The sequence below is a fragment of the Apium graveolens genome, chromosome 9 (assembly GCF_009905375.1).
Source record: "Apium graveolens cultivar Ventura chromosome 9, ASM990537v1, whole genome shotgun sequence".
NCBI classification, from domain to species: domain Eukaryota; kingdom Viridiplantae; phylum Streptophyta; class Magnoliopsida; order Apiales; family Apiaceae; genus Apium; species Apium graveolens.
Genome location: NC_133655.1, coordinates 110,622,052 through 110,694,140, shown reverse-complemented (window position 1 = coordinate 110,694,140; position 72,089 = coordinate 110,622,052). Strand labels below are relative to the sequence as shown.

General features: G+C 36.0%; 1 protein-coding gene across 1 annotated transcript; it reads left to right on the top strand.

The window, feature by feature from the left end:
* Positions 1-35,627: 35,627 nt before the first annotated feature.
* Positions 35,628-39,812, top strand: LOC141683799 (uncharacterized). The gene is made up of 5 exons (XM_074488564.1): positions 35,628-36,140; positions 36,671-36,756; positions 36,843-37,148; positions 37,243-37,326; positions 39,187-39,812. Exons 1-5 carry the CDS (start codon positions 35,793-35,795, stop codon positions 39,632-39,634), a joined length of 1,272 nt encoding a protein of 423 aa, XP_074344665.1. The 5' UTR covers positions 35,628-35,792; the 3' UTR covers positions 39,635-39,812.
* Positions 39,813-72,089: the final 32,277 nt, after the last annotated feature.

Below are 72,089 nucleotides of genomic sequence, written 5' to 3'. Positions count from 1 at the left end.
CATGGAATTTACAGTTGCATATCTATTGGACTATGTATATCTCTTCTTCACAAGCTCACTTCAGGTTGGTAAGAACTAGTATACTACTCAAGAAATCGTCAAGGACATGGTATGGCACTCTAACTGAAGTTACAGTTAAATATGAACTAGTAGAGTCGTCATATTAATAACCTCTTATCACTAGGCACAAATATAATGTTATATATGTGCAGTGATATAATGATCATGTTATATGTTGGCCTGCTAACAAAGACTTGTGCAAGATTATTTACTAAGTAATTGCAGAGTAGGTATGCGGGAGCATGTTGGAAAAGTTGCAATTCTTTTTTGGGATTACTTCAAGCAAGCCATTAGAATAATTCTTTTAGGAGCTCAAGCAAGCCAAACGAACAATTCTTTTATGAGCACAAGTAAACCAAAAGAATGATGGCAATATAAGTAAGTTAAGGATCTTTTGAAGATGCAAAATTTGGAAGATTCTGAACATGTCAAGACTACTTATCAACATGAACCACTTAAGCTTGATCAGTGTAACTCAGGTAACAATGACAAGCCATAGAGGTATGACAAGCTCACTCTTTTACTCAAATGCTAATAGACAACATGTAATGTTCTTAAGATGCCAAAGTGCAAGGTTCTAAGTGGATCCTAGAGAATCCAATATGATAGCTATTAACAAGATTATTAGATATCTTAAGGGACTACCAACTCTTAGAGAAGATTACCCTAAAGATATTGTACTTAACATGTTTGGCTATATAGATATAGATTACGCAGGTTGTAAGAAAGATAGAAGAAGCATCTATGAAGCTGTCAACCTAAGTGACAGGAGAAGCATCTCAGAAAGCTATCAACTTCGTGGAAGAAGATTGATTTCTTGTTTTGATAAGAAACAACCTCAAATCTAACAACTCTGTGGAACACTCTATGACAAGGCACCTTGACACCATGTATCACTTATTTCGAGAGCATATCTTTTAGTCAAAGAGTCACTTGTGGAAACACTTATTAAATCACTTGTTAAAATTAATCTTTCAAGACTGCTCTGTAAGTGTGGGATATCATTCATTACACATTAGTTGGAAATCCCATTTGTAAGGAATTCTTCATATAAGTTCACAAGGATTAAATCTTCAATATTTAAAGGACTTGTGAATTTATCAGCAATCCAGTACCTCGTACTTAGTGCTACTATCTTGATTATCATGATTACAATGTCATATACATTTGTGGTAGTTAATTATTATATCATTAAGTTTGAATTTTATTTTACTTGATTTAAATTATGACTGTGGATAATTTCAATCCATATCATTCCCATAATTCAAATTATATTAAAATAATATGCAGCATAGTTATTTGTATCTTGTATGAATAATTATGGTACTTTTAGTATTAGTGATATTATTTAGAAATTTTGTTATAAGTAATCAATGCTTATTTCTAAAATCACCAATATTGAAAGTTGAAGTATATTCTAAGTTATGTGTATAAAACTCTCAATATTTTATATGCTTAGAAAGTATTTCTAAAATTACTAATTATCCAGAGAGTGATTGCCATGTATATATATAAGTCATATATCATATTTGTGATTATTCAAGGATAATTATAAATAATTAAGTGCTAGTGTCTAAATCATAGATATATAGTATTTACTTATGTTGTAAAAGACATGTCTATACTTTAACAAGACTAAGACAATTTGTCAACCCTGAGTAAGTTGTATTGTTATCTTAATTTGTATTTTGTACTTGTAACACTTAAAGTCTGTTAAAATGCGAAGTAGCAGACTAGAGTCTTTTTCCTAAAACAGTATCAAGCCTAAGGATTCTATCTGGAAGAAGATCAAGAAGATCATGCCTCAGAAGAATTTTGAAGAAGCTTGGAGTTGAATAAATATGTTTGGAGAAAAATACTCTAAGTCAAGATCTCTACTAGTCACAGAGTTAATGTTATAGAGAAGTCATTCGAGAACTCCAGAATGGCTTATCGAGAAGTCATTCAAGTTGTAGAGAGTACCGACGGATGAGGAACATCCATCGGAATAGTAGTTTGGCTAGTCGACGGATGACTGATGTTAGGCACATCCATCGGGATACAATCATTACTCGACGGATGAGCAATATCCACCGGGATAGAAGAAATGAATGAATTCGGAGTGGAGAAGTTAGGAAAGCTACTAGAGAACTCAGGAAGATATCGACAAGCAAAATTGAAGAACTGAAGATTGGAGATATCGACAAGTCATTCCTTCACTAGAAAACTTAGAGTTATCGACAAGTCTACATTCAGTAGAGATCTCGGAGTTATCGATAAGTCAAAGTGAAGATGTGAAGACTAGAGATTTCGACAAGCTGAAGACCTCTACAAGCCTAACTCAATATGGAGTGCTAGAGATCTCGATAAGCCTATGTACTTATCGAGATGTAAAGTGTTCTATTAATTCAAACTAGAGATCTCGAGGTATAGTCTCAAAGTATAGAATTACAGATCAGTTCAATATCCAAGATAAAAAATCAACAAACAATCCAACAGCTGGATTGACAAGTCTACAAAAAGCAGCTTGAAGAGTGTACAAGATCAATGACAAAGATTAACTGACAGAGGAAGATTAAAGTAAACACGGGATGCTAAAGATATGTTAAGCCAGAAATGGAAGATTTGCTTTTCTATAAATATAAATGACAAGTGACAGTTTAGAAAAGCTAATAGTATGTTTATTATCCACTGTGTAAACCAGCAGTTAACTGAGTTATAAAGTTAACACCGGTCCTCTAGTTAGTTGCAACAATTTAGATCAAATCTCTTGTATCACTATCAAGAAGAAGCTGAGCTCTTTAAAATCAAAGAGCTTAGAAATTTTGTAGCAAAAAAGTCTTAATTTTTAATATAAAAATTAAGTGAGTTTTGAAGATCTGTGTTCTTTATTTTCTGCAAGTTTAGATTCTGCATGAACACTTTTATATACAAGATTTAATTTACTTTGTTCAATCATTAACTTTCAAGAAAAGCCTAAAATAAGAAAAACACATTCACCCCCCCCCCCTCTGTGTGTGATTCATTATCTAACAAGTGATATCAGAGCAAAATTTGGAAGTAAACAGATTCAAGATCTTGGAAGAATGAATACACAGAAAATCAGTAGCATCAAAATTCCTACCTTTGACAAAGATAACTACACTCTTTCGAAAAAGAAAGTGATGTTTTTATCAAGATGGCCAATCCACTCTATATTCAGATCCTCAAGAATGGACCCTTCATTCCTATGGTAAGAGTTGAAGAATCTACAGATGGAGACATGGTCATGCCAGCTCATTATGCTCCTAAAGATCCAGCTGAGTATTCTGACCCTGAAAAGGAGAAAGTCTTCCCTGATAACAGCTTGTAATTGATATTGATTAAATCACTTGACAATGTGATGTACAACAATATTGTTAACTGGACACTGCCAAGCAAATATGGGAGAATATTAAAATACTCTGTGAAGGAACTGAGGAGGTTAGATCTAATCAAAGAAGGATACTGATTTCACAGTATGAGAGTTTCATGGCTAAGCCTAAGGAAAGCATTACTGATGTGTTTGAAAGATTCAATAAGCTGATAAATGACTTGCAGCTTCATGAAAAATACTACGAAGCTGAAGAGGTGAATCTAAAGTTCTTGCTTACTCTTCCTGATCATTTGGAATAGAAAATCTCAGCGATCAGGGAAGGGAGAGACTTGAGCAGAATAACTCTGGAAGTCCTATATGGAATTCTCAAAACATATGAACTAGAGATGATTCAAAGGCAATCATTGAGATCTGGCCAAGGACATGTTGTAGATGGCTCAAGTGCTTTAATAGTAAATGAAGGCCAAATATCTAATGATGAACCAAGGTCTCAAATTCCAGTTGCCTCAACAAGTGAGCAAAGAACAATTGATTCACAGGAACAAGTCATTCTGGAATTGGAAAAGGATGAGTTCTATACTCTCGAAGAACTGGATGAGCTAGATCAGTCTATGGCCTATTTAGCTAGAAAAATCTCTAACATTAGAGTAAAGAAACCAAGGTACTTCAGAAGTAAAGGACAATCTTTTAACAAAGACAACAGCTGGAAAGAGAAAGGGAAGTACAATTCTGACAACAAGAGTGGTTACAAAACTGGATATGTTGACAGATCTAATATAAGGTGGTTTAATTGTGATGAACTAGGCCACTTTGCTATAGAATGCAGGAAACCTAAGAAGGCAAAGAAAGACAAAGCTTATCTTGAACTGGAAGCAAAGTATGAAGCTCTTCTGAAAAAGCAACAGAGCAAAACTTACATTACGGAGGGAAAGAGTTGGGATGATTCAGATAATGATGAAGATGAGAAAGTTGGAAACTATGCTCTAATGGCTTTGGAGCAAGGTGAATCATCCTCATCAAAAGCACAGACACCAACTCTTACCACTATTGATTTAAACGTGAATCAATACAAGGAAACTGTTGAAAAGATGAGCACATAAATGTTTCACATTCACACAAGCATGGTTGCTGCTAATGAAGAAGTTAGCAGATTAACAAAGATAAATAAGAAGCTCGAGAGTGAGAAGCAAGAAACTGAATTATTGTTGGTTGAGCTTGAAGCTTTAAAACAAGAAAATGCTTATCTCAAGAATAAGCTCAAGTGTGCAAATGAAATTGAAGCAGTGTTAAGGGAGAAGCTATAAAAGAATGAAGTAAAGATGAAATCTTTCAGAAATGCATCTGAACTGGTTGGACAGTATCATGAGAAGAATAAGCCATGTGCAAACATTGCTATTGGCCTTGACTATGATGACATGAGTGACAAAAAGAAAACTGTAGGTGATAAAGGAAAAGCAAAGAAGACTGAGAATGCTCCAACCTTTTTGAAAGAGGTTAATGCACCTATATTAAAAGCATGTGTAGTCAACTTCAGTGGCGAAGAATTGATTATCAAGAAAGAAATTGTTGATGAAGATAAAGAGAAGAAAACTGAAGAATCAGTTCAGTCTTCCAACACTGAAGAGAAGCTCATAAACAAACAAAGTCCCAAGACTCTTGTTCAAGAAACCAAAACTAAAGATGCAAGAAAGAGAAAGAAATAAAGAAATGGGAAAATTGGGATAAACAAAAGCAATAATTTTTCTTATGTTGCAAATGCTCCTAGAAAGAAGTGTGAAAAATGTGGCTCTTCAAATCATCTAACTCACCTTTGTAAAAAGGTTGTTAGAAAGCCAGCTGAAGGAACTTGCAAATACAATTAAGCAAATTCAAATGATCCCTATTCATTCTGTGACAAGTTTGACTACATTCCTTGCAACATGAAGGTAATGAAGAGTTGCCACAAACTGAGAGTAGATCTTAAAGAATCAAGGAATGAGTCCACATCGGAAGGAAAACATGCGCAACAGTCACTGAATTTTGTTTCTTCTAAAACAACTCATTCTACTTCTACTAAACAAGTTACCAAGAAGAAACTACCCAACACTGCTTGGGTTTCCAAACACACTTAAGACTCATTGTGTGCAGGGCAAGTGAAGAAAATCATCTGGATCATAGACAGTGGATGTTCCGGGCATATGACTGGCAGTAAAGCCCTGCTATCACAGTTTGAGAAGAAAGCTGGCCCATTGGTGACCTTTAGAGACAACTGCAAATGATTCAAAAAGGGATATGGCAAGATTGTTCTGAAAATGTTGTCTTTAAATGATGTAGCACTGGTAGCTGATCTTGAAGTGAATCTTTTCAGAAATAGCATATGGTAGACAATGGTCTCAAGTCTTATTCAACAAGAAGAATGCACTGTTATCAGCAAGAAAACTGGTGAAGTTGCTCTAAAAGGAGCAAGGAAAGGAAGCTTGTTTGTTGAAGATTTTGACTCAACAAATAAGGATGGTATTTGTTGCTTCTACACCAAGGTATCAAGAGAAATAAACAAGCTCTGGCTTAAAAATCTGTCTCACTTGATTTTCAAGAAAATTAATACCTTGTCAAAAAGGAGTTGGTAAGAGACATGCCTAAGATGGAGCTTGCTCAAGTTGAAGTTTGTGAAGTCTATCAGACTAAGGAAATGAAGAAACTACTCAACAAGAGAATCATGAAAATGGAAGCTCATCTCATACACCTGAGTTTGATTGCACAACCTTAGGGGGAGGGAGAGGATCTTCAGATACTGGAAGGAAGCTCAACTTGGGATTATGGTATCCCAAGGGAATCAGTTTTGGAGCTGTTGGTCTCACAGATACAGATCTTGCTGGATGGAGGGTTGATATAAAGAGTTCCAGTGGAAGGTGTCAATTTTATCTTTCAAAGACCTGTATCCTGATATAGCATTAAGCTCATTTCTGTACCAACAGAAAAATAATTAGCTAACATTTTTACTAAACCTTTGGATGAAGCAACTTTCACTAGATTTGTAGGTGAAATTGGATTGCTTAATTCTTCATCCTAAGGCAAGAACTTAGCTAATGTTTTGCAGCCGATTAACCTCCAGTAAATCAAAATTAATTTGATTAAATTGGAAATTAACTGAAATATGAATTATAAATATTTCAGAAATCTCTGTATATTTGTTTTTCAAATTCAATTAACTTGGAATTTATCAAATTCTAAGTAAACTGCTTAGTTGTTAATTTATATTCTTAATATGTAAAATTAACACACAAGGCAGAATTGTAATAACCAAAAGTATTTAGAGGACTGAGTTCTCGATAAGTATAAATTGACTTCTCGACAAGTCATTTTAGGACTTCTCGAGTGAGTCCTCGATAAGTCAACTCACTGACTTCTCGATAGGCTTAAAATGACTTATCGATAAGTCCTTGTAGAGTTCTCTAGTAGTGTTCATTCACAGAGTTCTCTACAAGTGTAATTTTTGACTTATCAATAACTCAAAACTGGGATAATTTAAATTGATAAATTAATTTGGTAAAATACTTTTGGAAAATTTATTATAATTTTATTTTGAATTTATTCAAATAAAAGTTAGAATCAGTTAAGTCCACTTTTTGGACAAACTGGGTATTTATTTGACATTTCGATAAGTCAAGTTTGAGTTCTCTATAAGAGTAATATAAAATAACTTCTCAACATGTATTTCACTTCTCAAAATGACTTCTCGATAGACAAACTCCAAATGTCTATTTTGAGTTCTCGACAAGTCATCTACTTTTACTATAAATACCCAGACTTCTCGATACATACTCTTACTTACAACTTTCGAGATCTAAAGTGACCTAACTTTCAATCCGAAACCATTTTCTCTCTCGTTTTTCATCCTTTCTCAAAAAAAATTCTTACCCATTCATTCTCATTAATCAACAATGGCCCAAAATGTTGCTAGAACATCTATCCCAAAGAAAGGAACCAACTATCTAGCTTTCACTGATGCAAACCAAGCTCCTGATAGTTTCAAGGGGTTTGTGAAGCTGCTGTCTAAATCATATCTTGAAGGGGCTTTGACTGCAAATCCAGTACTGTATCTAGATGTGCTGCATGAATTCTGGACTACAGCTGTAGTGAGGACTGATGTTAACAACAACTCTCTTTCTATGGTGGTGACATGCAAAATTGGAGGCCAACGAATAGAATTCAATGACCAAGATGTGAATAGAGCTTTGGGGATGCCAACTGAGAATCTGGTGGAGGTACCAACTCCTGATGAGCTGACTGAGTTCATGGACTTCATCAATTATGGTGGGAGAATTAACCTGTCAAACTTAAACAGAACCAATCTAAGGAAGGAGTGGTCATTCATATTTTACTTTTTAGTATGGGCCTTTACTTGCAGAAAAACAGGATATGACAATATCTCAAGTGTTATGCAAAAGCTGGTGTATTCAATTGCCCACAACAGACACCCGAATGTTGGTCTGCTGATCCTAGAAGAACTTGCAACCAGGCTGATTATGCCTCTGACAGCTAGAGGTAAGGAAATTTTCTTTCCTAGATTTATTATGTCCACTTTAAATAATAAAGTAGCTAACATACACCTACTGAATGGTATTGATAATACTAAAATAGGCAACTGTAAGCAAGTGTCCAAAATAATATTTGGCTCACTTACTACAAACAATAAGGTGAATGTAAGTCAGAAAATCACTCCATTTATGTTAGAGAGATTTAGGACTTATCCTTATCCTATGCCTGACATGAGATCTAATGCACAATCTAGTACAGCTATGATTCCTGAACCTGTGGAAGTACAAACACAGGATCACCAACAGGGATCTTCCCAAGCTACAACAATTCTTTCACAACCTTTAGAAGCTAGGAAACCAACTACCTCATCTTCTCAAAAAGGTGAGGTTAGTAAAAAGAAGAGAAAGGGGATAAAACTAGTTGTGATAACTGAGAGTGGTGAGGGGAGAGCTGAAAGAGAACCACCTCTGGTCAAAAGATCTAAAAGAAGTAAACAAACTGAGCTGACCACTCTATCCTCCTCTACATCCTCCCAACATGATGCAGTTGTAAAAATAACCAGGAGTGAGTCTGCACAACCTGCACAAGAAGCAATCCAAGTGTATGGTAGGAGAAATAAGGAAGGCACATATTGTGAGAGCACATCCCTTGAAGCTCCCTCATCTATTCAGGGGGAGCTGCCAATACTCAAAACTGAGCAACAATCTCTTCTATCTAATATTTCTTCTATTCCAATTTCACTTGAATCTATTTCTCAAGTGCACCAAAAATCAAGTGACTTAGCTCAAGAAGCTTTGCTCACCACCCAGACACCTCATTTAGATGGTGAGAGGCTACATGCTGGGTTAGACCTTGATGACACCATCACAAATATGGGGGGTTCATCAGTCTTTACTGAAGACCCCATGGATACCTCTAATGCACCTTCATGTGCAAAACAGTCTTCACATACTGAAAGGTTTGAGGGTAGTACTCCTGAGGGGGAGCTATCTAAATCCTCTCCAATTTAATTGGAGGTTCCTTATGAAGGAACAACTCCCCTCACAACCCTAGCAGAAATTGCCTCTGCAGTTGAAGCTAGGAGTACATTTGCCCATGATCCTGTCATAGGGGAGGCAAGCATAGCACATTCAAGTGCCAGTCTGTTGTAAGACACGCAAGGGTTTAAGGTTGGTGTACATGACAATAACCCAGTCAAATCCCCTCCAATTCAATTGGAGGTTCCCACTACAAGTGGAGGATAACACACTGTCAAAACCACAGAGCAATTTGTGAGTCAAACTGTGATCTCAGTCACAGGAGTTTCTGATGAACCATCCACCTCTCAACCTCAACAATCTCACATACTATCTCAATGGCTACAAGAATCTGCCTCTCAACCAACTTCTGTAGATGATCTACTAGTAGAGCAGATCTCTGGACTGGCCAACATCTCACAGCATCTTTTGACTTCAGACATGAGCAACCAAGATTATCAAGCCATCATGCTTGATTATAATGAAGAGGTTTAGGAGCAAAAGGAGAAAATTGTCAATGATGCTGAGCCAGATGGGAATGTGGATGCATGGCTGTCTGAGGACTTTGCTTTAGAGATGAATCAAGTTCTGGCCAAATTTAGAGAAGAGTATGTTACTATTCTGGGAAGCAATGCAAAAGACTTGAGTCCAGAAGATGTCTATTATGCCATTACAGATGTATACAAAGCTCAGCTCAAAGCATTTCATCTGTTTCGTAAGGCTCTTGAAATCAAACTCACTGGCCATGAAGACAGAATCAGGAAACTAGTGAATGAGAAAATGGACATGATCATACCATCTCAAGAGAAGATCTCTTCTAAATTCAACCATTTTTCTGAGCAAATGGCTAGGATGGATCTTGCCTCTATTGAGAAGGAAGTCAAAAACCTCAAACTATCTTTCACCAATCTCCATGAAGTGATCCAGAAACAAATTACTCACTCAAATGAGACCAAGGTTCGGCTGGATCAACTTCACCAGAGCAGATATAAGCCCTCAGCTTTGCTAAAGGAAGGGATCAAAGAGGCTATAGAAGAACACCTTGGCACATCTAGCAGCTCTTATCAGCCTGGATCCACTTCAACAAATCTGCAAATTCAGTCTCTACAGGGTCAAGTGTGACGCCCTCATCCTCGGGGTTAGGAAATGAGGACCCACACACCTTTAATCTAATAATTAAATAAGCATAAATCCCGATTAACTACTAACAGGATCAAACAGGATAAAGTATGAAATAAGATTACAACTGCCAATCATAAAATATAACTTACAACCCCAAAATAATATCAAATAAACATAATCGATTCCGGCTTGGAACCGATAAATAACCCATTATATCTTTACAACTCTCTGGCTAAGCGCTTGCTCACTTAAAAACACCACTACCTGCTCTTGCAACCGGAAGCCCTCAACACGATAGGGAGCACCAGGTACGCTCTTACGATAGTGCGCCTAAGCCTGGCCATCTTCTTGCTTAACTGCCATGGTTAGATTAAAAAAAACATATGAGTATAAAACTCAGCAAGTAACTATAAAGCAGTTCTATGATATAAAATCCACAATATACTTTACCAATCTTTGGGCGTTCTACTTTATCTGATCTAGGTGGCAGATTTCTATCTTTCGGGTTAAGAAAAGGGTTATGAAGAAAAAATATGTGGGGCTTTTAAGGAACAAGGCTCAAAGCAGGATGAAAGCCGACATTCATCACAAATCATTAAAGGATCAGAACAGATCTTTCAGAAAGGAAAGGGACAATATTTTCATAAGATGGAATCAATTATATGATCAACAGATTAAAATTAGGGTTCACGAGCTTTAAGCTTCGCAATATCACAATCAACTATTTTCACAACAATATAAACCATTTTTCATTTTCAAAGAATCGATTACTGAATAGGAAGTTTCAATTCCTTTTTAAATAATCAACATGGAACCCTTGATTGGATCACTTTATCTTTCATTTCATTATAATACGGGTGATCAGCCCGTACCGACCTCCATCTGGTCTTTAAGGTACCAATCAGCATAATTTCAGCCTTAAACTGGACTAGCCCCGCTAGCCTCTTACCATGACTGGACTAGTCCCACTAGCCTCTTACGTCCAATCCAATCCATCAGGAATTCGTTTGGAAAACCTTGAGTTGGAAAAAGAGTAGGTTTTCTAAATTCATTTTATCATTACCAAGAATATGAAATCATTTGGGCTCTTTCAAGTCGAAACTCATTCTTAGATTCAATTTCAAGAAATCAAAGTGAAGGAAATGAATCAAGGATAAGCAAGATGAAATTCTAGGGGTTTTGAATCAATGATAGCAAGGTACTTAAGTTAAAAGAATCAGACTGTTTCAAAGATCAATAGGGGATATGGTGATCAAAGAATATGGCTTCTTTACAAGGGGTTCGTAAAGGTAATTATAGGGTTTATAACAGTTCATGGCATAACAAATAATTGGAACAGAAAAGATAGGTTACCAAAAGGTTGAATCAATAAGCTTATCAATAACAGTTTTACAAGATCAAAGACATGGTATTTCAAATCAATAACAGGGGTTCATTATTTTAACAGTTCAATACTCTACATGGTATGAACAATATTCTCTCTATAACCATTTACACAAGTAATTAGAGTTACTTGCCTGAATTCGCTTTCCTGTTTCACGAAGGTTGAACTACTGCCACCTAGTATACCTTTCCCTTTCCTAGCCTGAATGCCCTCACGTTCCGAATCTACAATCAAAACCAAAACCTCAATTAGTTTCTCAACTCTCATTCCCGGAACGTCCACTCAATACGATAGCTCGATTATACTTCTGACTCGAACTATACGATTATAGCTTATATACACATATACATATAGCACATAACACATTCTTTTCTTATAGCCTTTATATCTCCATATATAAATATTCGATCAACAACTTATACTTTCTAAATCATGACTATTCCTCAAATCAAACATTTATAACTCATACGAGTACACGATTTCATTCATAACTAATTACTTACGACCATAGCTATTACCTATAGCTTTTAAAATCAATCAACTTAATTCCCCTTTTCCTTTATCCTTAATTCGAACCAAAACAACAATCTAACAAGCAAATCCAAAAAATTTCATATATAAACACTCAATCATTCTATCAATTACCAAAAAAATTAGATGTTGACTTTTAATTCCTATGGCCTATCCGGCCTTATCACTTAACACAATAAGAATCGAACATGCAAAGCTCTTATTTGACATGCATTAAGTATATCATCCCAAACTAGTTTGATTTCATTCTTACAACTCATTTAAACTCATAATTCAAACGTAATCATGGATGATCACTCAATTTAACACTTAATTCAACTTAATCAAGTAGAAACATTCGAAATTTCCAAGAATCACAACATGCATGCATCAATTTGGACTTTTAACCATAACTTATTCTCATTACTCTACAAACAATTATCATTAAGTCATTTACGTCAACAAAATCAACATGATCTTCCAAAAATATTAAGAGCCATTCGGCCTCTTCAAGAATTCCCACATGCAAACTCAATTTCAAACCCTTGCATCTTAATCACACTAATCTTTTAATCATTATGCTAGTTTAACATCCATATCCAACAAAAATCAACTTATTAACTTTTTGAACTACAAAACCATTCGGCCTTTTATCAAAATACCACATGCAAACACAAATATTTGATTTAAAGATACTAGAGCTCAGTTTTTAACATCATTGCTCACCACCGGTTCACCGGAGTTCATCACTGGTGGCGGTGGCTTCACGGTGATGCCCCCATTCGGGGGTTTCCAACCTTCAACCGCCAATTTTCTCAAGTAATTACACACATGCAAGCACACATCTTCACTTTAAATCATTCAAGAACCAAAACCCTTTTGTTTTCATGAAAACCGAATTCAAAACCACCAAACTCAACTTTGATTTTTCTCAAAAACTTGAAGATAGTGACATGCATGCATATATATGGATAGATAAAGCAAAATCTCACACAATCATGGTTTTATAACCGAAAAAGGATGAAAAACAAGTGAGAGATTGAAGAGAGAGAGTACCGAGAGTGAGAGGGAGAGAGAAGTCCCGAGAGGGAGAAGAATATGAGAGAAAAGAAAGAGAAGAGAGAAGCTCGGGTAAAAAGAAAGAAAAGAGGGGGTGGGTGAGGTTTTATACTACTAAGGGATGGGTAGTATGGTAATTAGGTTATCTCATTTCTGATTCACATTTTATTCTGAAAAGAAAATGAATTTGATCTGCAAATATCTCTCTCAGAAAAGATGAATTTGATACGAATAATAATTTTAAAATATGAATCTCGAAATTAGCTTTCCAACCATTACTCATAATAAGATTTTGAGCATACGGTTGATTTTATATGATTTTTACAAGTTTGTGTTGATAATAATATTTTATCACATAAAAATCAATTTAAAATGCAATGATCACCAAATAAATCCGTCCATCATTTTTAGAAAGTCTACAGGATTATTTTGAATATATCAGAACAAATCTCATATCTTTATCTTACTCAGATAATTTTATAAAAATGCGCGAAGGTTAAATAAACCTTTATTTAAATCGAATAATTCTCTTAAATCCATAAAATATCAACAAATCACGTAATCATGCATACAGACACACAAGCACACATACGAACACATCACAACTCATATATGATCATAGAAATTGTCCTTCTTTAATATTATTCCCTTTTTACGCGTTCCGGGTCACGTTCTGCCTGACGGCCCGATGCTTAGCGTTTCAATTACGCTTCTCATTATCATTATCGACCAACGCGTTACTAGGACGTAATACTCTACTCAAGCATTTCATTACACATAATATCACATTATTCACATTTTAAATACCTTAATCCCTTTTTAGGACGGGTTCCGTTCTACTTGACGGCCCGACAACACATCTTAACTCCTAAGCTGACTCTTTAAATTGGAACGCTTCTATTTACGCTCCTAGATTCTAATATACAATAAAGAAAATTAACCAGCACTTAATCACATATTTTATAATCACATCACATAAATCATACTTTATTGACTTAATTACGTCGCAAACTTCTCAGTCGTCACATCAAGTCACAACATTGCAAGACTCCAACTCATCTCTCACTGCACAAGGAGGCTTTGACATCTCTTGTCAAGAGCCAACAAACAGATATCCAAATTCTGGTGGATTCCCATAAGCATCTTCAAATGCATAATTCTATAGCTTTAGGAGCCATCATGGGTAAACTCAACATACCACTACCTTCTTTGCCTGAACAAGTAAGGCCTGGAATCTCTACTCCCCTTCGCATGCCTGCCAACAAGACTAAGGGGGAGATAGAGGCTAGGTTGGAACAATCAAGGTCATCTTAACATCAAGTTCAGGGTGCTGGAAAATGTTAGTGTATACTGAAAATATTTATTTGAAGTATGTACATTTATTTTTGGCCAGTTTATTTGAGAATCATTTGAATGTTTACATGTTGTCTAATATTATATATTGTGAACAATCTAGTATCAAATGGGATACAGAATATTAGATTGTTAAATACAGTTATATAATATAATAAGGTTCACAGCACAGGTGGTGTTGGACAATCCACTGGTATGGCTGTAGTATTATTTAGATTAGTTTATATTGACTAATAAATAATACTAGTATATTTTATGTATATTGAACAGGATCAAATTTAGAATTGTTCCCTTAATACTGATTAAGAAGGAGAACTAAGATTCTATGTTATTATTAATGTTTAGGTTCTTAATCCGGAAATAGTAATTGACACGTGTATATTATTTACATGCTTTGATTTATATATGAAATAATTCTTTTGAATTATATCATTATATTTTGGGTGATGGAATTATATACATGGTGGATATTATTTATTGAAGGAATCCATGTCCTGATAATATTCGGGTTAATGATGTCCCCTTGAAAGCTCAAAAAGATTTAATTATGTGAAACCCTGCAGGTGGAAATTATTCTGGCATAATTAAATAAAGGTTGAGTGGATGATCAAGGATAAAAGATATTAATTAAATAAATTATCAGTAATTTATTTAATTAATGGACATATGATATTTTAAACATGGGGAATTTAATAAGCAAATAATATTGGAACCGAATTAATTAAATTACGGTATTAGGAAAGATAGTGCAGATATTAATTCTTTAGTGGATTGAATTAATATTTAATTACATTGGGCTAGGCTCAAGATGTAATTAGAAGGCCCAACCTAATTATCCATGGTCCCTATTGTAGCCTATATATATTCTTATTCTCTTCTTGCTTGGGATTGTGTGAAAACATATTGTAGCCACCAAGGAGCAAGAAGAGAGGATAACTTGAGAAGACGGAGGCCACACTTCGCTCAAGGGAATTTGGGAATACAATAGAAGAGTGTGGAATCAACCATTAACAAGGTAATCCTCTTTTCGTAATCTTTATCGTAAAACGTAGTAACACCCTAAGTCCGTGGTTCCCAACAATTTGTATCAAGAGCCTGGTAATGGGTTCTACGTTTTATGATATAATGTCCATGTCGTAATTATATATGCGTGTATATAGTGTTTTGCTTGTATTGTTTTTTATGCAGGTTGTTAATCCACTATTATGACCATGTATATTTTAATTATGTGTTTGGATCCCACGTGGTTTAATCGTGGTTAATTTTTGTTTTGGTTTCCATGTGGTTTAATCGTGGTTGTAATTTACATGAGGGTTGATCGTGTTAGAATAGATTTTACAAAATTAGTTTTGTATTAGATCTATTTTTTTTGTAATTGTTCCGGGTATTTTGTAATAGTTATGTGCGATCGGAAATCAATTCCGGTAGTTTTTTGTTCCGCTGTGCGATTACAAGGGGCTGCTGTTGATTTTTGGATCGAACAAAATCAAAACAAAACTCACAAAAAAGCAACAGGCGCGCGCGCTGCGGCCGCTGCGACAGCTGGGGCTGATGGGGCTGCTGGGGCAGCTGGGACTGCTGGGGCTGCTGGGGCTGCTGGGGGCGTCGGGGCGCTTGGGGCAGATTTTTTTTTAGAGCTGAATTTTTTGTCAAGGGCCATAATAGTGGAAAATTTATTTTAATTTTTTCCATTAAATTTTAATTATTGCTTTAATTTATTGATTATGTGTGTCGTTAATTATGTGTGTAATTCTTTTAAAATTGCATGTTTAACTTAATTAGGACGACATGGACATAAATTTTATTTATTGCTTTAATTAAATGTTATATGTTGCTAAAATTATGTGTGTATTTTGAATGCATGATTAGACATAATTATAACAACATAGGGCCCCATTTAATTTTAAAATTCCTCAATTTTAATAAAAAAATTCTAAGTGGGAGAGGGAATTAATATGAAATCCCATGGTCTCCATTATTGGTTGTAGGTAATTTAACATAAAGACAAATATAAATTATATATACATCACCCATCGTGGCATGTAATTTATGGTGTCTAGAATGTTATAGAAATTACTAGAACAAACTTCTTAAAGTAATTTTAAAAGGAATAAAATACGGATTTTCTTTATTTCTGATTTGGGGCGATTTTATCAAAAACGAGTTCATCGAACTTGTAAGGTTGTGGGTTTTAAGCGAGACCGATGTGACTCCTCCACTACCTGGAAATCAAACCATTGATGAATATTGAATTGAAGTATTCTATTCAAGGCAAAATTACGAATATTGGAAGGTATACACGCCACCCATCGTGGCGTACCAAGTTCCATAGATTTCAAATAATTTAAGATTTGATGATGGTATACACTTAGCTATGAAAAATAATATAGTCCACCCCAACGTGGCATATTGTTTAGTAATAGGACCGAAGTAACATTTAAACAAAATTAGGTGGTATACATGTCACACATCGTGGCGTACCAGAAGCTTATGGTGTTTAGATGTTAGTGCATTAAATTTTAATAATTGTTAGAGGAATCAATAGATCTTAATAATTAATGCACCCTTATTTATGTGATGTTTTTATGCATGATTCTCAGGATAAAATAAGCTTTAATCCACTATTCACCATACTTAAGGATAACAAACTTACCGGACCTAACTATATTGAATGGAAATGAAATTTGGACATTGTGTTGACTGCTGAGGAGTACAAGTTTTGCACTTATGAACCCAAGCCTGAACAGCCTGCTGTTGATGCTCCTAAAGATGAGAAAGAGTATTATAAACGATGGATTAAGGCTGATAAATTGTCGCGATATTACATTCTGGCAGCAATGTCGGGTGTTTTACAGCATCAGCATCAGTCTATGGCCACTGCTTCGGATATGCTCTTTAATCTCAAGGAACTTTTTGGAGATCAGAATAGGGCTGCTAGGCAAGTAGTCATGGAGGCTTTAATGAACACTCAGATGGCTGAAGGCACACCTGTAAGGGATCATGTTCTCAAAATGATGTCTCATCTGAATGAGATAGAGATCCTTGGTGCTGAACTTGACGGGGAAACCCAGATTGACATTATCCTTATGAGCTTGTCCAAGAGTTTTGAGCAGTTCCGCTTGAATTACAACATGAACAAGAGGCAGTATAGTCTCGCGGAACTGCTGACAGAACTTCAGGCAGCTGAAGGATTATTTCGGCAGAGTGTTCAAGTGAATATGGCTGAGAAAGGTTCTTCCTCTAAGCCGAAAGGTATTAAGAAGAAGAAAAAGGCTCAGACACAGGAAGCTGTGAAGGCAGTGGGAGTTCAGGGTGGTGTGAAAAAGCCTAAGGGAAAGTGCTTCAGATGCAAACAGTCAGGTCACTGGAAACAGGATTGTCCTCTTCCTAAGAAGACAAATAATACTGGTATGTCTCTTTCTCTAGTTACAGAAACATTTATAGCGGCTATATCTACGAGCACTTGGTGTGTAGATACAGGAGCCACTGATCATGTTTGTAATTCTATGCAGGGGTTCCAGAATTCCAGAATGCTTAGAGATGGTGAGATATACGTGTTCATGGGAGATGCTACGAAAGTAGTAGTAGTTGCAGTAGGAGTTATTCATTTATCTTTTGGTTCTGATAGGATTTTGGTTTTGAACAATTGTCTTTATGTACCTTCTTTTAGAAGGAATTTAATTTCGGTTTCTAAACTTGCTTTGGATGGTTATAATGTTTGTTTGGATCGTAATGTTTCTATTATGATGAATAAACGAATTATATGTTCTGGTATATTACAAGACAATTTGTATATAATTAATCCTAGTCAACCTGCACTACAACTGCAATTTAGGGAATTAAACAACACGTCTTCTAACTCTACTAAAAGAAAGGAACCTTCTAGTTTGAACCAAACATATCTTTGGCACTTGAGATTAGGTCATATTAACTTGAGGAGGATTCAAAGACTGGTAGTAGACGGGCCTTAAAGCTCATTGGCAGTGGAGCCATTTCCATTTTGTGAATCCTGCTTGGAAGGTAAAATGACTAATAGGCCTTTCAAGGCAAAGGGGAATAGAGCCAAACAAGTATTAGAATTGGTTCACTCTGATTTATGTGGACCCATGAATATCCAAGTAAGAGGTGGTTATGAATATTTCGTCACTTTCATTGATGATTATTCTAGATATGGGTACGTTTATTTGTTGCGCCGTAAGTCTGAGTGCTTTGATAAGTTCAAAGTGTACAAAGCTAAAACGGAGAAGCGACTTAATAAAAGTATCAAGTCACTACGATCAGATCGTGGTGGCGAATACTTGCTTGGAGAATTTAGGGAATATTTATCAGAAAATGGGATAGAATCCCAGTTAACTGCACCAGGCACACCCCAGCAGAACGGTGTAGCAGAGAGAAGGAACCGGACTCTTTTAGAGAGTGTTAGATCGATGATGAGTTATTCGGATTTACCCAAGTCATTTTGGGGACATGCCTTAGAGACAGCAGCTTATCTTCTGAACTTAGTACCTTCTAAGTCGGTTCCTAAAACCCCCTTAGAATTGTGGACCGGGGATAAACCGAGTCTAAGACATATTCGAATATGGGGTTGTCCAGCACATGTGCTGAACAAGAACGCGACTAAGTTAGAATCTCGTACAGAAGTAAAGTTGTTTGTAGGCTACCCCATGGGAACGAAAGGATATTTATTTTATAGTCCGAAGAATCGGGATGTCATTGTTAGCACCAATGCAAGATTCTTGGAGGAGGACTATATAATAAATCACAAACCCATGAGTAGTGTCGTTTTAGAGGAACTAGTGGGAGGGACAAATAATACCCATGAAGCTGTAGTACAAGTAGAACAACCACAGCATAATATACAACCTGTCAGTAATACCGCACTAGTGCCTCGTCGTAGTGGGAGGGTTGTTCAACAGCCTGATAGATTCATGTTTTTGGGAGAGTCTTCAGACTTGATCCCTGGTGAACATGATGATGATCCCCGTACATACGAAGAGGCAGTACAAGACAAAGATGCAGATCTTTGGCAAAAGGGGATGGAATCTGAGATATAATCAATGTATTCTAATCAGGTCTGGGAGCTCGTGGAACCACCCAAAGGTATAAAACTTATTGGATGTAAGTGGATCTACAAGAAAAAGAGGGGATTAGATAAAAAGGTGAAAGCCTGGAAAGCAAGACTTGTTGCGAAAGGGTATACTCAGAAAGAAGGTATCGATTATGAGGAAACCTTTTCACCGGTAGTCATGCTTAAGTCAATCCGTATTCTTTTATCTATAACAGCTCATCTCGATTATGAGATTTGGCAAATGGATGTCAAGACAGCTTTTCTTAATGGAAGTCTTGAAGAAACCATCTATATGCAGCAACCAAAAGGATTCATTAAGGAAGGCCAAGAGCATCTGGTATGTAAGCTTAAGAGGTCTATTTATGGACTTAAACAAGCTTCTAGAGACTGGAATATTCATTTTGATCAGGCAGTCCAGTCATATGGATTTGATCAAAGTCCAAGCGAATCGTGCGTGTATAAGAGAAGTGAAGGTAATGTAGTGGTTTTTCTAGTACTATATGTAGATGATATTTTACTCATTGGAAACAATGTTGAGATGTTGTCATCAGTAAAGGCATGGTTGTTCAAACAATTTGACATGAAGGACTTAGGTGAAGCGGCATACATCCTTGGGATCAAAGTTATAAGGGATCGCAAGAAAAGGATGTTGGCTTTATCTCAAGAGCCCTACATTGATGAAGTATTATCTCGTTTTAACATGCAGAACTCCAAGAAAGGTTTTTTACCTTTTAAGCATGAAGTTGCTCTATCTAAGAAGCAGTGTCCTTCGACACCTAAGGATATAGAGAGCATGAAAGCAGTTCCTTATGCTTCAGCATGTGGAAGCTTAATGTATGCTATGTTATGTACGAGGCCTGACATCTGCTTTGCTGTAGGCATGGTTAGTAGATATCAGTCGAACCCAGGTCAGGAACATTGGAGTGCAGTAAAAACTATACTCAAGTACCTGAGAAGGACTAAGGAGTATATGTTAATTTACAAGGCCTCAGATCTATTTCCTTTGGGATATACTGATTCAGATTTCCAATCAGATAGGGATAAGAGGAAATCAACCTCAGGATATGTTTTTACTTTGGGAGGTGGAGCTGTTATATGGAGGAGTGTAAAGCAGAAATGCATTGCAGACTCCACCATGGAGGCCGAGTACGTGGCGGCCTCTGAGGCTGCCAAGGAGGCTGTATGGTTCAGGAACTTCCTTTTGGACTTAGATGTGGTACCTAATTTGCCTAGGAGCTTGACGGTGTATTGTGATAACACTGGTGCTGTGGCAAATTCAAAGGAACCGCGAGACCACAAAGTAGCTAAACATATTGAACGTAAGTATCATCTCATACGAGGAATCGTAAAGCGAGGGGATATAGTTGTGGCTCACATATCATCAGAAGACAACCGAGCAGATCCTTTCACAAAGAGCTTGCCAACCAAGGTTTTTGACAAGCATGTGGAAGCGATAGGAGTCAGATGGATGGACACATAGATTTTTATGTAATAGTGGATTAAATAAACACTGATGTACACATAGAATATTTTGAGTATAAGTGGGAGATTGTTAGTGTATAATGAAAATATTTATTTGAAGTATGTACATTTATTTCTGGCCAGTTTATTTGAGAATCATTTGAATGTTTACATGTTGTCTAATATTATATATTGTGAACAATCTAGTATCAAATGGGATACAGAATATTAGATTGTTAAATACGGTTATATAATATAATAAGGTTCACAACACAGGTGGTGTTGGACAATCCACTAGTATGGCTGTAGTATTATTTAGATTAGTTTATATTGACTAATAAATAATACTAGTATACTTTGTGTATATTGAACAAGATCAAATTTAGAATTGTTCCCTTAATACTTATTAAGAATGAGAACTAAGATTCTATGTTATTATTAATGCTTAGGTTCTTAATCCGGAAATAGTAATTGACACGTGTATATTATTTACATGCTTTGATTTATATATGAAATAATTCTTTTGAATTATATCATTATATTTTGGGTGATGGAATTATATACATGGTGGATATTATTTATTGAAGGAATCCATGTCCTGATAATATTCGGGTTAATGATGTCCCCTTGAAAGCTCAAAAAGATTTAATTATGTGAAACCCTGCAGGTGGAAATTATTCTGGCATAATTAAATAAAGGTTGAGTGGATGATCAAGGATAAAAGATATTAATTAAATAAATTATCAATAATTTATTTAATTAATGGACATATGATATTTTAAACATGGGGAATTTAATAAGCAAATAATATTGGAACCGAATTAATTAAATTACGGTATTAGGAAAGGTAGTGCAAATATTAATTCTTTAGTGGATTGAATTAATATTTAATTACATTGGGCTAGGCTCAAGATGTAATTAGAAGGCCCAACATAATTATCCATGGTCCCTATTGTAGCCTATATATATTCTTATTCTCTTCTTGCTTGGGATTGTGTGAAAACATATTGTAGCCACCAAGGAGCAAGAAGAGAGGATAACTTGAGAAGACGGAGGCCACACTTCGCTCAAGGGAATTTGGGAATACAATAGAAGAGCGTGGAATCAACCATTAACAAGGTAATCCTCTTTTCGTAATCTTTATCATAAAACGTAGTAACACCCTAAGTCTGTGGTTCCCAACAGAAAAAAGCTAAAGAAGTTGATCTTGACAAGGAGAGACTTATTAGGTCTGCTGAAGGACCTAATTTGAGCAGAGAGTTTGAAGAACTACTCAATGCCTTAAAAGCTTCTCTCAACAACAATCACTTCACATATAAAAAGGCCCTAGATAAGAAAATCAATTTCATAAGAGTGATCAAGGTCAACAAGGAAAACTTTCTGGAAGATAGGATAGTGGTTGTAAATGCAAATGACTCAAGGACAGACAGATGTATGCAGGTGTCCCTCAATTGCCTTGTTTCAAGAAGGGCATCTGAGTTAGATATCTTTATCAGCAAAGTTAGAGCTATAACTCGTGAAGATACCAAGCTATTAACTGCACTAAAAGATGCTTATGTAGCTGCCTTTCCTGAAGCATATCTACAGCCAAGCAAGGGTATAGCATACATCTGTCCAATCACCAAACAATTCAGATTTTTCAATATCCCTAAACAATGTGTCAGGAGCAATGAGAAACTTATCATGATCCTAAAAAGTAGCTTAAAAGCTAAGAAAAACAAGAACCATGATGATATGGAAATGATAAAGCTACTAAGGAGATATCTGGATAATGCAGAAGTCAACTTGCCCAAAACTCAGTTTAATTATGATGACTTGGATGATGATGAGCACAAGAAGAGTGATCGGAATCCTTCTGTCTCAAATCCGAGTCAGTCTAGTAAGCCATCTGGTAACAAAGATGAATAGAAGAAGAGAAGAGGGGATAGGAAGAGCAGAAAACCTCATGATGATTCAGGAACTCAAACAACCCTAAAAATCTAAATACAACCATCTCAAACCTTAGCTCAACACACAACATCAACTATCTCTAACATCAAACCTTCCTAAACATCTAAGCCAAAAAATTTTTACAGACAAACTGCCAACTCTTTCCTAAAAATTCCAATCACCTCAAGCCACACAAATCTCAAGAAAATGGCAATCCTACCTTTAGCCAAACCTTCACTAAAATTCAAGCTCAAATCTATTGGGAGAAAGCCTAAGAAAGTCAAGCCTACAAAGGAAGTGGAAGTCACCGAAAGGGCCATCTTTAATTGCTTTAGAGAATCTAACTTTCTACCTCTAAATTGGTGCACCTCAGATGAAGACCATTTCCAACATCCAGCTGAGGAAATTGTTAAAATCTGGATTGTATCTCTGAGAGAAGTTAGAGTTTATTTAAGGATGGTACATTCACTCTTCTAGACAAAAAGTTAATGGATTCTTTGACTCCTGCAGAAATTAAGAGAGTGTTAAGTTTTTTAAATGGCAAGGACACTGTAACAAGGACTTGGAGATCATCTTTGGCTGAATGGTTGATTGAAAGGGAGGAAACAAAGAAAAGAGATAAGGCTGAAGCTGAAGAAAGAAGAAGGAGACGTGATAAAGAAATAGATATGTTTATAAAAAGATCATAAGAGTTGAAAGCAAAAGGAATGAGCAGAATTTCTAAAGATGGTAGATTTCTAAACATCAAAGTTGGTGGATTCTCAAGATTCAGCTTAGAGTATCTGGACCAGGGTTACCCTAAGGCAGCAAGGCAAAAACTTGTGAAAGCTCTAAGTGGAACATTCATCATAGAAGAACTTGAAATTCTTGATCACTTGAAGGATAAACTTAGAGAAGAAGCAGATGTAAAAACTGTCTTTACCTGATTCTTGTAATCATTGAACCTGATGAATCTTATGTTGTACAAGCTGTAATTCTATCAAACTTTATGTTTAATTTTATCTTCCATCAATTTTTAAACTTGGAGTTAGTCTTTGAACATGCATGAATTTGTGATAAGCAATCTTCTCACAAATTGGGGGAGATTGTTGTAAAAGACATGCCTGTACTTTAACAAGACTAAGACAATTTGTCAACCCTGAGTAAGTTGTATTATTATCTTAATTTGTATTTTGTACTTGTAACACTTAAAGTCTGTTAAAATATAAAGGAGCATACTGTAGTCTTTTTCCTAAAATAGTATCAAGCCTAAGGATTCTATTTGGAAGAAGATCAAGAAGATCATGCCTCAGAAGAATTTTAAAGAAGCTTGGAGTTGAATAAATCTGTTTGGAGAAAAATACTCTAAGACAAGATCTCTACAAGTCACAAATTTAATATTATAGAGAAGTCATTCGAGAACTACATAATGGCTTATCGAGAAGTCATTCAAGTTGCAGAGAGTACCGACGGATGATGAACATCCATCAGAATAGTAGTTTGGCTAGTCGACGGATGACTGCTGTTAGGCACATCCGTCGGGATACAATCACTACTCGACGGATGAGCAATATCCACCGGGATAGAAGAAATGAATGAATTCAGAGTGAAGAAGTCATGAAAGCTACTAGAGAACTCAGGAAGATATCGACAAGTGAAATTGAAGAACTGAAGATTGGAGATATCGACAAGTCATTCCTTCACTATAAAACTTAGAGTTATCGACAAGTCTACATTCAGTAGAGAACTCGGAGTTATCGATAAGTCAAAGTGAAGATGTGAAGACTAGAGATTTCGACAAGCTGAAGACCTCTACAAGCCTAACTCAATATGGAGTGCTAGAGATCTCGATAAGCCTATGTACTTATCGAGATGTAAAGTGTTCTATTAATTCAAACTGGAGATCTCGAGGTATAGTCTCAAAGTACAGAATTACAGATCAGTTCAATATCCAAGATAAACAATCAACAAACAATCCAACAGCTGGATTGACAAGTCTACAAAAAGCAGCTTGAAGAGTGTGCAAGATCAATGACAAAGATTAACTGACAGAGGAAGATTAAAGTAAACACAAGATGCTAAAGATATGCTAAGCCAAAAATGGAAGATTTGCTTTTCTATAAATATAAATGACAAGTGACAGTTTAGAAAAGCTAATAGCATGTTTATTATCCACTGTGTAAACCAGCAGTTAACTGAGTTATAAATTTAATACTGGTCCTCTAGTTAGTTGCAACAATTTAGATCAAATCTCTTGTATCACTCTCAAGAAGAAGCTGAGCTCTTTAACATTAAAGAGCTTAGAAATTTTGTAGCAAAACAGTCTTAATTTTTAATATAAAATTAAGTGAGTTTTGAAGATCCGTGTTCTTTATTTTCTGCAAGTTTAGATTCTACATGAACACTTTTCTATACAAGATTTAATTTACTTTGTTCAACCATTAACTTTCAAGAAAAGCCTAAAATCAAAAAAACACATTCACCCCCCCCTCCTCTGTGTGTGATTCATTACCTAACAACTAATTTAATATTTATTTTGGGTAGTTTTGATTATGGAAATTGAATCAATTCAATGATTTTATTTGCTCCATAATTCAAACTAACTTAAAATAAATAAGCAGCATGATTGATTATAACTAAATTTGTCAAACAATTGATATCTAGTATATTGATTATAACTTATGTGTTATAAGTTAATTATGAGATTTTGGTTTTAGTGAATTTAACAATGTTTACATCTCAATAATTCACAGAAATCAGAATCATGATTGTAGCATGATTAGTTATATGCTAATTTTTGACTTATATCAGTTAATGATATTTAGTTAAGAGTTCAAGTATGAACTAATTGTGAAGTATTAGTATTTGTGACATTACTTAGAACTCCTCTAAGTAATCAATGCTTATCCTCAGTCACTTATACTAATATAAGAAAAAGTGTAAAAATATTTCTTAAAGTACAACTATGGTCAGTGTGGATTTTGTTTTATTAGAAGTAACCATATATGGTCAAGTTAGAATAATTTTTATACTTATTTGCAAATTCCTAAACACTTTGATAATAAATGCCATACTCAATGGATCAAGTATATGGAACTTATAATATTTTTCCAAGATAGCAAACAAGACAATGTTGGTAAATGTGGCTTTATTTATTAAACCAATATTGTTTGAGATATTATAGTTGTTAGGAGTTAGCAATTGTATACTATATAAAATTGAATGCTAATGTCTATTTGATAGATAATTGGTATTTAACTCATTGATATCTTATTTTAATATTAAAGTAAGATGTAACATAATTATTGGTATCTAAAAATACTTGACAATTATCAGTCAATGATAGGTTGTTAATATTTTGTTGCAGAAAATCGTGAGATTTTAAGTTCTAGTGAATTTATATGCTTTGCTATATCTGAAAGATTCATTACAATTTGAAATCAGCAACATAGTCATTCTTATTAAGATTATTTATCAATAAACAATGTTGTTGGTAATAATTTTATAAAGATAGATTATGGAGCTTTTGTCATGAATGAGAATTACTTAGACTTTACCCTAAGTGATCAATGCTTTAACAAAAACTCATTCATATTGAAGGACAAAATCTTTCTTTCTCTTCTTACTACTGCTAGGTGATCAATCTGTGTCTTTTTCAAATCATTTATCTTTTAAGGCATAAAAACAAACTCGTGCACTTGAACAGTTTTAAGAGAAAAATCAAACTTCTTTCTACAGTGGTGATTTCTTATTTCATTAAAATCTTTTAAAATCACTATTGTACATCATTTATCTCAAAATACTAAATGCATAATTTTCATTCATTATAGATCTTAAGTGCATTTTATCTCTATATTTTCATATATTCTGTGATACAGGTTCAGCCTCCAATGGCCTTCTTTCATTTGATAGTCATGAGGTTGAAAATCCACAACTTCTATCCCAGAATGTAAAGACAAACACAGAAACATAACCAATCAACACTCTCTTACCACTAAAATGAAGTATGAATGAGCGTGAGGGAGAAAGTGCCTTAATGCACCACATAAGGAAGGTTCTGAAGTCAACCCAACATCTCTGTCTCCTATAAAGATGAGTAGTATTTAAACTGAGACACCTGCTAGCCCCATACATTTTCTCAAAAAGATGTAATGGTTGAAAAGGCACAAAAATAATTACCAGATTCATCCTCTCAACAGGGTGCGTCTATTAAAATTCGCCTAATCGGCCAGGGTATCCGATGTAGTATCACCACCTCAAACATAAACAATTCTTGATGCACAAGAATAGGTTAAACACACAAAGGATGAGTTGACGGAAACAAGAGTTTCGATCATTTTACGGTCAGATTCGTTTGTTCAAGGTTCTTTAATGGACCAATTGCCATTACATGTGTTAGGAGAGGATACTGATCCAATAGCCATATGTCAGTGGTCAGTGTCTACCTCCCCAGGCTTAAATCCCTTGGAAGCATCTGCGGATAGTGGATCTGACATAGGCGCAGATCGGCAACTTGTTGACAATGATTCAGATTTACTAGATGAGTCGCAAAGAAATGTCTTCACAGATATTAAAAGGGTACTTTGATCTTTATGCTAAATTCTTTGGATTATTGTTTACCTTCCCAGAGTTCAAATCTGAAACCCTAAAAGGGAAACTAGCAACTTGTAGATTATGACTCATATTCATCTGACGAGTCTAACAAGGATGGGGATTCGTGAACTTCCATTGCACCACCCTGACCTCCTTAAGGATGGCTAAGGTGATTTTCCTTATATATACAATTGGATTTTGGAGCTATGAGAGGAGTGATACACTTATGAGAAATAGTGTAAATATGAGTGGAGAGAAGTGTGAAACACATATGAGGTACACGAAACAGAATCACAAACTCACAGTGAGGAAGAAAGAGAAACACCATATCCCATTCTGTATCCCTAAACATGGTTCGTGATACTCCAGGTCTCGAATCTGTTTATGATTGAAACCTAACTCTTAGGGACCTAACATTTACAGATTGGATTAGAACACTTCGGGACCTAACCAGTTGGGAGCTAACAATTGGTGATCTCACAGTTGGGAGGTATAAGGAGTTGAGCATATTGGTTAATGTGTTGATGTAACACCCCCAAATTCATGGTCGGGAATTCGAGTTGTTACGATCACTTAATATTGTCTAATAAATAATTAATCCTCTTTTCACATCATTACTCGACCTTTTAACCAAACTCACACACACACACAAGTTATATGCTCAGAAACATTACTAAATTAACATTAAAGTATTTAAGTTATTACAGACCAACGAAAATTATCTCAAAAGGGTGAACGCCGAGAACAGCTCTGCATGAGACTGGCTCGGGTCACAAATAGTCTTGGTTCAAGTACTCAAAAGGAAACTATCTCTACTCGTCTACCTGAGGTGGCTGGCGGACGAACAGTCTACGGTACTCACGTGTGTCCCCTACCCGCTTGCGGGCAGTCGTCCTGGTTTGGGCCATGCTGGTAATCTGTTATGATATAATGTTTATAAAAGCAAGATTGAGCACTAACGCTCAGCAAGATATAGATATCCATTATATAAATATGATCAAATAGGGAAAAACAACCATTTAGCATTATATATTCAAGGTTTCTAAAAGCTTATATGCTTGTCAATTTTATGATAAACTCAACTTTAAATGTATCAGTTTAATCAGTTTATACTCGTACTCATTTCATCTCAAAATCTCAATATGATGCTTGAACCAAGATTCTCAAATGGATGTGATATATATTCATCAACATCCTTATTTAAAACTCAGCCTTATCGCCCTTCTGCTGTAGGTTTCACAACAATTTATCCAAAGTGGAGGAAAGGGACTATACTGGAATAAACCACGTACCGGTGATCAGCCGAATACGAAATTTTCTCTACTAGTAGAAGGAATACAAACCTAGCCGCCTTTGGGCTTATCAAGACATTACACGATGGTTGCCCATTTTCGTGCAAGTCCGAAAGTCAATGGTCACAGAGACCATATAACTGTACACTGCGCCACTCCGCGCCTGGTCACTACCCGATACCTCTCCGTGCCGGGCAGGCCACATTCCAGTTCCAAAACAATTATATCATTTACACAAAATCCTTTATCGAAGGAATAGATCGTTCTGAGTTGACCTTTAAATAAGATGATTTATTCATCACTTTTAATTCAATTGATCCTTGGGAGTTGTCGGAGTTTTGAATTTAAAATCATTTTCAAACCCTTAACTGTAGTAGAGTTTTACATATATTGTTCACTTGTTTTTCATTGAGCGAGGAAGCAAAACCCTTATGCTTCTAGACTAAGTTCCCTAAGGTTTTGATAAGTGATTGATCTCTTCCGAGAATTTTGAATAATTTAGAAAGTATCCTTGGGAACTATGTCTATTTTTAAATGATTTTTAGAAGTACGGAATATTAAATATTTACGGTCTCATAATATTTTTAAGAATGGTTCAATGAATTGATAAAAATCTTAATTAAATACTTAAGACATGATTTGGCATCTTATAATTATCCTTCGAATGGTTACATACGTTTTAGATAGAGTGAATTGATTTAAAAAAACTTTTCAATATCTCTTTAAGTATTTTCCGGATATTTTAATAACTCTTTAGGTATTACTTATAAATAAATAATCAAATAGGATATCCCTTGAGTGAATATTCGATTATCTCTTATAGTTATAAATCAAATCTCAATCGTTCACTTAATATGTATGTTACGCGAAAGTACTTTATTTATTGAAATAGAAATCTTTCGCGTCCGGATAGTTCCGGAATTAAATCGATTTAAAATATCTCCGACTCCCACTATCTTGTATTATATTAAAATTACGTTTCAATTTCTCATACTCGTATAAAACGAAGTTTGTTTTTGCAAACAATCGCATAATTTGAATGTATTGATATCACAGACAAGCATATATTTTCAAACTGTAAATCATGGCATCAATATCACAACAGTATATATAGCATGGATAATTTGTGATAGGATTTCATAAACTTGCCTCGAGTGCTAGGAGTGGTATGGTCTCGGGGCTTTTGTTGGCGATCTAAAATCAATAACCAACGATCTTAGTTAGTACGCGATTATCGATTCGCTTCACTAAAACATTTTTATAAAATCGAAAAAATAATATTTTCTTAAAATTCTTTTTGGACAGTCTTCCTTGCTGCATTATTTAATTATCATGATTTTTCCAAGATTCCGAAATCATTTTTAGCCTTTAAAAATCATCATGCAAGTGGCCTTATGTGCAGTTGGCTTTTCGTATGAACGCTCTACACTAAAACAGTCATAACTCCTAAACCGTAAATCCCCTCGCAACGATCCACACATGTACAGAAACTAAAAATCGAGATCTACCCAGTAATGGCCAGTGACTCACAAGTTTCAAACATTTACATGGCCGAATACACTGCAGAAGGCAGACCAAGTGCAATAGGCTCCACATTCCATTTCTAATACTTGTTCTTGACACAATTACTACTTATGACCAACACAACACTTTTTACTTCTCAAGATCCACCTACATACACCTTATATACTTTATCTAGCATCACATACAAGCATCAAAACTCAAAAACTCAAGTACTTAGCAAGAATATGAGCAAAACAACCTCACACATACACAAACTTTTGGATCTTGGCACTACATCAAAAATAACTCTTAAACCCACCCTTAAAACTTTAAAGAGTTGGAAGTTATACCTTCTTGAGCACTAGGAGGGTTAGTAATAAGATGATTAGGGCTTGGTTTGCTTGAAAAACACTTAGAAGGGCTATATACTTAAGAAACAAAACCAAGAAACCATGTTAGTCAAAACAGTTCATAAAGTTCTTGAACTTCAAGAATTTGTTTCACAAAAATCATTAAGAATTTGGCCATGAAATCATAGAAATACCTTTACTAGGATGTAAGGAAGCTTTGTGAATTTTTATAGAATTTTTAGTAGAGGGAAGGATGGAGAAGTGAAGTGAAGAAGAGAGTTCTTCCCCTTTTCTGCATGAAGCAGCCGAGAGCAAGAGAGGAGTGGGGGGGGGTTTGGCTTGATTTTTTGTTAAAGTGTGGGAGTGTATAAGATGTTTTTGATAGTGTGTACATATGGACATAATAATCAGCCAAAAAAATGCTTGGTTGACAATTTAGATGTCTAGAAATGAGGAGGTATGGCCTTGTACTTCCTTGTCTCCCACTTACTATTCACTTAATATTCTACTACTATTCCACTAACTATTCTAGTTAGCTTCTAATTCCCTAGTTACATCTCCTAACTACTGGTTAGCTTGGTTTTGCATGGCCAACTTGCATGGAATTAATTTCTCATTCGATTATTTATCGTACACGCGATTGTCGTTCCATTCCGATAGTTTACTCGCATAATATTTCGTTTCGTAGTGAATTCATTTATCGCTTATAATCCTTTAACCAATTCTATTCCTTTCACTTGATCATAGAAACACCTTGATATAATGTTTATTCCACGTTGTATTCCTGGTTCCACGTCATTCCTTACGGATACGAAAACACGTAGTATAATCGTGAATCTTCGAATTCCGACGGCTTTTGCATTCACTTATTTTCCTCGATAAATAAGAATATGATCTCGGATTTCCAAAATTCCACTATTCATATTTGTGATGAACTCCATACGTACTACATAATTAGTTTCAGTTACTATTCACTGAAGTTTTAAAATATTATAAAAATCAGGGTTCTTACATTTGATCAAGAGTGAAGCCATTTCTGCAGTATTTAAAGGGACATGGTTGATCAGACTATGACTTGTTATTTCTTTTCCAACCAAGTAAAATATGAGAACTCCTTCAGACAACATCATACATTCCTTCTCTAAGGGGGAGATAAAAGTTTAAGTAATGGTTTGGAGGATTCCTCAACTAAGGGGGATAAATAGCAGGCAGGTGGAAAAATGTAAAGCATATAACCACAACACCATTGTTGTTGGTAACTACAGATCTTATTGTACATGTTAGGTGATAAAACACGAAGGTGATTTCCTAGTGATCAGAAAAAATGGTTTGGTTCATCACTATTCTTCATAAGGGGAGAAGCTGTTTTCCAAAAGGGGAGTACCATTGATTTTTATCTGGGGATCCTATTATACGAGAGAGGTGGTAAACGAAGGTGATCTCCTATGAGCAGTTGATTCTCATAGGGGAGAAGCAAGAGAGATATGCGCTTTTCAACAGAAAATGTGGTTGTACAAAAGAAGTTGCTGATGATTACTTCAAGACTGAGAACGTTATTTGGCAGAGATTTGAAGAACCAAGGAAATGAAGATGAAACTATTTGAAGATCAGTTCAGTTCTAGATGAACAAGCATCTTTCATTTCAGTTACTCAAGAAATCTGGAAATGCAGAATTTGATCCTGAAAACCAGTAGCATTATTTACAAGTCCTGGTAATTTACTTTCTTATAGTTGTTAGTTGAGTTATCCTCTCTATTTAATTTGTTTGTTAGGTTTAATAATCAAATAGGGGGAAATTGTTGGTGAGACTACGTAGCTGTATGAACAATTACGTGATAAGTCAACACTTGAATATGACAGGTTAATAATACTACGTCTATACAAGAAATCAGAAGAAATGAAGACAAGAAAAATACAAAGAATCAGAAGATTAGAAGAAGGCTTGGAGTCTGTTTACAGGTCACTGAAAGAAGCTCAGTAATATGTTCATGCCTCGGTGAAGAATAAAGGTTAAAGACTTTCAGGGTTTCAGAAATGTTGAAGATTCAGTGTATAAGTGCTAACAGAAGATTTCAGTGTATTGGCATTGGTTGAAGATAGAAAGTATCTGAAGTATAGGAATCCGAAGAATTGAAGACAGAATATAGACAGAGGTTAAAGAAGACAGTTGCGGTCTTGAAGTTATACTCACTGACAGGAGTTCATTTATATGTTCAAGCGTCGGTGAAGAACAGTGAATGAAGTATTCAAGATTGTAGTAGCAATGAAGATGTTGTCTAAAGTACCGTAAAAGGATTCAGTGAAAGTACAGTTGTTTATTGACAGTCAGTGTTCGAAGCGATAAAGTTGTTGCAAGCTTAACAATGTAATCAAGGCTATAATACGAAGACCTGAATCGGGGTTAGTCGTCTGTGAACCAGACCAGTTGCACTAGGCGTCAACAGCTCGTGAAAGGAATCTGGGCATTATTTTTAAAAGAATTGTTAAGTTGAGGAATGTACTTGAATTGAACGTTAATTTAGTTAAAGTACGAGAAGAGGTGCGCGGGGTATACAGCTAAACTGCTCGAGGGACTAGCGAAGCTCAAAGTTTAATTGTTAAATTAAATAAATTTATTTAATGGACTTTAATATAATTTATTTAATAAACTTAAATTAATTTATTTTATAAAATTTAAATAAGTTTGTTTTATAAAAAAAAATTAGTTTATTTATATAAGTTATATTTAAATTTATTTTATAAATTAATTTAACAACAATTTAACCTTAAATAAAAAGAAAAAGGAAAACAAAAAAAGGAGAAAAAGAAATGAAATGAAAAAGAAATGAAAAAGAAAATGAAAAAAGAAAATGAAAAAAAAATAACAAAAAGGAAAAAAAAAAGAAAAAAACCTGGCCACCAAAAGTGGTCACATGTTAATAAAATTAGAAAACAACAAGTTGGTTTGGTTTTGTTAGTCGCCAGTTAACCAAACAAATAACTGGTCACCAATTATGTTTTAATAGTGGCGGGTTGGCATATTATTCCTAGTCGCAAGTTGCAAGATTACTCCTCAGGCACAATTTTATTGCACTATCAATTAATTTGTGTGGTTCATTTTTAGACACACATTTTGAATTGATACAAAGTCTACACTTCGCAACAGAAGCATTAAAACAATTCAGTTGTGTTGTTTTGTTCATCATCTTCTCTCCCAAAGAGTTGGTGAAAATAGAAGCAAAGATTTTCAGAGAAGTTCAAGCACTTTGATTATCCGTTTAATTTTTCACCGGAGTAACGTTATGATAGCCTGTTTAACTCTTGTATATTCTTAGGGGCATTATAAATTTTACCCGGTAATTAAATCCTTGCACAAAAAAAAGTTAAATCATTGTATAAGTTTTGATTTGTAAATATCTGTAGAAGTTAGGAACTTTGTTGTTTCTTAGATTGTAGCCGGTTAATTTATTTACCGGAGTGTAGCAACACCCCTCGCGGATCTGTATATGAATATATATTTTCCCGAATATCTTGTGTTCCTGGTTTTATTGTTCCAAACATTATTCACCTCAAGAACACGAAACCACTAACCGAGCACTAAATTTTATATCCGCAAAAGATTCGAAAGATTTTTTTTAATTTAGTGATTATCGTATTCAACCCTCCTTCTACGATAATTCGGTTTAAAAAGAGTATGGCTAAAAATGAAACTCCAAGTGACTCTTAGAGCCTCTTTAAAATTCCAACAGACTCTTATCACTCCTCTCTTTTTAAGAACAACTATTATCTCTTAATTTATATTTTATTAATAAAATTTGGTTGTCTACCAATATTACACAACCTTTGGTTATAGTGGAATTGATTTATTAATAAATTATGAATAAAGAGCTACCATAAAGAGTATTGTTGGAGTTTAACACATTAAGCTATGTAATAACATAACTTGTTAAGAGTCACTTTTTTAATATTATATCAAAGAATGAGTTAGAAGGCTCTTGGAGATACTCGTATTCTACTAAACTTGATCACAGCTTATCATATTATTAAAAAAATATAAAACAGTGTTATATAACCGCTAAACTACTAAATTTTTAAACTACTAGATATAATCTACTCATTCTACTAAATTACAATCATATGTTATCCTATTTTTTTAATTTTTTTTATAATTATTATATATTTATATAAATATTTTTAAAATTATAATATAATAAATAAAATTTTTAAATATTAGCGGAATCCGTTTATCGCACGGGATTTAAATTAGTGAATTTTTATAATACGAATTAGATAAAAAAATTAATCCCGGATATCTAAATCCGAAAATGAATACTAATTATTTGACAGCTATTCGTGAATTTGAACAGAGTAAAAAAAGTCCAACAATTTTCTAACATCAACTTTTTGTAAAAGTATGGGGGACTTACTTTCTCAAATAGCAGCTTTTCGGTCAAAAGTATTTTTTCAAAAAACAGCTTTTAAATTTTACTCCCTCTATCCCTAAAAATATTTCCTATTTGTGTTGAACACGTTTGTCAATGCACATTTTTGATTGTTAATATTTTTAATTTCATATTAATATTAAATATAAAAGTTTCATTGTATTAAAATACTCACAAATACGAATCCAACAAGATCATTCGTGACTATATTTGATCTTATAGATTAGACGTAAATTAGTAGTCAATCGTTTATCATGAATAGTGTATAAAGTCAAAACAGAAAACATAATATGGGACGAAGGGAATATATCAAACAGTTTTTAACTATTTTTCAACAAAAAGCCTGTCTGTTACGCGATACCAAAAACGGGTGATGTTTAAAAATACCCATTTTTTGAGTGCAATGATTGAAAATACCCATTTTCAAAACACATGACTGAAAATACCGTTTTGGTTACGCATTTTGTAATTGGGTAAGTGAAATACGTATTTGAAAATTGGGTATATAGATACCCATTTGACAAATGTGTATCTAATATAAAACAAGATATCCAAATGACAAATACGTATCCAAAACGATATTTTCAGCGATCCACTTCCAGAATGGAAATTTTCAGTCATCTGCACACAAAAAAATAATGTTATTTTTAAAGTTCTTTCGCCAAAAACACCCAAAGTCTCGTAGCATTTTTCGTTCAATTGCTACTTTTAAGAAGCCGTCCTTACGGGAGGCGCGTCTGATCCGCACAGAAAAACAAATTGGCGGCGACACCACACTCCTCTCTCTCCACTTAACTACTACACCTACCTCTCCGATCCGACCCGACCCGATCAAACCAAATGACAACCGATTACATAAACCCCTTATTATCTTCCTCTTCACCCATCCCTGTTTCCGATACTGACTGTAATTCTCAAATTGGTAGCGCTTCTGGAAGTAACAGCTTCCAGAACGACAATTTTCTTGGTAGTAGTGCTACTGACCCTGCTGCTGAGTTTGGTTTTTCTCGGCCTGATTTTCGACAAGCTCCTCTTGTTGGTACGGTTGATTATTACCAACGCCATGTGTTTCTTTGCTATAAGAATCCTAATGTTTGGCCTCCTCGTATCGAAGCTGCTGAGTTTGATCGCTTGCCTCGACTTCTCTCTGCTGCTATTACTGCCCGCAAACCCTTTATGAATAGACATGTCTGTAATCTCCTCTCTCTCTCTCTCTCTCTCTCTCTCTCTCTCTCTCCCTCCCTCCCCTGCCTCTCCCTCTCCACCCCCCCTCTCCACCCCCCCTCTGTAGGTGAACAATGTTAAAAAAATTAGTGAAATTGTAGGTACATTTTGGTAAAGCAACTATTTTTTTTATTTTATATATTCAAAATGTTTTGGTGGATCCTACTTATATTTTTAGTGCATTTCGTGTCGATTACTGGTGGATTTTGGAGGTTTGTAGCGCTTGGTATGCCAAAAGGTTTGGAGGGAGTCTGCCGCTAGGCTTGTGTTCCTATAATAGAAACTAAAATTACAATGAAATTATAAACCACTACAATGTAAACTGTAGTCTTATGACGGGTGAGTTGTGCTAAGTCATGACTACTGTTATGTTTCTGATTCAAGAATTTTGTGGGTGACATGGTTTTTAGTGGATTTAGTACGACCCTATATGCAATTTCATATTTATGTATAATTATTTATGCTGATCTTTTTCTTTTCTTTCATTGTTCAAGACACGGTTAACAATATGTGAGGGATACGATGGGACTGAGACATCAAATGGGGATGTTTTGATATTTCCAGATATGATTAGATACAGGTCAATTTTTTCAAAGATTTTATTACTTTTAGTACTTGTATTTACACTTCAAATATGGCGTGATTCCGTTAAAGATTGTGATACAGGAGATTGACACATTTTGATGTCGACACATTTGTGGAAGAAGTTCTTGTAAAAGATGGCGAGTGGCTACCTGGTAATCCTGAACCACTAAAGGGTTCATACATTTTTGTATGTGCTCATGGTACTAGAGATCGTCGATGTGGTGTTTGTGGACCTTCTGTTGTTTCAAGATTTAAAGAAGAGATCGATTCACGTAGTCTTCAAGGTAAAGTATATGTTCGTCCATGCTCACACATTGGAGGACACAAGTATGCAGGCAATGTCATTATATTTGGGCCAACTATCAGCGGAGAAGTAACTGGTCACTGGTAACCGTCGGAATTTGCAAGTTCTATTCTCTGCTCGTTTCTACTCTATATATAATACTACTTTTTCCTGATACCTTTTTTTCATTCTGTGCAGGTATGGGTATGTTATGCCAGAGGATGCTCCTACTTTGCTTGAGAAGCATATTGAAAAAGGGGAAGTTGTGGATTGGCTTTGGAGGTTGGTTATTGTTGTCATCTTTATAGCACTTTTATGTTGGATATCTATCATGTTAACTTGCTATGGTTCTTTAGACATTGACGTTTCATGTATCTTTTGGCTAGTACAAAGGCATAACTGCCTCTAATATTTGCTTAAATTATTGAAGCTTCTTGAAGCAGGAAAAAGTGAACACTAGTATGTAGTGCTGGCTGAATGTTATAATGTATAAAACATGTAATATAATTTGTAAAATTTTAAGTATGACACAAAACCCAAAGCATTAGAGAACAGAGAAGTCCTAGAAAATCAGAAACATGAAACAACCTACATAGAGGAGAGAGATTGCAGGGCACTGATTTTGTTATTCAAATGGTCAAGGTCCCGATACAAGTGTATCTATCTATACACAGCTCTCAGCTTCAGTCACAACTTACAACTAACTAGTCACTCTCGCATATATGGCATATAAGCATTTTATATAAAAATTATGCTAGGATTTCTCGGCTTTTAATGACTTCATGACCCTGTATGAAATACCTTTTGCTTCAAATCACATGGCAGTTTTTACAAAGAAAGTTGGTTTGAACTAGGTCAGTATCATCACACCTGATGTTATTTAAGGTACTGGTGGCACTGGAGCACAAACACCTCCCGGGGCTGAGCACAAGGCGTGCACCACACATCCAAGTGGGCAGATGGGGACTTATAAATAATTAAATACCATCTCTCTCTCTCTCTCTATATATATATATATATGTATATATTTGTGTGGTGCAGATCATAAATTTTGGTAATATATATGCTCATTTACTATGAAGTGTGAACTAGTCTCATAATTTAGTAGTGTTGTTGTCAGCTCCATCAGCATCAACTGAAAATATTTGGTTAGATTAGGAATGATATTTATATGTGATAATTCTTCTACCATAAAGTTAAAGTAAGTACAACTAGGAAATATGTTTACTATCCAGAGTCTTCCGCTAGGTAAATTAAACAATAAAGTGCACTCATCAAAAAAAATTAAATTCGAAAAGTCTACAATAAAAGAACGAAAGGATTAGACAAAATTTTAAGCATCAAACTATTTGTAAATGAATGCATATAAACATGTATCATGTTTGTTGTACACTTGTATTCTTTTGCACTAAAATAATATTTTAATTCTGAAGACGTTTCTTACTTGTGGATTGTGGTTGCTGACATTTATGCATGGTTATTTAAATTTGTTTGATATCAATTTTTCTCCTTTTCTGTGGCTGTTTGACTTTCCCATTTTGCAGAGCAAGAAGAAAGAATATATCCTTATACTGGTAGTTGATGTTTTGGATTTTGCAATAGTTTATCATTGTTATAGATATTTTTGTCATATCTAAATAAACTCGAGTCCTCCATTTGCTAGATATTTTTTGCTCCCACTTACAAGTTACAACTATAACTAGTGGGAATCTATTTTGTTCCTTTTTGATGTAATTCTACTAATGTCTCAGCAGTAATGTCTTTTGTGGGGTAGTCACTGGCGTAACTATTTCATGATACAACTTGATTTGTTCAATTACTTAAATCATTTATATCTTATGACACACAGAGAAGTATATGCATATATTGGTTGTTATCCCACATAGTTATAATATAACTGTGTATATTTTTGCTTAGTTAAATATACGATGTCCTTTACCAAAAATAGAATAGAATTGTTCCCAAATTTGCCTAAAGAAGCACATCTTTATAGATTCTGTCCATGAAGTCAGGTTGTTCCGTGTTATGCTTTTTGTACCTATGTTATTTGATTCTGTTCTAATTGGTTGTTCACTTGTTTGTTTTATACAGTAGAGATTAATTATCTGTTCTGGAACTGATCTTAAATGCATCTGTCTTCAGGGGACAGATAGGCTTATCAGAAGAAGACCAGAAGAAGTCTCAGGAAGTAAGACTTCAATTAGCTGGTGTGAATAATGTGGAGAGAAGCGGAAATGAGTTCTCACGGAAAATTGAGATTAGTAGCAGTACATGTGGATCTCAGGTGAAGGGTACTTGCTGTTACCAAAAGAATAACAACTCCCCTTCCTCGTGTTGTCAGGGCCCACTGTCGCCTGAATTATCTTTTACTGCCGAACTAAATGCAGAGGCTACTACTATTTCTGAGAAGAGAAGCAAGAAACAGCCTTCTCGGAATAATAGTTTCCAGGGGGCAAACACTCGCAAGGTGTGTGCCATGCCAACGTGGATCGAGAGCTGGGAACGTGAAGATACCTATGCTGCTATGGCCCTTATTTGTGCGACAGTGTCTATTCTGGCTGCCTACAATTGCTACAAACAGCTAAGGTAAATCTACGCATTGGGCAATGGGATGATGTCTCATTTTATCTTGGTAGCATAGTAGGGTCCTCTAGGGACACCCCCTGTATGGTAATGTTTTTGTATATGCAAGTAAAAGAAAATAATAGTTCAATGTGTCCAGATCTGAACTTGAATTTTGTAATGCACGAGTAACCATGTTCTTAGCATGTTCCTTATTAAAATCCTTGGCAGAGAGAAACCTCTACCGAGACCAAAGTAGCTTAAAGATTTTTTGAGAACAAATCGTTTGTCTAGTATCCAAATATCGTTTCTTGGAAAATTCAGAAATTTTCTCCATCCAGTTTGTTTTAAGAAAAAAATTTGGAATATCTGAGATTGTCAACCAATCATTTTTAATTTGGATGGAGTATATGACATTGCAAATCAGATAGAATGCAAACCAACACCGCCTGGATTTGCATAATTGGTTTTGTCTTTGCTGCACGCAACAGATTGGCAAGCTTCACTGCTAGGCTGGGCATGGAGATGGAGGTGGGTGACCATCTACACTTTTGATCATCATCCAGTAGGGGTCTCGCAAGAGCTTCTGGACTGGGGCATGGGGTTTGGTGCTACCAAACCCTGTACCTGATCCAGTCAATTTAGGCATTGGAATGGGGCTCGTGATATAGATTGATGATCTGGGACTAGTCCAAGCTAATGCTTCTTGGATCATTAATCTAGATGTCTAAGAAACAAACCTCAGATGAGCGTGGGAGAGGTTCAAGAGGACGCTTTTTAGGGCAACAACAATGTGCAGAATGTGAACCTATTTGCTGGGTTCCTATCATTGATGATATAGACTTGTTTGGTTAGCCAAATAATGGAATTAGGAGCATGGGTTTCAGCTATTACAAACCTCATACATGACGTTCGGTATGGAATCAAGGTACGAGTTTTTTATGCTCAAGTAGGGAGGTGGTGGGCACGCGTATTAAATTTAATTATGTTTTAATTTCTTTTTAAGTAATTAAATGTAAACTAGCTCTTGTCGGAAATAATATTAACTATTACAGCAACATAGAGGCAATTATATATTTATATTATTGTATTTAGCAAGGTAAGGCCAAGATAACAGTTAACGCAACAAAACATGCAGGTAAATAATAGATATATTAGTAACTGAAATAACGAAGAGAGAACATAAATTGTACCCGTAACCACAGTGTTAACATAGTGATATAGTGACTGAAAAAGATGGTAGCCAACAGATACAAAAACAGCAAGAAAATTACAGCTCAGTCGTCAGGCCTTACTCGAAGCCCTGACTGCTTGCTCTTAAAGAGATAATTGTCCCCACCTGCTGCGTTGAGTTGCTTGCAATGCCTCCACTAGGATAAAACAACTCTGAGTTATATGTTCACAACAACAAAAATTCCACCTCGACTAGCACCTTATTCGCCGGAAAAAAAAGCAGCTCGGACGTGTGTTTGGGGGAAAAGAGAATGCAGAGAAGAGAAGATAATGTATGTGTGTTGTGTACAAACTCAGCTACTTAGTCTTTTATTTATAATAGAGGCTAAGTGTAATTGATCACACTATTAATATAAGAATTAAACTGCACAATTAATAAATAAATCAAAACTGATAAATTTTGAATTTAAATTACAATTGTAACAACTTTACATTTATCACTCACATAATTATATCAGATTTAATATTAATTTGAAATATTATCAGTTTTAAAGTTATATATATCATAGTCCAAGTTCAATGTATCAAACGAATCTGACTAAGCCCACTCACAAACTGACTTAACCCAATTCAGCAACCGAACCCAGCCCAACAATAATAACCAGGCCCAAACTGATAAATAAATTCTAATTAAAATATTAAATCACAAATAATTAAAATCCTCGCCCAGATCGTCTCGCGTACGCGAGACACCAAGACATTCTCCCAAATCGCCCTTCGACCCGACCCGGTCTGGTCCGGTGCGTGGCGTGGCGGGGTGGTGGCGCGTGTGTGTGCGCGCGTGTGAAGCACACAACAACACAATGGACCATCACTGTAACGCCCTCCAAACCCGGGGTATAAGTTTGGGGGTTACTAGCTAATCACCAAACCTGTACAATCTGATTAACAAATAATAAAGAAATGAATCTAAATCCCTTTAACACTAACCAGGATCTTTTTAGGTTGAAGTATGAAAACAAGAACCACTAACTACTTTATTACAAACCAAATCCAAAATCTCACAAACTCTTTTTATTACAAACCAGTGGCTAATCAGTTTTAAACTAAGTTCATCTTTTATTCAAACACACACACTGACTATCTACACACCACATGTTCGGGCAACTCAAAGCTTTCTTCCTGGATTGGGATCAACACCTTGGGTATGAGAGGATCCTGAGGCTTGACCCGCTTCTTTATGAGTTTCATATTCCTTCTTAACTGAAAGCAATAAGGTGGATAACAACAAAAAAGGTGAGCCAAAAATCGCTCAACAAGTCCGCAAAATATAAACAGTGTTAAAGCAATTTAAATGAATCCGTTATCCGGGTACATTTGCAAAGATATAACCCCGCGAGAATAGAAAGAAGGCCATTACTGGCGAATACAAACGAACTAAACTGGACACAAGTTCGCATCTATACCCTGCTGATCAGCCAGGATACAATGCAGATCTATATCTCACTATATAGATCCAATCGGGCACCCAGGCACTACGGCCCATCTCAAGGATCCGGTTATGTCCCTGAAATAATCGGTATGCTTTGACATATTCTAATCACCGGAATATATCAATAATTGTGAGTAACAATTGGAATATGAACAATAAAGTCAAATGAAAAGGATAAGCAAGAATCAAAATGAAATATGAATAAGAGAATCAAAAGAGTACAAGTGTGATAAGAATCTGAAAAAAATATCACTATTCTGAAAATAGAATAGGGGAAAAACTTGCCTTCTGCGCGACTTACTGCAATTAAGTCACCTTCGTCTATCACCTACTCGACCTGCCTTGCTGGCTTAGCTTCTGTTAGAAAAATAGACTGGTTAAGTCATTTCGTACTCCAATTGCATCTTGAATCGACTTCACATTGTTCCTATTATCTACCCATGCGCTTAGGACTGACTCATACATTACATATTAGCAAGTAAGACTCGATTAACCACATAATACACATAAGCACATAAGCACATAATCATTTTTATAGTTAAAATAACTTTTAGAATTAAAATCGACTCGCTCCACTGATCATCATCTACCTCGTTTCCTATTTTTCCAGAATTTTTCGGACTCGTCTCGGCATGCACTTAGACTGATAATCAAACAATTAACAAAGTCAACTAATTTCTAGAAGAAATGAGGTCGTAATATTATTTTTAATGAAAAGAATTCATTTTTCCGAGTCAAAGGGCTTTCGTTTCACCCAAATCGAACTAACGGTCTAATTAATATCAATTAAACACTGATAATTCAATATAAATAATTATTACTAATTTTTAAATAATTATTTAAGAAAATCAGAGTCAAAAATGATTTTTCTATAATTTTTGGAATTAAAATGAGTTTGTTATGATTTATTGAAAATTATTTGATTAATTATCGAAATAATTAATCATTTTTAAATAATTAATAAATAATAAATAACTAATAAATAATTAATAAGTAATTATTTAATAATTATTGTATTTAGAATAATTAATCCCTAATTATTAGGATTAATTTCAATTTATTACAAATATTTACAATTTATTATTATCTATTCGATTAGATTGATTATTTATAAATAGATAATCGATACAACTAGCTCTTACGTTATTTATCGAATAAATAAGTTATTATTCGAATCATATTCCAACTCAACGATCAATTACTCGTATAATTACGAGTTACTCGCATTTCTCGTATAATTATTGAATTATTATGGTTATTGTTACGACTTGTACGATTTAATCGATTATCTGTATTTAATTATTCGTTACGAATAATTATTCTGATATTCTTCGTATAACTAACTATCGCTCGAATAATAATAATCTAACCCATCGTTCAATTACTCGTATAGATACGAGTTACTCGTTTTATTTAACTAATTATCGAATCTTTAAATCATAATATTCGATTAATTTTAATCCGTAATTATTAATTAATTACTTAATTACTAAATAATAAGTAAATAAATAAATAATTAAATAATTAATTAAATAACTAAATTCAAATTTCTATGTTAATAAAATAATTCAGGAATTATTAATAATAATTTTCAGAATTTAGATCTAATTTTTTTATTAGATTTTTTTAGAATTAATAAAAACTGATTTTTAATTTACTAAAATATAACTAATTAATTAATTATTCAGAAACAGAAATCAGGTATTGAATTCAGGGTTGAGAGGATCCAACCCGGGTCGTGCACCGGGTCGACCACGGGTCGCCAAGAACAGCCGCCCGGCTGCCCAGAATCCGGCACCAACGGTCTGTTTCCGGCAAGACGGAAACACAGCTAAACAAGCACGGTTTCTTTCCGTTTTCGATGCAAAATCACTCCCCTCGACTGCAGCAATCCTTCCTCCACGTCTCCGTGACCGACAAACCCCACAACTTCTTTTCCGGCGAAAACCAAAGCTACTCCGGCGAGCCTCGTCGGAAACTTCCCCCATCGAAAACGTTAACCAAACTCGACGTTAAATATACAAAAATAAAGCTGTTAAATTCTACAATCAAACCCAGCCATCAACAACAATCAAAGCATCACCAAAATTTTAAAAAAATGAATCTAAATTTCTGCTAAAACCCACGAACTCGAACCATACCCTCCTGGGGTTATACCGATCAATTAAATACTCAAAATCACTTCTTAACTTGATATAAAGCTATTGGAATCATGAAAACAAACAAACGATTCAAGAATCAAAAACGCCTAATTCGAATATAAACCCTAAAAAAATCGAATTGAGAATCATACATTAAAACATGAAATTGATTATACCAATCGAAAGTAGAGATCAAGAGCTTTGCAACGACTACTTACATGTCTGATTTGGAGGTCGGAATCACGTTCAAATATCCGGTTGAAATCAAGAACACCAAACCCTAATTCTGGAAAATTGGGGATTTTTCTGAATTTTTACTGAATTTTTATAATTAATTAGTAATTAATTAATAGAAATTAGGCTATTTATACTATGAAAAATAATACCCCTAAATAAAATTAAGGGGCTAATTACACTCCTAATAAAAATATTTGACCCTAATTTTTATAATTTTTGAGTATTAAAATTTAATTTATAAATATTATATATATATAATATATATGCCAAAATTTCCCAAAAATTGTGAATAATGCAAAAATACAAAGAAATAGTATAAATTAAAGTCCTATAATTTTATAAAAATAAAAATATGATTTTTGTGGGGTTTTTAACACCCAATGGGGCCCGGAAAAGTCATTTTTCGCAAAATAAGAAAATTTATAAAATGCCTAGATGTTCAGCATAATGCGATGGTAAAAGTCATTTGATGAAAAATACGACCCGTTATTTTATTTGAAATACCTGCTTTAAAATCATGGTTTGGGGTCGTAAAACGTTTGAAATGAAAGCGATAAATGAAAAACAAAATATCTGAAAAATATCTTAAAAATACCGGAATGACACAGAATGCACATAACACGTAGCAATTAGGGTTTGACAGATAATTACACATAATGACACATTAATACATATAATTTATTATAAATATGATATAATACATACGTAAATTTATCAGACGTTACAATCACACACCTTAGTAGTTGTATACTACCCATGTGTGTGATACCATATAAAGCCTATACCCCCTTTAATTATTTCCAATATGGGACAAAAAATATACTCTCTTTTTTCAAGATTTTTCAAGCTAACTTCATGTCACATTCTCTATGGATTTCATTAAGCAAAATTCTTAAAACCATATATGAAAGTTTAAGTTCACATATCATGTAATAACTTTCAATCATTAGATTTTAGGATTATCATCAAGAACAAAATAAAATTATGATCTAAAATCCAATTTTCTAACAATCCCCCACAAATCCATACAGAATTGCGATCAGGTTTTTCATCATGACTTATTTTTCAGAGTAGGTGCCCTTCCGGGTTTGAACCCTCCTAAGTCCTCTACTTCAATGGCTACCGGATTCAGATGAAATGTTTCACCTTGAATCTTAATCCGTTTAGTATAACCATGTTCCATAGACGACGACAAGTCAACGACTATGGTGCCAATCTACGACTTTGAGACAATAATGGTCTTGTCTCGATCCTATTCGTCGAATGCTTCAAGGAATAACCCTTTCTTCTAATTGCGACCATACAATTACATTCGCTTAGTTGGTCATCTCCAGAGATATACTGCCTTTATCTCATCAAATGACTTGATCCCATTCAGAGTTTTAACACTCTTACTTTTCTAGCAGTGTCAGTACCTTCTAGGTTTACAGGGGATAGACTCAGATACAATAGTATCATCTACGCAACAAAGGTACTACCAATTCATCCTTACAGCTTGTTATTACCACATTGAATACACTTCGAGGGATCTCCTCTCATGTGTATTGGGTTCCCACTGTTGATGAATTATGATGGGTTGACAGTCCCATCCCCAACCTTGACTTGAGGACCACTGCAGGTTCCAGTCCTTTAGTCAAAAGATCAGCTATTTTATTCTGAGTTCCCATGAACTCTATAGCTATAACCTATCAGTCACTAAACCCTTTATAGACTTAAGTCTAACTTAGATGTGTCTCTTAGTTTTAGCATTATGCTTTTTACTGCTAATCTTGTCAATAGTTGTTCGACTATCATAGTGAATAGTAATAGCAGGAAGCGGTCTGCTTACTACAGGTATTGCAGACATAAGTCCGTGTAACCATTCAGCCTCCGTCCCTGTGGCATCAAGTGCACATAACTCAGCCTCAAAAGTAGACCGAGTCACTATAGTCTGTATGCTTGACTTCCAGGATATTGCTCCACCATCCAAGGTGAACACATATCCAGTCACCCCATTGGAACCAGACTTCTTAGCTATCCAACTTGCATCACTATACCCTTCAAGTGCACCAATAAATCTCCTGTAGTGTAAACTAATGTATATTGTGCCTTTTAGATATCTAAGTACTCTATCAAGAGCATCCTAATGAGTTCTGTTTGGACCGCTTGTATATCTAGCCAACTTAGACACAGAATATGAAATATCTGGTTTAGTACAGTTAGCTAGATACTGCAAACTCCCAATAATCTGAGAATACCTTAACTGAGACACATGCACTCCTGAAGTATTCTTGACAAGGGCAACTGTAATAACCCCAAAATTTTTCAACTTTTTGTAACCCTTGTGAATAGTGTTTTAGCTGAATGAAGAAACTTTTCACGCCACACTATGTAGGGGTTCTGTTATGGATATTCTGGGATATTATTAGTACTCTATGTAGTATATAAGTGTATGTAAAGATCGTCAGAATCCAATTCCGAACACTTTGGTTTTTCCCGGAAATCCACAAGATACGGAGAGAATTGAGTATAAGGTAATAGGATAAAAAGGATTTAAATTAAAGGATTATAATAGAGGATCATAAAAAGGAATATAATGTATTGAGAAAGGTTAAGGGAACCTAAGTAATAAGATCCCGGGTATGATCCTTCAAACGATAAACGAGAACGAAAGTTAAGCGAACCGTATAACAGATTAGCGGTCATTAGGCAAACGATTAGGAAGTTAATCAAAGGGATTAGTGGGAATGAGGTCATCCAACCAATAGAAAGAGGACAAAGAAGGGAGGATGACATCATGAGGATGACATAAGCATGACATGGGAAGGGAGGAGGTGTGGTGGCTTTGTAACCACACAAATTCAAGGGCAAGAAGGTAATTGACTAAAGCAAGCACAAAAACCAAGCAACCAAGCCAAGCAAAAATCATTTTCATCAAAAAAATCAAAAAGCAACCAAGGCTTTGTTCTTGAAGCTCTCGGCTTTTTACTATTCATTAGGCAAGAATTTTCAAAAATTCAAGATCCAAGCTTCCTAAATTGGTGAGTAAATTCCCTAATCATCTTCATGCTTAGTTAGGGCTATACCATGAGTTTAAGCCATCAATTCCTTCTCAATCTTCTTCATTTAATCAAAGAAGAAGACTATGAATAGTGTTTTCAAGTTTTTTTACTTGAAGTTTTCTTGTTTTTCTTGAAGATCCAAGCTTTCCTAAGACTTCTCAAAGCTTCTTAAGGCTTCCTAGCTCATCCCACCACTTCAAGGAAGGTATACCATCTCCAAACCCTAGATCCCTATGTATTATAAGATGATTTTAATTGGTAGGATGATATTGTAGCTTGTTGTTGTGATTTAGAGTTTGGGATTTGGAATGGTAGTGAAATGGAATGGTAAATGTTGTGGTTTTGATTAAAAGAACTTAAGTATGGTTAAATTAAGCTTAGGCATAAGTATAAATGATTAAATTGAATTGGTTGGGGTTGTTATGATGTGATGAGGATGGATGTTGGTTGTATGTTGGATTTGAGGTTGGTTTGTGGTTGGTTTTGAATGGTTAAAAATTGGGAAATCGCGTAAACATAGCCGTCGTAACGTCCGATTTTCTTTGGACTGTTTTTGTGCATAGCATTAGGACCCGAGAACCCCCTGCTAGATTATGACCACTGCCATGTTTAGATAGCTTATGTTACGAGCTTCGTTTTGATATGTAGTTCGTTCGATTCCGATGCACGGTTTAGGAGAAACGACCGTTTCAAGTAACGGCGTTTCGCGAACGAAACTTTTTCCCTCGCCTTACTTTGAAACATAGGTTAAAGACCAAAAAGGGTTAATTAATGTATGAAACATTTATGGTAAGTGTGTTAGGCAGTTGGTAAGACACTCGCGAAGGAATCGCTTTAAAACTCGTAAAGGTTAAATTATTAAAAATGGTGGAGCCGCGGGTACCCGAGTGACTTAAGCAAATCAGTGAGCGCAAAACAAGCGTTAGAGTCTAAGTTAGTTAAAGTATAGATTTACAAGTGATTTTGGTTTAATTCCAACTTACTTGTTGTTTATAGGTTACCAGACTCGTCCCGAGCCTTTTATCACCCCAAGTCGCTCAGGCAAGTATTCTATCCGTTATACTGTTGTTGTGATGTATACATTTGTATATGCATGATCTTGCGATAAATGCATATTGGTTATTTAGCAAATTTTTGCGATATATTGGAGCATGCTGATATGGTATATATACATGCCTGTTTCGCATTCTTTCCATATATATATCTGTTGGTTCAGTTGATAATACCTATGCTAGAGGATAGCGGTAACTTGCATATACCCTTAGTATAGGGACCCAAAGGTGAAAATATTTTCTAAAACCGGGAGTCGAGGATCCCGAGTAGATTTTGTATATATGGATATGGATATATATATATATATATATTTATATATATATATATATGTTTATAGTTTTCCAAACTATTAATCGAATAAGATTTATTCGATAACTTTAACTTTATTTATTTATCTGAATATTATTTGAATATTCATTCGAGGGCTTATGACTCTTTTATATATTATTATTGAATATTATTTGAATATTCATTTGAGGATCTATGACTCCGATTATTTGCTGAAATATATTCTTTATTTTATTAAAGAATAAGGTGTTAATAATCAAACTTATTTTCGATTATTCAAATAAAGATAATACTTTCATATAAGTATATCTTTGGTTATTTAATACTCGTTTCAAGTATAAGTTTTAATACTTCTACTTCAATTATTTTTATAAAGATTATTCTTTATGGGAATATTATTTAAATAATAATATTCAGTCATTTTCTAAATATTCTGGGGACTGATTTACTTCATTAAATCAGCTTTACTCCAAACACTCTTTAAAGTGTTTTCGAGTCTTCAAAATGATTTTTAAAGTCAGAGCGGATCCCAAAACTCATTTTTATATTTAAGATCTTCCTTTTTAAGGGGATTTAAATACTCGCTCAAAACCTGGGGAATCCGGCTCTGTGGTGTATTTTATATTCGTAACGAGGTTGCAGTTTTGGTAAATGAATTGATTACTTGCCCAACGTTCGGGAAGTAAGCCCATCTAATTGAGTCGGCATAAGCGACAGGCCGGGGTACGGTCTATGAAAGTGTAAGTGGCTGGGTGGCAGTCCATCAACGCGTGAGGGGCCGGGTAACGGTCTAGCGCGAGGTCCTAATGCGGCCAGGGTGATGACCGGTGAGGAATTCATCCATCTACAGTAGAAAAGGTTACTTATTGGTATCTTTGCCTGATCAGCAAGATATCTGGTTTATGCCAAAATTCTTTTCCTTTCCAAAATTCATTGGATGTTTCAAACTCTGTTCATACTTTACATAACAGAGGTTCCAGGAAATGTTTAAGAGATATATATATGTGGATATATATATATCGGGACTAAATAAAGTATCTCATAACTTTTTCATTCAATAATATTTCAAAGATTGAATCTATTCAAGTCTTAACTTGTGGTCTCATCTATGGGATGTTTTTCTTAAAACTTATAATACTTTGAACGGTGGTAGTTCAAGTAGCTTTATAAATGATATAAGTGTAGTGAAGTATTGGTAACTTCATTCCTTGTTTTTACTTATATCTAGTAAGTAATTATCTTACACATGATAGAGATTCTATTAAGTATCCATTTAGATACTTATATTATTGTTATCACTATGTATTATCTTGCGAGCTGTAAGGCTCACTCTTGCTTTATTTCTTCATCACACAACAACAGTTAGGAAAGATGGCCAGACTCCAGCAGACCCAGCGCAAGCGCGTGGGAAGCGTCCCGCGTCTTCCCGATGATGTTGTAGCTGCTATAGCTGCAGAGGTAGATCCATTGTAGTTCAGACCATCTACTTCTGAGAATCAAATTATGTATAATTATAACTTGTGGCAGATAATGGCAATTAACTGTAAATTTATCAAGTAATCATTTTGGGTTGTAATAACTTTTAAATGGTGGATTCAAAGACTTGTACTTATTTCAATTTCATCTCTGAGACTATAACGGGTTGTGGTGTGTGTTAGTATGGGGTCACAACATGAGGTTATTTATTATTAATTAAGTGAAGTGATATTGTGGAAAGAAAGACCGTGACAACCCGGATCCCCGACCCCGGATCTGGGGGTGTTACAGAAATGGTATCAGAGCTAAGCGTTATAAACCTCAGAGATGATGCGTCGATATAATAACAAACTCACAAAGATAATAAGAACTCTTGCCAAGTTCATGGTCTGACTACTTAAAGTAGTGCTGACAGTTAAAACCCTTACGGGAACCCTTATAAGTATCATGATAGTAACTTAGCTCGTTTAATGTGTAGGCGCCTGAGATAGAGGACCCTGAGATGTTCGAGCGTGAGCATGATGAGGCATTGCTAGATGTTGAGGATCAGGAGGAGCCTGAGATGGAGGAGGATGAGGAGGACCCCTCAGAGGAGCCTGAGAAGGAGGTCATTGCTATTTCAGATGAGGAGGACCCCTCAGAGGAGTCAGAGACAGAGGTTATTGCTATTCCAGATGAGGAGGACCCGGATGAGGTCCCAGTAGCTGAGGAGCGTGTTGGACCTATGGTAGTGTATGCTGGTATCCCTTTACCCACACTTCCGGTGATCAGAGCCCCTACCCCTCCACCACTATCCTGGATTCCTGATGATGACAGCTCAGAGACCCATACTTCCTAGCCTAGGCAGACCGAGGAGGCACCCTCAGCGGCTCCGGATTCACCACCTCTTGACCCTGCCCACAGGCAGTCTTCGTTAGCTCATGGATATGTTCAGGATGTATTGAGGACCCGAGTGGCTGTTGCCGAGGGCCGACTAGATGAGGTCAGGAGGGAGTTGGATGCAGAGAGGGCGGGTAGGCGTACCCGAGCTTATGAGACTAGGGCTTCTATACCCCGATCCTTGAGGAGGGAGCTTACGGGGATAGAGCTCACGTCCCGAGCGAGACTCAGATCTCTCCAGGGGGACAGGCAGGGTAGGATCTCCAGGCGGCAGGCCGACTATATCTTCCGTCGTGTGATGGAAAGGGTTTGGGAGCTGACCCGCTCCGGTGTGTGATTCAGGATTGATGATGGAATAGTCTAGTTGTCTAGTTAGCCGAGGCCTTAGTAAGAGCCAATTTTCCGGGATAGTTGACTTGTATATAGCATCCCTTTTTCTGACTAGACAGATAGACTCTTGTGTATCACTTTTGGGACAGATGACTGTAGCACTGTTGTACTTTTGACCAGATCAAACTATGTATTTCTCGCATTATGTATATATTTGTTTCCTTTCGGTTCAGTTCCATAGTGACGGGATCACTGTTTTATCATTATTATTACTGCACTTCGTATTAGAACTTTCTTAAAATAATAGAATTGCGATATACGTTCTCCCCATTATAAGAGCTGTGCAAGGCACAATGTTGTATATGATTGTGACCTAACGTTGAATTTTCCCAATAATTGTTTTTATTATTATCAGAATCATGCCGCCAAGAAAGATTGGAACTAGGGCGAACCCTGGATCTGAGGACCAGGGAAGCCATAATCAGGACAATAGAAACCAAGAACACAGTGAAGAGGAAGATGAGGATTATGTGGAACAGGATGACTCCCTGTATGAAGAGGAAGAGGAAACATATGATGTCGAGGGATTTGAGATAGAGGCTGAAGAAGGAGAAACCAAGGTTGAGCAACCAGTACCAAACCCAGGCATGGATCCCATGAGCCAGTTCATGCAACTCCTAAGGCAGAATTTGGAACGTCAACCCAACCCACCCCCTCAAGGAAGTAACAATGCAGTGGCAAACTCTTTCAGGGCTTTTAAGTCCCTTAAGCCCCCTGAGTTCCACGGATCAGCCGACCCAGTTGAGGCAAGGGCATGGTTAAAGGAAATGGAGAAATCTTTTGAGATTTTGAGTACCGAGGAGGCACAGAAGACTGTATTTGCTACCTACCTTCTGAAAGGAGAAGCTAACTACTGGTGGGAGGCCAAGAAAAATATGGAGACAGACGCTATTATAACCTGGGAGAGATTTAGTCAGTTGTTTCTGGGGAAGTATTTCCCGAGGTTTATGGAAAACCAGATGGAGCTCAAGTTCTTGGAGCTAAAGCAGAATAACTTGTCTGTAGCAGAGTATGAAGCGAAATTTACTGAGTTATCAAGGTTTGTGCCAGAGTTTGTGAGCACCGAGGAAAAGAAAGCTAGGAGGTTTCAGCAGGGACTGAAACCATGGATTCAGAATAAGGTGGCAATCCTTGAGCTTACGGACTATGCCACTCTGGTGCAAAAGGCAACGATTGTAGAAGTTGGAAGTGAACAGATGCAGAAGGAAAGAGAGAAGAAAGGAATAAAGAGGAAAAGTATGAGCATAGGTGGAGGTTCCGCAGGAAGGAGCTTCCCAACTAGATTTAATCGAGGAGCAGTGTCCCTACCAGGAAGGAACACTGGGTTTAAGCGGCCAATGAGTGTGAGTGTGAGCCAGGGCGGCCAGAAGTCAAGAATGTCCTATTCCAACCAGTCTCGACCCCCATTGCCAGCCTGTAACATATGTGGAAGGAATCACACTGGGGAGTGTAAAGAAAGGCCAGTAACCTGTTTTAAGTGCGGTCGGGAAGGCCACTACTCAAATAAATGCCCTTCGTCAGCCCCTGCCGTCGTTCCAACCACCAATTGTCATCGATGTGGACGCCCGGGTCATTGGAAGAGGGAATGCCCAATGAACAAACCAGCAGCTTCGGGAGCAAGCGGGGCTGCTTCTAATAAGCCACCTACTGCGAGGACTTTCAACATGACAGTCCAGGATGCTATGAAAGATTCAGATGTGATAGCAGGTACCCTTTCTCTAAATTCAGTCAGTGCAAATGTTTTATTTGATTCAGGAGCAACTAAATTTTTTATATCAAAGGACCTTGCGCGTAAGTTAAGACTTAAGGCTGAACCCTTGATAGAACCCTTACAAGTAGAAATAGCCAATCATGAAATTATTCCTGTTAACCAGATTCACCCCGCCTGTGAGATAGGCATAGGGGAGCAATCTTTCAGTGTTGATCTGATTCCTTTTAAATTAGGGGAGTTTGATGTGATTTTGGGAATGGACTGGCTATCTAGCAACGATGCTCAGATAGACTGTAAAGGGAAGAAAGTTAAGTTAAATATCCCCGGAAAGAAAGAAGTTATATTTAGAGGAAAGAGGCAGACGCAGAAATTTTTGACTATGGCCCAGGCCAAAAGGATGCTACGAAAAGGAAGTGAGGCTTACCTAGCCTATGTGGTGGACACGCAGAAGGAGGTGCCCAACTTACAAGATATTCCAGTAGTCAACGAATTTGAAGATGTATTCCCACAAGACCTTCCGGGATTACCACCCGATAGAGTGATTGAATTTGCTATTGAGTTGGCCCCAGGGACGACACCAGTTTCAAAAGCACCTTACCGGTTAGCCCCGTTAGAAATGAAGGAATTAGCTATCCAATTGCAGGAACTCTTGGATAAGGGTATGATAAGACCCAGTGTGTCTCCGTGGGGAGCACCAATTTTATTTGTTAAGAAGAAAGATGGGAGCATGAGGTTGTGCATAGACTATCGAGAGTTGAACAAGCTAACCATAAAGAACAGGTACCCATTACCTAGAATAGACGATCTGTTCGACCAGCTAAAGGATGCTGTTTATTTTTCCAAGATCGACCTGAGAACTGGATATCACCAACTAAAGATTAAACCCGAAGATATTTCCAAGACAGCGTTCCGTACCAGGTATGGGCATTATGAGTTCTTGGTAATGTCCTTTGGATTAACCAACGCCCCAGCGGCTTTCATGGATTTAATGAATAGAGTATTTAAGAAGTACTTGGACAAGTGTGTGATAGTTTTTATCGATGATATTTTGATCTACTCAAGGACTGAGGCAGAACATGCAGAGCATTTAAGGATAGCTCTAGGAATACTCAGAGAGGAACAATTATATGCCAAATTCTCGAAGTGTGAATTCTGGCGGAATGAAGTACAGTTTTTAGGACATGTGATCAATAAAGAAGGAGTATTGGTCGACCCCTCCAAGATAGAGGCGGTCTCAAATTGGGAAAGGCCAACCACACCCACAGAGGTAAGGAGTTTCATAGGATTGGCCGGCTACTATCGAAGATTTGTACAGGACTTTGCGAAGATCGCAGCCCCTTTGACACGACTTACTCGTAAGACAGAGAAGTTTGAATGGACGGAGAAATGCGAGAACAGTTTTCAGGAATTAAAGAAAAGGTTGATAACGGCTCCGGTATTGGCATTGCCGGACGGAAAAGGAGATTTTGTGATATATAGTGACGCGTCGCACAAAAGATTAGGATGTGTGCTTATGCAGCACGGTAGAGTTATTGCGTATGCGTCGAGACAACTGAAGGAATACGAGGTTAGATATCCTACTCATGACCTTGAGCTCGCGGCAATAGTATTTGCTTTAAAAATTTGGAGGCACTACTTGTATGGAGAGAAGTGCGAGATTTTCACAGACCATAAGAGCCTCAAATACATATTTACGCAGAAAGAGCTCAACATGCGCCAGAGGAGATGGTTAGAACTAATCAAGGACTATGATTGTGAGATTCTCTATCATCCAGGGAAAGCCAATGTGGTGGCTGATGCCCTTAGTAGAAAGGAAAGACTCAGAATGATAACGACTTCGGAAGAGTTGATAAGGGATTTTGAGAGAATGGAAATAGAAGTAAAGGTAACCGGAACCGGAACTGAAAAGCTTTTTGAGATCTCAATGCAGCCAGAGTTATTGGAAAAGATCAGATTGTGCCAGGAGAAAATAATGAATGAAGGCAGAGAGTCAATGACTGGAGAGGAGATCCTTACTGAGAAAGATGATAAAGGGATAATGAGGTACTCCTACCGAATTTGGGTTCCGAATGTTCAAGAACTTAAAGATGAGATTTTGGATGAAAGCCATAGTTCAAGGTATTCCATTCACCCGGGAAGTACCAAGATGTATAGGGATTTGAAGGAATATTACTGGTGGCCCAACATGAAGAGGGACGTAGCAGAATGGGTAAACAAGTGTTTGACTTGCCAAAGAGTAAAGGCAGAGCACCAGAGACCCAGTGGACTTTTGCGACCCCTGGAGATTCCCGAATAGAAATGGGAACAGATAGCGATGGATTTTGTTGTAGGCTTGCCAAGGATGAAAGCCAATCACGACGCCATTTGGGTAATTATAGACCGACTGACAAAGTCAGCTCATTTCATTCCTATCAATGAGAGATACACAGTCGATAGACTGGTGGACATTTACCTTAAGGAAATAGTGACGCGACATGGAGTCCCAACGTCCATTGTCTCAGACCGAGACCCCAGGTTCAACTCCAGATTTTGGAGGAGCTTTCAGGAATGTGCGGGGACCAAGTTAAATATGAGTACCGCGTACCATCCCCAAACGGATGGACAGAGTGAAAGGACCATCCAGACACTAGAGGATATGTTGAGAGTCTGTGCAATAGACCTTAAAGGAAGTTGGGATGATCACTTGCCGTTGATCGAGTTTTCTTATAACAATAGCTTTCATGCTAGCATAGGAATGCCGCCTTATGAGGCCCTGTACGGAAGAAGGTGTCGATCTCCCTTATACTGGGATGAAGTAGGAGAGCGGAAGATGCTCGGACCCGAAGTGGTCCAAAGGACCAAAGATATAGTGGATCTTATCAGAGGGTGACTTGTAGCAGCCCAAGACAGACAAAAGAAATATGCAGACCTAGCCCGAAAGGACAAGGAATATGAAGTAGGGGACTTAGTACTGCTGAAAGTATCCCCTTGGAAGGGATTAATGAGGTTCGGAAAGAAAGGAAAACTAAGCCCAAGATACATTGGACCTTTTGAGATATTAAGACGGATTGGAAAGTTAGCTTACGAGCTAGCCCTACCCCCTAATTTGCAACAAGTTCATAATGTGTTCCATGTGTCAATGCTAAGGAGGTATCATCGGGATGCCAGGCACATAGTGGAGTACGAGCAGGTGGATATGCAGCCAGATCTAACTTACGTGAAGAAGCCAGTAAGGATTATGGATAAGAAGGAGCAGGTGCTTCGGAACAAAGTGATCAAGCTAGTCAGAGTACTATGGCAGAATCATAATGTGGAAGAATCAACTTGGGAACTAGAGAGCACAATGCTAGAAAAGTACCCCCATTCGTTTTCTGTTTGATTCCGGGACGGAATCCTTTTAAGGAGGGGAGACTGTAATAACCCCAAAATTTTTCAACTTTTTGTAACCCTTGTGAATAGTGTTTTAGCTGAATGAAGAAACTTTTCACGCCACACTATGTAGGGGTTCTGTTATGGATATTCTGGGATATTATTAGTACTCAATGTAGTATATAAGTGTATGTAAAGATCGTCAGAATCCAATTCCGAACACTTTGGTTTTTCCCAGAAATCCACAAGATGCGGAGAGAATTGAGTATAAGGTAACAGGATAAAAAGGATTTAAATTAAAGGATTATAATAGAAGATCATAAAAAGGAATATAATGTATTGAGAAAGGTTAAGGGAACCTAAGTAATAAGATCCCGGGTATGATCCTTCAAACGATAAACGAGAACGAAAGTTAAGCGAACCGTATAACAGATCAGCGGTCATTAGGCAAACGATTAGGAAGTTAATCAAAGGGATTAGTGGGAATGAGGTCATCCAACCAATAGAAAGAGGACAAAGAAGGGAGGATGACATCATGAGGATGACATAAGCATGACATGGGAAGGGAGGAGGTGTGGTGGCTTTGTAACCACACAAATTCAAGGGCAAGAAGGTAATTGACTAAAGCAAGCACAAAAACCAAGCAACCAAGCCAAGCAAAAATCATTTTCATCAAAAAAATCAAAAAGCAACCAAGGCTTTGTTCTTGAAGCTCTCGGCTTTTTACTATTCATTAGGCAAGAATTTTCAAAAATTCAAGATCCAAGCTTCCTAAATTGGTGAGTAAATTCCCTAATCATCTTCATGCTTAGTTAGGGCTATACCATGAGTTTAAGCCATCAATTCCTTCTCAATCTTCTTCATTTAATCAAAGAAGAAGACTATGAATAGTGTTTTCAAGTTTTTTTACTTGAAGTTTTCTTGTTTTTCTTGAAGATCCAAGCTTTCCTAAGACTTCTCAAAGCTTCTTAAGGCTTCCTAGCTCATCCCACCACTTCAAGGAAGGTATACCATCTCCAAACCCTAGATCCCTATGTATTATAAGATGATTTTAATTGGTAGGATGATATTGTAGCTTGTTGTTGTGATTTAGAGTTTGGGATTTGGAATGGTAGTGAAATGGAATGGTAAATGTTGTGGTTTTGATTAAAAGAACTTAAGTATGGTTAAATTAAGCTTAGGCATAAGTATAAATGATTAAATTGAATTGGTTGGGGTTGTTATGATGTGATGAGGATGGATGTTGGTTGTATGTTGGATTTGAGGTTGGTTTGTGGTTGGTTTTGAATGGTTAAAAATTGGTAAATCGCGTAAACATAGCCGTCGTAACGTCCGATTTTCTTTGGACTGTTTTTGTGCATAGCATTAGGACCCGAGAACCCCCTGCTAGATTATGACCACTGCCATGTTTAGATAGCTCATGTTACGAGCTTCGTTTTGATATGTAGTTCGTTCGATTCCGATGCACGGTTTAGGAGAAACGACCGTTTCAAGTAACGGCGTTTCGCGAACGAAACTTTTTCCCTCGCCTTACTTTGAAACATAGGTTAAAGACCAAAAAGGGTTAATTAATGTATGAAACATTTATGGTAAGTGTGTTAGGCAGTTGGTAAGACACTCGCGAAGGAATCGCTTTAAAACTCGTAAAGGTTAAATTATTAAAAATGGTGGAGCCGCGGGTACCCGAGTGACTTAAGCAAATCAGTGAGCGCAAAACAAGCGTTAGAGTCTAAGTTAGTTAAAGTATAGATTTACAAGTGATTTTGGTTTAATTCCAACTTACTTGTTGTTTATAGGTTACCAGACTCGTCCCGAGCCTTTTATCACCCCAAGTCGCTCAGGCAAGTATTCTATCCGTTATACTGTTGTTGTGATGTATACATTTGTATATGCATGATCTTGCGATAAATGCATATTGGTTATTTAGCAAATTTTTGCGATATATTGGAGCATGCTGATATGGTATATATGCATGCCTGTTTTTCATTCTTTCCATATATATATTTGTTGGTTCAGTTGATAATACCTATGCTAGAGGATAGCGGTAACTTGCATATACCCTTAGTATAGGGACCCAAAGGTGAAAATATTTTCTAAAACCGGGAGTCGAGGATCCCGAGTAGATTTTGTATATATGGATATGGATATATATATATATATATATATATTTATATATATATATATATGTTTATAGTTTTCCAAACTATTAATCGAATAAGATTTATTCGATAACTTTAACTTTATTTATTTATCTGAATATTATTTGAATATTCATTCGAGGGCTTATGACTCTTTTATATATTATTATTGAATATTATTTGAATATTCATTTGAGGATCTATGACTCCGATTATTTGCTGAAATATATTCTTTATTTTATTAAAGAATAAGGTGTTAATAATCAAACTTATTTTCGATTATTCAAATAAAGATAATACTTTCATATAAGTATATCTTTGGTTATTTAATACTCGTTTCAAGTATAAGTTTTAATACTTCTACTTCAATTATTTTTATAAAGATTATTCTTTATGGGAATATTATTTAAATAATAATATTCAGTCATTTTCTAAATATTCTGGGGACTGATTTACTTCATTAAATCAGCTTTACTCCAAACACTCTTTAAAGTGTTTTCGAGTCTTCAAAATGATTTTTAAAGTCAGAGCGGATCCCAAAACTCATTTTTATATTTAAGATCTTCCTTTTTAAGGGGATTTAAATACTCGCTCAAAACCTGGGGAATCCGGCTCTGTGGTGTATTTTATATTCGCAACGAGGTTGCAGTTTTGGTAAATGAATTGATTACTTGCCCAACGTTCGGGAAGTAAGCCCATCTAATTGAGTCGGCATAAGCGACAGGCCGGGGTACGGTCTATGAAAGTGTAAGTGGCTGGGTGGCAGTCCATCAACGCGTGAGGGGCCGGGTAACGGTCTAGCGCGAGGTCCTAATGCGGCCAGGGTGATGACCGGTGAGGAATTCATCCATCTACAGTAGAAAAGGTTACTTATTGGTATCTTTGCCTGATCAGCAAGATATCTGGTTTATGCCAAAATTCTTTTCCTTTCCAAAATTCATTGGATGTTTCAAACTCTGTTCATACTTTACATAACAGAGGTTCCAGGAAATGTTTAAGAGATATATATATGTGGATATATATATATCGGGACTAAATAAAGTATCTCATAACTTTTTCATTCAATAATATTTCAAAGATTGAATCTATTCAAGTCTTAACTTGTGGTCTCATCTATGGGATGTTTTTCTTAAAACTTATAATACTTTGAACGGTGGTAGTTCAAGTAGCTTTATAAATGATATAAGTGTAGTTAAGTATTGGTAACTTCATTCCTTGTTTTTACTTATATCTAGTAAGTAATTATCTTACACATGATAGAGATTCTATTAAGTATCCATTTAGATACTTATATTATTGTTATCACTATGTATTATCTTGCGAGCTGTAAGGCTCACTCTTGCTTTATTTCTTCATCACACAACAACAGTTAAGAAAGATGGCCAGACTCCAGCAGACCCAGCGCAAGCGCGTGGGAAGCGTCCCGCGTCTTCCCGATGATGTTGTAGCTGCTATAGCTGCAGAGGTAGATCCATTGTAGTTCAGACCATCTACTTTTGAGAATCAAATTATGTATAATTATAACTTGTGGCAGATAATGGCAATTAACTGTAAATTTATCAAGTAATCATTTTGGGTTGTAATAACTTTTAAATGGTGGATTCAAAGACTTGTACTTATTTCAATTTCATCTCTGAGACTATAACGGGTTGTGGTGTGTGTTAGTATGGGGTCACAGCATGAGGTTATTTATTATTAATTAAGTGAAGTGATATTGTGGAAAGAAAGACCGTGACAACCCGGATCCCCGACCCCGGATCTGGGGGTGTTACAGCAACTTTAGAATCATAAGGTGTACTAGCGATTCTACACTGTAAATAACCATATTTCTCAAGTATAGATTTCTCTATATAATGAGATTGAGTCAAGGTCATTCCCTCAGCTGACTGAATCAGTTTGATTCCTAGAATCACACTAGCCTCACCCATATCCTTCATTTCAAAGTGCCTTTTCAAGAATTCTTTTGTCTCGTTAATAATCTCAATATTGGTTCCAAACAGTAAGATGTCATCCACATATAGGCACAGGATAACACATTCACTACCTTTAACTTTAGTGTAGACACACTTGTCACTTTTATTAATCTTATAACTCAATGACAATACAGTTTCATCAAAAAATTTATGCCAATCTCTGGGAGCTTGTTTCAAGCCATAGATGGACTTGATCAACTTACATACTTTCCTTTCATTGCTAGATGTAACAAATTTCTTAGACTGGTCCATATAAATCTCTTCTTCAAGTTCACCATCAAGAAAAGCGGTCTTTACATCCATCTGATGGATGATAAGACCATGGACGGAAGCCAATGCTATAAGCATTCAGATTGTTACCATCCTAGCAACCGGAGAGTATGTATCAAAGTAATTAATTCCTTCCCTCTGCTTAAAACCCTTAGCTACGAGTCTAGCTTTGTACCTATCTATTGAGCCATCAGGGTTCAACTTCCTCTTAAAGACCCATTTTTACCCAATAGTAGAACACCCAGGAGGGAGATCACCCAACTCCCATGTTCCATTAGAAACAATAGAGTCAATTTCACTCTTCACAGCGCCCTTCCAATGCTTAGACTCCGAAGAATCCATAGCTTGTCGGAAAGTTAAAGGTTCGTCATCGACATTGTAAGTGATAAAATCACTTCCAAAATTCTTAACTACCTTTGCACGCTTACTTCTCCTTGGTTCCTCTACTTCGTTAGGATTAGAGCCACTACTAGATTCCGCCCCTACATTTGTCATATTTTCCATATAATCAGGAATAGAACTCGATATGTGAGTATGATCTTCCTCAGAAGTCGTTTCAGGTATTCCAGTCTTCATAGGGTAGACATCCTCAAAGAATGTAGCATCTCGAAATTCAACTATCGTGTTTGCCACTATACCATCTATGTCAGATTTTAAAATCAAAAATCTCATAGCTGTAGTGGTTTCAAGATAGCCCAAAAAGATATAGTCAACAGTTTTCGGACCTAGTTTATTTCTCTTGTGTTCAGGAATAAGCACCTTAGCAAGGTACCCCCACACACGAAGATACCTAAGACTAGTCATCCTGCCTTTCCATAACTCCAAGGGTGCCTTTTCCACGTGTTTCAGAGGGACTCTATTCAAAATATGGCACGCCGTATTTAGAGCCTCTCCCCATATGTATTTAGGCAACCCAGAGTTAATCAGCATACTATTAATCATATCTTTAAATGTTCTGTTCTTTCACTCAGCAACCCCATTAGACTCAAGTGTGTATGGTGGAGTAACTTCATGAACTATACCATTGTTTGCACAAAATTTATTAAAAGTGTTACTCGTATACTCACCACCTCTATTATATCTCAATCGTTTAAATAACTTACTATTTTGTTTTTCTACTTCAGATTTATATATAATGAATTTACTAAGTGCTTCATCCTTATGTCTAAGTAAATAAACATAACAATATCTACTATTATCATCTATAAAAGTAATGAAGTATCTAAGTTGGTCCTTGGTCAACACACCACCAAATTCATAAATATCAGTGTGTACTAAATCTAACAAGTCTGAATCCCTAACAATGTTATGAAAAAGGTTTCCTTATTTGTTTAACAGTCACACATACTTTACATTTAGAATTCTTTTATATGGTATGTTTTGGAATCAACTCTAAGTTCATCATATTCTTAAGAGCACCAAAGTTCAAGTGACCTAGTCTAGCATGCCATATATCCGAGGATTCAACACAGTTAACAGAAGGAATAATATTATTATTCAAATTCCCCAAAACGGGTTCAGCATTAATAACAAATAAACCATTTGACAAGTAACCCTTGCCAAAAAATGTAAAAGTATGAATAAGAACTACTTTATTATACTTGAAAGAAATTTCAAAACCACTAGAAACTAAACAGCTTCCACTTATTATATTTCTACGCATATCGGGAACATGATGCACTCTAGTCAGAGATAGTATACGTCCTGAAGGGAACTTCAGATCCACGTTTCCTATTCCAAGTACTTGAGCGGCACTAGCATTCCCCATTTTCACAGTCAAGCTATGACTCTGTTGATAAGATACAAATAAATTAATATTAGCACAAATATGCACATTAGCTCCGGTATCTATCAACATGCATTTCACAGATAGGTAGAAAATATTAAAGGGTTACAGGATACATACCGGTCAACGTTGGTTTCAGATCCCGTAGCCTCACCAACGACCATGTTCACTATGGGCCCACTTGCGGTTCCAAGCACAGCATTCGCTTGCGCTACCACCTCGATTTTCTTCGCTTTCTTCGTAGGGCAGTCCTTACTCCAGTGCCCAACCTGTCCACAAGACCAACATGGTTTGTTTGCCTTGGGTTTCTTGGCCTTGTCCTTGTCATTCTTAGGTTTATTACTATTAACTTTCTTAGCAACAGCCTTCATTTTCTGTCCTACAGTTGCTACGTTTACCTTCGAGGTACCGTGCTCAGCTGGCATCACATGTCCCTGTTTGGACTTGTGTTATTCTTAGACCGAGATGTCCAGCATAAGGTTGGTCCATGTGATCTCTCCTTTCTGTCTTTTCAGGGAGAGAGAGAACTCTTCTTAAGACTTCGGGAGCTTTTCAATCACGCTCATAACCTTGAACTTCTTAGGGAGGTCCATACCTGACTCCTTCAAAGCATGCACTATCATCTCGAACTCATGCAATTGCTCATTCATGGACTTATTATCCACCAGCTTGAACTCAAGGAACCTTGCCACATAATAATTTTCCAGACCTTGTGAGTCATTATTATGTATCTGGTCCAGCTTCTCTCATAAGAGTTTTACGGAGTAGGCATCAGAAGAATAGACATCAAACAAAGTGTTTGTTAGAGCAGCCAAAATGGCCGCCCTAGATACCCCATCCTTCTCAGCCCACTTCGCAAAAGCCTTAACCGTGTCAGCCTTCTCTTGATCTACAACCGGTTTCTCATATTCCATAACCGGCCACAAACCCTTTATGGTCAACCACAATTTCATCCTTTTCTGCCAGCGAGAAAAGCCGATGCCACCGTTGAATTTCTCCGGTAAACCAGTTAATTTAACGGCTTGTGGAAAACTATAAGTGGTCCCATCTATGACCCCTACAGTTGCACCAGAACTACTACCACCACTAACGGGAACCTCAACTTCGCTAACCATTATTACGCTAAATAATATATAACTAATTATCTCTTCAAGAATGTTGGAAATAATACTAGGATTTTAATTATTTGTGATTTAATATTTTAATTAGAATTTATTTATCAGTTTGGGCTTGGTTATTATTGTTGGGCTGGGTTCGGTTGCTGAATTGAGCTAAGGCAGTTTGTGAGTAGGCTTAGTCAGATTCGTTTGATACATTGAACCTGGACTATGATATATATAACTTTGTAACTGATAATATTTCAAATTAATATTAAATCTGATATAATAATGTGAGTGATAAATTTAAAACTGTTACAATTGTAATTTAAATTCAAAATTCATCAGTTTTGATTTATTATTAATTGTGCAGTTTAAATCTTATATTAATAGTGTGGTCAGTTACACTTAGCCTCTACTATAAATAGAGGACTAAGTAGCTGAGTTTGTACACAACATACATACATTCTCTTCTCTTTTCTGTATTCTCTTTTCTCCCAAACACAAGTCCAAGCTGCTATTTTTTCGGCGACTGAGGTGCTAGTCGAGGTGGAGTTTCTTGTTGCTGTGAACATATAGATCCGAGCTGTTTTATCCTGGGGGAGACATTGCAAGCAACCCAATATAGCAGGTGGGGGAAATTATCTCTTCAAGAGCAGTCAGGGCTTCGAGCAAGGCCTGCCGACTCAGATATAATTTCTTGGTGTTTTTGTATCTGTTGGCTACCATCTTTTCCAATCACTATATCACTATGTTAAAGCTATGGTTACGGGTATAATTTCTGTTCTCTCTTCATTATTTCAGTTACTGATATGTCTATTATTTACCTGCATGCTTTGTTGCGTTAACTGTTATCTTGGCCTTGGATTACTAAATACAATATATAATTGCCTTTATGTTGATGTAATAGTTAGTATTATTTCCAACAGCTCTGTAGTCCGTGCAATGCACAATCATGCTTTAAATTGTTTGAATTGATGTTATTTTAGCGGACATGCTCTGAATTATCTGAATTGATATTGTTTTAGCTCCGGTTGTTAGTTGTATATTCATGTTGTCATCGATGGATGTATGATGCATTTGTTTGTGTATAGAAGGAGTAGTTTTTAGGGTGTGATAGCATTAATGCACAACATGTTTCTTGATATTTGAAAGTAAGCTGGAACTGGTATTCTTTGTTATCCGCTGCTTACAGCGATCCATGAAGGTTGCTGTAAAAATATTTGTGGTTGTTTGAACTATGATCGAATATAGTAGTTCACGTATAATTTTATTTAATTGTTATTTGAATGTGTATGATGCATTTGTTTGTGTATAGGAGGAGTAGTTTTTAGGGTTTGATAGCATCAGTGCACAACATGTTTTTTGATATTTGACAGTAAGCTGGAACTGGTATTCTTTGTTGTTCGCTGCTTACAGCGATCCATGAAGGTTGCTGTAAAAATATTTGTGGTTGTTTGAACTATGATCGAATATAGTAGTTCACGTATAATTTTATTTAATTGTTATTTGAATGTAAGTCTTCTTGAATTTTATTCTCGACCTTAATAACTCGCCCCCTCCCTCATTCAATATTGATAGATACACATTTTATGACATATTAACGCATCTTGGTTGCATTCGATACAAAAACTTTATTAACATTATTCATTTTAGTCAATATTATTCTTTCACTATGTGGCGTTTAAAAATGGAGCCAAACACCAATATAAATCATATAAACATATATATTCATATTTTATCATACATTCAAAATAGTAAACAACAATAATTGATAAAGATAATGGTACATTAATTGATCTAGGTGATAGAGTAAAATAAAAATATATCCAGTACATATTTTGATAGTTTTGCTTCAAAGAGACTAAACAGTTGTTGTGTATATGTTGTGAACTTGATGATTTCATTAACAAAACATCTTAGTAGATTTAACTTAGTGAAAAATGTAGCACTCGACGGATAAGGAATATAGTCTCGACGGATGATGATTTATTATCCATCGAGTGAGTAGCTTATGTAATAATAAGTCATGTAGCACATTTCTGCAAACACCTTTGTTTAGATTCTGTAGTAGCATATAAGTCATGTTGACTTTAATTAGATATGCAGAATAGGTTGATTAATTATACATAGATGATGTCTTGTAATTCTGCATAAATGAAATGAAGTTAAGTGCCAAAAAGCTACTCGACGGATGATCAACAATGCTACTCGACGGATGATCAACAAGGCAACCCGACGGATAATCATGTACCCGACGGATAATCAATTCAAACATCTGTTGACAGTGACAACACAGTTACATGCGTCGAGTGTATGCAAAAGGAATGTGGAAGCCTATTCAACTGGTTTTTTTAGAACAAAGAAGCATTACCATTTCCATGCTATTATGAAGATATTCAAAGATGCTGGAATAGAGTAATGAAGCAGCATAGTATTAGAGTTGATAGGTTTTGTTTTATTATCTTGCCTTATTACTGTGTAATCTTGGTGATATATAAACCAAGAGTAGCAATTAAAACAACAAGAAGACTAAGCAAGTAAATTCTCAGAGAAACAATTGCAAGCTGCATTCTTAGCATTTCTCTATAAGTTTAGTTGTTCATTTTATAAGCAGCTATGAGCTATCAAGCTTTGCAGAGTTCTCACGATATATATATATATATATATATATCTGGTGGATACATTCAAATCCACCAGAAAGTTTTAAAGACTTGTGTTTTTATTACTTAGTGTTTTGATTCATTCCAAGTTATTATTCCGCACTTTGCAAATCAATTCACACAGATATATATTTTAAGTTAGAACATTTTTAAACCAAGAAAAAGGTTCAAGAATTCCATTCAACCCCCCCTTCTATAATTCTTGTTGCATTATTAAGGACTAACAATTGGTATCAGATCAAGCTCTTAAAGAACAAAGAGTTTAAAGATCACAACAAACAGCAAGATGAACAAGAAGGATGTTGGAGTCAAGATTCCTTTTCTGGACAAAGACAATTACCATCACTGGAAGGTAAAGATGCATCTTCATTTACTTTCTCATGATGAGGCCTATGTAGATTGCATAGAGAGAGGCCCTCATGTACCAATGAGAGCTGCAACTGGAAATGAGCCATCAGTTCCCAAGCCAATGCATGAATGGTCAGATCCTGATATTGAACAAGTCAGGAAGGATAAGAAGGCCATGAATATTCTGTTTAATGGAGTTGATGGTGACATGTTTGACAACATCATCAATTACAAAACTGCCAAGGAAGTTTGGGATACAATACGGATCATATGTGATGGCACTGAACAAGTTAGAGAAAATAAGATGCAGCTACTAATTCAGCCAATATGAGCATTTCCACTTTGAAGAAGGTGAATCTCTCACTGATATCTTTAGTAGATTTCAAAAGCTACTAAATGCTCTAAAGCTGCATGGAAGAGTCTACCAACCAAAGACTCTAATCTCAAATTTCTAAGATCCATACCAAAAGAATGGAAACCAATGACAGTCTCCTTAAGAAACTCACAATAATACAGGGAGTTTACACTAGAGAGACTGTATGGCATTCTAAAGACTTATAAGCTTGAAATAGAGCAAGATGAAAGAATGGAGAAAGGGAGAAGAAAGGAGGGTCCATTGCACTGGTTGCTGAGTTAGAGAAAGAGAAAAAAGTGAAGATAGAAGTTGTTGAGTCTACTTCAAAGGTCTGTGAAAACAAGGGCAATGGGCTGGTAGCAGAAAATGAAGATTCTTTGAGCCAAGATGACATGGAAGATATTGATGAACATCTAAAATTTCTTTCCAGAAGATTTCCAAGCTCAAGTTCAAGAAGAACTTTGGAGCAGCTAAGCCAAATAGAAACATGGTGGATAAATCAAAATTCAAATATTTCAAATATGGCTTGGCAGGGCACTTTGCCAGTGAGTGTAGAAAGTCAGATTCCAGCAAGAAAAAGTTTGAGCCTGTGGATTATAAACAGAAATATTTTGAGTTGCTCAAACAAAAGGAAAGGGCTTTCATTACACAAGAAAATGACTGGGCAACAAATGGCCTGGATAAGGATGAGGATGTCAGCTATGTCAATCTAACCTAATGGCCAAGTCTGATGAAACAGAGACAAGTTCTTCAAGTAATCAGGTAATCACTACTAACCTAGAACATTTATCTAAAACTGAGTGTAATGATGCAATAAATGACATGTCTACAGAATTATATCACTTGCATGTTACACTTAAGTCTCTTACTAAGGAAAATGCTAAAATTAAAGAAAATAATTTGTTTTAAGTGAGAGGAATAATGTGCTAGAATCTCAGTTCATTGAATTTGAAAAATTGAGAATTGAGTGTAAAATTGCTACGGATGAATTAACCGAGTCCTTGAAGAAAGAAGAGATCTTGAAGAAGCAGCTTGAACGAGAACATGAGGTGATTAAGGCATGGAAAACATCTAGGGATGTTCATGCTCAAATCACCAAAGTTCAAGGCATTGAGTCCTTTTGTGATGCAGCCTGGAAGAAGAATAAGGAGAAGCTGGAATCCAATTTGGTTGAAGGATTGCTAACAGATGTGGACTCGACGGATGATGAGAGTCATCCGACGGATAACCAAAAGGATTATCCGTCGAGTGATATAAATCCTCATCCGTCGGCTGTGAGCAAATCTGTAAATAAAGCCAACTTGCCAAGTTAAATGAAAAGTATGGATCAGTTTCCAAAAACTTCATTTCAGGAGAGTCTAGTCAAGTGAAGAAGGAAAAGATAGTAAATGTTGGTCATCTGTCTATCAAACAATTGAATGACAGACTAGAAAAGATTGAGGCTAAAACAGAGACTAAAAGGAAAAATAATATAAATGGTAAAGTAGGGATTAACAAGCATAAAAACTACACACCTGATAAGTATGCTCCAAGAAAAATATGTGTTAAGTGTGGTAGTGTAAATCATCTGTCTGATAATTGCAAAACTGTCATGCCTACTTCCATATCTGTGCCACCTCCTTTTTCCAACATGAATGCCATGCCTTCTATGCCTATGAATGTTATGTCTGCACAGAATATGAATGCACAATTTGCTAATATGCCATTTGCACCTAATCCTTATCATGTTGCATTTAGTATGCCTCAAATGCCATTTAGCATGCCCTAATGGAATAACATGTTTACTAATAGCATGCCATTTCCTGTTAATCAAATGTGCATGATAATTCTGTTGTAATGAATGGTTTCAAAGGTTCAAATCAAATGACTAAGGATGAATCTGATATCCCCAAGTTAAATGAGATAAAGCCTAAGAAACAGAAAAAGAAAGCTAACAAGGCAGGACCCAAGGAAAACTTGGGTACCAAAATCAACTTGATTTCATTTTAATGTGTGCAGGGACAACAGAAAGAATCTATGGTACTTGGATAGTGGTTGTTCAAGACACATGACTGGTTGATTCTACCTTGCTCACAGAGTTCAAAGAGAGAGCTGGTCCAAGTATTACTTTTAGAGATGACACAAGGGTTATACTGTGGGATATGGCTTGATTTCTAAAGACAATGTCATCATTGAGGAGGTTGCTTTAGTGGATGGTCTCAAGCATAATCTGTTGAGTATCAGCCAGCTGTGTGATAAAGACAATTCAGTAACCTTCACCTCAGAAGCCTGTGTTGTGACAACAAGAGAAGCAAAAAAGTGGTTCTCACTGGTTGTGAGAACAGGGAATGTGTACTTAGCTGACTTCAACTCATCAAATGCAGAATCTATTACTTGTCTTCTCAGTAAAGCAAGTCAAGATGAAAGTTGGTTATGGTACAAGAAGCTATCTCATCTAAACTTCAAGACCATGAATGAACTTGTAAAGAAGAACTGGTTAGAGGTATTCCTCAAGTGGAGTTTTCTAAGGATGGACTGTGTGATGCTTTCCAAAAGGGAAAGCAAATTAAAGCATCATTCAGAAAGAAGCTTGATTCAATAATTGAAGAACCTTTGAAACTGCTACATATGGATTTGTTTGGACCAGTCAATGTGTTATCCATCTCAAGGAAAAGATTTTGCTAGGAATTGTAGATGATTTCTCAAAGTTCTCTTGACATATTTCTTTAAGTCTAAAGATGAGGCTAGTAAACTCATCATCAATCACATAAGGCAAGTCAACAATCATCCTGATTTCAAAGTTCGAAGAATCAGGAGTGACAATGGAACTGAGTTCAAGAATTCTGTCATGAGAGTATTTTTGAAGAAAATGGGATTTGCATGAATTTTAGCAGCCAAGAACTCCACAACAAACTGGAAGTAGTAGAAAGAAAAGACCAGATAACTTATTGAAGCTGCAAGGACAATGCTTGAAAGAGTCCTAATGTTACCAACATATTTCTGGGCTGAAGCTGTAAATACTGCATGCTACCACTCAGAATATTCTCTGGTTAATCAAGCAAAATGCATGAATCCCTGTCAATTGTTCAAGAACAAGAATGCCAACTCTAAATTTCGTCATGTCTTTGGCTGCAAATGTTATATCTGAGAAATCAAACTGATCAGAATGGGAAGTTTGATGCTAAAGAAGATGAAGGAATTTTTGTTGGATAAGGCTGTTGGTAAGCATATAGAGTCTACAATCTGAGAAACCAACATTGTTGTGGAATCAATACATGGTGTATTTGATGATAAAAGATTGAAGGACTGCAAGATAGAGATTACCATGAGAGCCTCAAATTTGATAATGTGGAGATGGTTAGTGATGACAGTGATTGATGAAAGTGATCAAGAAACAGTATCAAAGGATAATGCAGAAAATCCACTACCAATGAAGCACAAAATTCAACATCTGTCGAGTTGCAAAATGCTTCATCCGTTGGGAGGACAATCTGCTTTATCCGTCGGGAGACAACCAGCTTCATCCGTCGGTACTCAAAATTCACCATCCGTCGGGTCATCAAAGAAGCGAAGGTCAGAATAAATCACTTACAGAAAGTTCCCCTTTCTCAATCAAGATCCATTAACTCAGGGAGGAGTTTCTAACAATCAAACTCACTCACACTCAGGATAACAATGAGGCCTCTTCATCTAGAGCAATCTACTCAACAAAGGAATGAACAAAGGATCATCCCCCTTTGAGCTCCTCATTAGTGATGTATCTTCTAGAGTGTTAAACAAGGAGAGCAACTCAGGAAGAAGTCTACTATAGAAGCTTCCTCTCTAAGAAAGAACCAGAGAAGGTGGAAGAGCTTTATGGATCCTGATGGATTTTAGCTATGCAGGAGGAGCTAACCAATTTAAAAGGAAAATGTATGGAAGCTCGTACCCAAGCCTAAGGGAAGAAATCCAATAGACACCAAATGGGTATTCAGAAACAAGATAGATGAAATTGGATAGTTATCAGGACAAAGCTAGATTGGTTGCTAAGGGTTATTGTCAACAAGAAGATATTTTGATGAAACATTTGTCCTGTTGCAAGACTTGAAGCCATCAGATCTTCTTAGCCTATGCAGCCCATGCAATTCAAGGTCTATCAAATGGATGTCAAAAGTGTCTTTCTAAATTGAGATTTTGGAGGAGGAAGTCTATGTCAGCCAGCCTCCTGGTTTTGTAGATCCAAATTTTCCAGAATATGTCTATTATCTTTTGAAAGCACTCTATTGACTGAAGCAAGCACCTCGAGCCTGGTATGACACTTGTCAAGTTTCTTTTAGAGAATCACTTCACTAGATGAACTGTAGATAAACTCTATTCTTTAGAAATGTTAATGGCTCTGCATACTTGTTCAAATTTATGTATATGACATTATTTTTGGCGCTACAGATGAAAAACTTGGCAAAAAGTTTGCCAAATGATGCAAAGTAAGTATGAAATGAGCATGATGGAGAACTAACTACTTCTTGGTTACAAGTTAAGCAGTTAATGATGGAATTCATTAGTCAAACTAAATACATTTATGAACTTTTAAATAAGTTTGATCTAATGGATTCCACATCTGCAAAAACTCCCATGGCCACTGCAACTAAGCTGAATTAAACACTAT

Excerpts from the sequence above, each read along its gene's own strand:
- LOC141683799 (XM_074488564.1), top strand. The coding sequence starts at position 35,793 with ATGACAACCGATTACATAAACCCCTTATTATCTTCCTCTTCACCCATC. Across the intron at positions 36,757-36,842 it reads CCAGATATGATTAGATACAG|GAGATTGACACATTTTGATG; the intron begins GTCAATTTTTTC and ends ATTGTGATACAG. Across the intron at positions 37,327-39,186 it reads GTTGTGGATTGGCTTTGGAG|GGGACAGATAGGCTTATCAG; the intron begins GTTGGTTATTGT and ends ATCTGTCTTCAG.